Source organism: Bufo gargarizans, chromosome 5 (assembly GCF_014858855.1).
Source record: "Bufo gargarizans isolate SCDJY-AF-19 chromosome 5, ASM1485885v1, whole genome shotgun sequence".
Lineage (NCBI taxonomy): Eukaryota > Metazoa > Chordata > Amphibia > Anura > Bufonidae > Bufo > Bufo gargarizans.
The window spans coordinates 256045602-256117690 of record NC_058084.1 but is presented as its reverse complement, the minus strand read 5'-3'; positions in this window follow the sequence as shown (position 1 = coordinate 256117690).

The following is a 72089-nucleotide window of genomic DNA, read 5'->3' as shown; positions in this document are numbered from 1 at the left end:
AAAAGTTAGTTTTTCTAAAATCTAAAACTTTCGTTTTTGTGTGGTGTGACTCAGTCACTGTACTTATAGTAAACCACACTGACTGGTGATCACTAGATCCCAAGCTTTCCCCTACAGTAATATCAGATACCAAATTCCCATTTGTGAATACTAAATCTAAAATGGCCTCCTTCCGGGTTGGCTCCTCAACTACTTGCTGTAAAGATAATCCCAGTAGGGAATTTAGAATATCTGTACTCCTGGCAGAACTAGCTATTTTGGTTTTCCAGTTTACAACAGGAAGATTGAAGTCTCCCATAATGATAACTTCCCCTTCAATGTCATTTTAGCTATTTCCTCAACTAGTAGATCATTTAATTATTTGACTTGGCTAGGTGGTCTATATATCACACCTACACGAGTTACCCTTCGATTATCAAGCTGCAAGGTAACCCAAACTGACTCTAAATTGTTCTTGTTAACTTGTATCAAATCAGATTTTATGCTATATTTCACATACAGGGCTACCCCTCCCCCTTCTTGCCTTCTATGTCTTTCCTGTATAGAGAGAACCCTGGTATTGTTATATCCCAGTCATTACTCCCATTGAACCACATCTCAGTAACAGCTACTAAATCTATATTCTCACAGTGCATTATAGCCTCAAGTTCATTGATCTTATTCCCTAAACTGCAAGCATTTGTAGACAAGAATCTGAGCTAGTCATTTCTTAACCTTTGTGCTACTAGCATCTTCTAGCATTGTTCCGGGGGGCAGTTGGACTGCTGGATTATCACTCTTTTGCCCCCCTTTCCTAGTTTAAATGCTCCTTAGCAAATACTTGGAACTGTTCACCAAGGACATTTGTTCCCTTGAGAGAAAGATGCAAACCATCTTTCTTGTACAGTTCTTTTCCATTCCAACAAGAGCTAACATAAGACACAAAGCCAAACCCTTGGTTCAGACACCATTCACCAAGCCATACATTGAATTCCTTAATGCACATCTTCCTGTCATGCTGAAGGTTATGGACAGGCAAAACTGCAGAGAATGAAACAGTTGATGCAACCTCCCGTATATACTTTCCAAGTGTGTGAAAAGCTTCTTTCACCTTTGAAACCTCATTGCAAGCCAGATCATTTGTCCCAAGATGGACAATAACATCCACCTCCCTTTCCTGCTTTCCTTGCCTAACAATATTAAGGATCTGTCGTCTATCCCTGTTAGCGGTAGAACCAGGGAGACATCTCACAACACCATTTTCCTCAAACTTCACACCTCCAACAGCTGCTTACTCAGTCCTCACCTTCTCCTTTTTGTCTTTGGCTGCAGTCTTGCATACTTTAGGCATGGGAGATAATTGTTGCTCACCCACTGTGCTTGAGCCATCCTCCATGTTGCTCTTGCACTCTGAAAGTGCTGCAAATGAATTATGGAGAGCCACAGACTGTGGGACATGTCTTCTATCCACAACTCTCAGGCTACCAGAACCTGCAGTAACCCATCTTCCATTTCTAGGGGGCCTCTGTGGCAGTGGCCTTGCAACATTCTTAGCTTGAGTTTGTTTAACGGTTAATTTACCGTTAATTTCTTTTCTGTAAGGTGAACGCCTATTGGCTAATTTTTGGGGCCTGTACTGGCCGACAGTTACATATTTATCCTGTGACCGCCTAATGTACCTCCAGCCACAAAATCCCAAATTCTTTGCTGTCAGGTGAATGCCTATTGGCTAATTTGTGGGGCCTGTACTGGCCTACAGTTACATATTTATCCTGTGAACGCCTAATGTACCTCCAGCCACAGAATCCATAGTTCTTTGCTGTCAGGTGAATGCCTATTGGCTAATGTTTTGGGTCTGTACTGGCCTACAGTTACATATTTAGCCTGTAACCGCCTAATGTACCTCCAGCCACAGAATCACAATTTTTTTGCTGTCAGGTGAATGCCTATTGGCTAATTTATAGGGCCTGTACTGGCCTTCAGTTACATATTTATCCTGCGAACGACTAATGTACCTCCAGCCACAGAATCCAAAGTTCTTTGCTGTCAGGTGCATGCCTATTGGCAAATTTTTGGGGCCTGTACTGGCCTACAGTTACATATTTATCCTGTGACCGCCTAATGTACCTCCAGACACAAAATCCCCAATTCTTTGCTGTCAGGTGAATGCCTATTGGCTAATTTGTGGGGCCTGTACTGGCCTACAGTTACATATTTATACAGTGAACGCCTAATGTACCTCCAGCCACAGAATACAAAGTTCTTTGCTGTCAGGTAATGCCTATTGGCTAATTTTTGGGGCCTGTATTGGCCGACAGTTACACATTTATCCTGTGACCGCCTAATGTACCTCCAGCAACAGAATCCACAGTTCTTTGCTGTCAGGTGAAAGCCTATTGGCTCATTTTTAGGGTCCGTACTGGAGTGGCAAGTTCTCACAACAATACTTAGTGCACCAATCACTAATTTCTCATGAGACAAATTTTTTTTTTGCATCATTAGGGATTAGAGTTGAGCAGACAACTGGATATTCGGGTTCGACGAGTTCGGCCGAACTTCACAAACGAGTTAGGGACACGAACTTAACCCCGAACTCGAACAACATTGAAGTCAATGGGGACTCGAATAGGGTTGAGCAAACCTGAACTGTAAAGTACCGAACTTTACGGTGTTTGGCAACCGAACCCGAACATTTCAGTAAAAGTTTGGGTTCGGTTCGGGTAATATTAATATACCATCGGATCAGAGTTTTCTCCAATCCAATGGAATATTTTAACTTGAAGCGTCCCCATCACCATGGGAACCCCTCTATGTTAGAATACCATCGTGAAAACTCAGATCTGACAGTATATTCTAACACAGAGGCGTTTGCATAGTGAGGGGGATGCTTCAAGTTAGAATATACTGAGAACTGTGGACATACCGGTCCCCTGCTGCCTGGCAGCACCTGATCTCTTACAGGGGGCTTTTATCCGTGCAATTAACCCCTCAGGTGATGTACCTGAGGGGTTAATTGTGCTAATCACAGCCCCCTGTAAGAGATCAGGTGCTGCCAGGCAGCGGGAGGCCGGAGCCCCCTCCCTCCTAAGTATTAAAATCATTGGTGGCCAGTGTGGCCCACCTCGCTCCCCAGTATTAAAATCATTGGTGGCCAGTGTGGCCCCCCTCCCTATTAAAATCATTGGTGGCTAGTGTGGCCCCCCACCCCCTATTAAAATCATTGATGTCCAGTGTGGCCTCCCCCCCTAATTAAAATCATTGGTTAACAACTACCCTCCCCCATCATTGGTGGCAGCGGAGTGGCAGTTCCGATCGGAGTCCCAGTTTAATCGCTGGGGCTCCGATTAGTTACCATGGCAACCAGGACGCTACTGCAGTCCTGGCTGCCATGGTTAATTAGCACTTTTAGCAGCATTATACTTATATGCGCTGTCTGTGGCCGGCCGGGGCTTCTCCTACTGGTAAGTGAAAAGTCTGTGCGGCGCATTGCTTATAGCACAGACCTGTAACTTACCAGTAGGAGGAGCGCCCGGCCGGCCACAGACAGCGCACGGAAGTATAATGCTGCTAAAAGTGCTAAGTAACCATGGCAGCCAGGACTGCAGTAGCGTCCTAGCTGCCATGGTAACCGATCAGAGCCCAGCGAAACTGCAGCTTTGCTGCCACCAATGATGGGTGGGGGAGGTGGGTTGTTAACCTGTGGCCACTGCCACCAATTAGGGGTGGGGGGGTGAGAGGGGAGGCCGCACTGGACACCAATGATTTTAATGGGGGGGCGCACTAACCGCTAATGATTTTAATACGAGGGAGGGAGGGGGGCCGCACTGGCCACCTATGATTTTAATACTGGGGAGGGAGGGGGTCTGGACCCTGCTGCCTGACAGCACCCAATCTCTTACAGGGGGCTGAGATCCGCACAATTAACCCCTCAGGTAAGGCACCTAAGGGGTAAATTATGAAGATCACAGCCCCCTGTAAGAGATCGGGTGCTGCCAGGCAGCAGGGGGCAGTTATGTACACAGTTCTTAGTATATTCTAACTTGAAGCGTCCCCATCACCATGGGAACGCCTCTGTGTTAGAATATACTGTAGGATCAGAGTTTTCACGATCGTGAAAACTCAGATCTGAAAAAGCTAATACTATTATTTTCCGAATAGAGTTTGGTCTGTCACTGTGAAGGGTACCTTTGACTATCTTCACAGTGACAGACCAAACTCTGAAACACCAAACTGAATTGATTTTAGGAACCGGGAGATGGAAAAAGCAGCTTGGTCGGTCCTCTTACTCCCAAGTTGGGGCACTGCGCGTGCACGGAGCAATATGCTGTGACACCCTGACCCTATATGAGTGGTGTCTTAACTAGTACTATTCCTATCAGTTTAATCCCTGTTACGTCCCCTATTGATTAACCATTGTCGAATTAACGAACAATTACGACATCCTGAAATAATTTAGTTCTGAGCTTTGTACTTGCTTTGTATTGGAATTGATGGGGATTTTTTAAATTGTCTGCATTATTTCTAATAAACTATTAAGAGACTTTATTATGATTTTTTTTATTTTATGTATTAAAAACCCATACAACTTAAAAAAATTAAAACAAAATGTTTGTTCTATGAAAAATTATCCAGCCAATCGCTTTTGGTCTGATCATAATGAAGCAACGGCCTTATCATCTGGGGTGTGGCAACATTGCCAACACACTCATAGAGGTGATGATCGCTTCATTGTGATACGCAAGCCCCCTCACCACAACAAGGTAACAATCACGAAGGGGAATTGACACTTGTATGTGCCCTTTTTTGTTTGTTTTGTTTTTGCAGTCACAGTGCAGCACCAGGGGCCAGAAAAATTAGGCGTACACATGCCTGAAAAATAATGGTATTGTTGCAGCCGCTGTTGTAGCAGCGGCCGGAAAAATGTATGTTTTCCAGGCAGAAAGGTGACTAAAACATTGCGGCTTGAACCCTAGTTGGTGGTGGCAGAGAATTCACGAACGTCATCCGGTATGCAGACATTTAATACAGCATCGTGGGGACCATTTTGAGGCCAAGGCATGTCATCAGGCCTTTTGTTAGTCAAACGTATCCCCCACTGTCAGTCCCTTCGGGATACATGCCTCATTCATCTTAATGAAGGTGAGGTAATCAACACTTTTTTTGACCAAGGCGACTTCTTTTGTCAGTGATAATGACTCCTGCAGCACTGAAGGTCCTTTCTGACAGGACACTTGAAGCAGGCCAGGCCAGAAGATCGCAAACTGGGATAGCTCAGGCCACAGGTCAAGCCTGCACACCCAGTAGTTAAGGGGTTCATCGCTCCTCAGAGTGTCGATATCTGCAGTTCAGGCAAGTTAATCTGCCACCTGTCGGTCGAGTCGTTCTCTAAGGCTGGATCCCGAAGGGCTGTGGCGATGTGTAGGACTGAAAAAAGCTCTGCATGTCCTCCATCAACAACACATCTGTAAAGTGTCCCGTCCTGTCCAAGGAGGACAGCAGTGGTTGACGTGGCTAAAGATGCTGGACCAGGAGGAGGATGGTGGCTTTGAGTTTGTGTGCTGCTTGTACTCATGTGTTGATCCTATTGGTGTTTGTGATGTGAGATCATATGCCTTCGCAAAGCAGTTGTACCGAGGTGGGTGTTGGACTTCCCACGACTCAGTTTCTTTTGGCACAGGTTGCAAATGGCTTTGCTGTTATCAGAGGCAGACACACAAAAAAATGCCACACTGCTGAGCTTTGCAATGACGGCATTCTGGTGGTGGCAACAGCATGCGTTGATTAGCGTGCTGTCTGGCTGACCCCGGGTGCCGATACATGCTGTCAGACTGTGCCACTTGCTCCTTGCGACTACCTCCCCCTGCTTCTAACTTGTCTCCTCCTTCTCTCTGTCTCCCCTTCTGAACTTTCCCCTTCTTCTTCTCTTTGAGCAGGCACCCACGTGGCATCCACGGACACATCATCATCATCAACCATTTCACTTGTATCTGACACCTCAGCAAAGGAAGCAGCAGCGGGTACAACATCATCATCATCATAACACTGTATGTCCATGTGTGTAATGCTGCCTGACTGAGACATATCCCTGTTATCTACATCCTCTGGCAATAATGGTTGCACATCACTAATTTCATCCAACTGATGTGTAAATAACTCCTCTGAGAGATCAAGTGAAGCGGCTGTGGTGGCTGTGGTGGTAGTGGTGGTGGAGGCGGCGGGCGGGAGAGTGGTAACTTGAGAGCTGGTGACCAAAGCTGATCTGGAGGAGGATGGTGCGTCAAGGTTCTTAGAGAAAGCTGTTGAAGTTTGTGCGTCCTGTGTAAGCCAGTCAGCTATTTTCTCCGAATTTTTTGGGTTCAGGGTACGTGGCCTCTGAACACTGGCCATTATTCCAGGGCCAGTGGAAATCACAGCACCACAATCACGATGGCACCTGCGGGGTGGCTGCCTCTGCCTGTCATTTTGTTTTAGATAAGTGGTACTATGCGTGCAAGGTACTGTGCCACCCTATATAAGTGGTGGGCGGTGGGCACAGTACAGTCTGTGTGGGCCTGACACACACTGGCTTGCAACTGTGATTATATCACAGAGAAATAATATAAATTGAATTATTTTTATCTGCAAGGTATTGTCTGTGACACCCTGTATGGATGGTGTTCACACAGTACAGTCTGTGGGCCACACAGTCACTCACTGGCTTGCAAATGTGATTATATCACAGAGAAATAATATATATTGAATTATTTTTATCTGCAATGTATTGTCTGTGACACCCTGTATGGATGGTGTGCACACAGTACTGTCTGTGGGCCACACAGTCACTCACTGGCTTGCAAATGCGATTATATCACAGATAAATAATATAAATTTATATATTTTTTTATCTGCAAGGTATTGTCTGTGACACCCTGTATGAATGGTGTGCACACAGTACTGTCTGTGACTGAGCCTGCAGCCTCTCACACACGGGCAGGCAACTGCAATGTGTATATATATATATATATATATATATATATATATAATTTGAGGAAAGTGAGGAAGCAGCACACTGTATAAGCAAGGGGTGCACGTCCGGCCAGTGTGGACCAGCACCTAGGTCCAATGTACTAGAAGAGAAAAATAGCCAGCAGCACTCCAAATCAATTCAAATGTTGAAGATTTATTGGACCCAAAATCAGGCGGCGTTTCAACAGCTTGTTGCTGTCTTTATCAAGCACAGTGCACATGTGTTACAGACACACTTTAAATAAGAGCATCAATCAAAAATAGATTAACATCAATTGAACATAATACAGTGAATATACAGTGAACAAACAATACATGTGATCATGAGAAATACATATATCAAATTGGCCTCATTTGGCAAAAATAGTGCATCAGACTAAAACAACAATAATTCCACATATCGTGATTTATTTGGAATATATCATAATGAGTGTCAGTGATTACCCTAATGAGGTGGATTAAAAAACTCACTGTCAGGTGGGCAGCTGCATGGTTGGCGTTGGTCGTGCTCCTTGGCGTCCCCATACACGATTTGCGCATGCGCGAAAATACTATACGTAATTAGCGCATGCGCAAAAATATCAAATCTCGCGATATCTCCGTCCTCGAGCGGCTGACTAACACCCACAACTAAGATGGGCGAAACTGGATCAAATGCACTGTGCGCATGTCAGAACGGTACTGGGTGCCGCCCAACACATATCACATGATCAAAGTGATCTCAATAGGGCTGCTAGTCCATGGAACCCGATATTATTAAAGAATTGGGTCCTAGGGCAATGTCGCACGGCCACCCACATGTCAAAGCACGTATGATAGCCGGGCACAGTGCCCCATAGATCCAAAATCTAAGCTATAAAAAAATTTTTACTTTATTTATATGAGAACGTCACATATTGGTTGACAATTCATAATAATGAGATATCGGTGTAAACAATGGGAGAACAAACCTACGTCGCAGGGGGAACCCCACGGAACGCCACTAATCTCTCGAAAAGTAACGACATTGATACCTATAAATAAATATAAGCATTCAATTCAAGGGAAAAAGGGGGGATAACCATGATAATGCAGGTACCACGGTCAAATAGATAAAAAAAAATTACTGTATGAACTGTATAAGGGGGCATCCAGCACAATATACAACAAATTCCGCACAAGTGGTAAAGCAATGAAACAGACATATATTGATTGGATAAAGTGAATAGATATTGGGGAGCCAACCGGAACCAGGGTGAACGTCACATCATGCAGCGCCTCCACCAGGGCAGTGAGGTCAAAATGAATCTAAAAACAAAGAGAGAAAACTTTAGCGATTCTCATAAGAATAAATACTTGATTCAAGGAAATGATTCAAATGCAGATACACACATGTGCATTTGACCTACAGCAAGGGATACGGATCCAGCAGAGTAGAGAAGGCATAGGATATGGGCAGTGCCAGGGCCAAACTACACTAATCCACCCTAAAGTCCACGTTTAACCCATTAGGTTTTAACGTCTTTAGCGTATAAATCCAGTATAACTCGCGTTTTTTAAGGATAGCCTGTCTATCTCCACCACGCCTCCCCAATTCTACCTGTTCCAAAATTCGAAATCTTAAATCACTCTGTGTGTGCCCTGCCTCTTTAAAATGTTTGGACACCGGTAAATCCATCTTTTCTTTCCTGATGGAATAGCGATGCTGATTCAATCGTGTCTTTACATCCCACGTGGTATCACCAACATACCACTTCCCGCACGGGCAGGTCAGTTGGTAGATCACGTAGGATGAGTCACAAGTCAAGAATTGAGTGATTTTCATCATCCCACCAGTAGCCGGATTTAAAAATTTATCTCCTTTGATCATAAGTTTGCAATTTATGCAATGATAGCAAGGGTAGCAGCCAGTACGAGTAGAACCACACATTGTCCTCACATTGATCCTTGCACTGCCCACATCCGCCTTCACCAATCTATCACCCACGTTCCGTCCTCTCCGATAGGAGAAAAGAGGGGGTGATTTAAATTCCGCAATTTGAGGAAAACTATTCCCTATCAACCTCCAATGTCTCCGAATGACACTCGCTATTTGCGGGCTGTCAGTTGAGAAATGGGAGATGAAGGGAATACGTGGACATTGGGCATCAGTCCGAACAATAGTATCAGTGGGTTGATTCCCCAATCTATCAATGGTATTTCTGATCAGCTTTTTCGGATATCCACGTATGGCAAATTTCTGACTCATTTCTTGAAATCGAGTGTGTCTCACTTGTCTATACTTAACTATGCGATGTACTCGCAGGAACTGGCTGTAGGGTAGAGATCGAATCATGGAACGAGGATGGTGGCTGTCATATCGTAACAGAGTGTTCTTGTCAGTGGGTTTGACAAATAAATCAGTACTCAAACCTCGTCCCATGATCCGGACCTCTGTATCCAGGAACTGTAGTTTATCCATGGACTGCACCATAGTGAATTTCACAGTGGGGTCGATTTCGTTGAGAAAAGCATGGAACGCAAGGAGGTCCAACGTGTCGCCCGTCCACACCAAGAAGATATCGTCAATATAGCGCCACCACCCCAGAACATGTCTGAAGTGGTGGCTGCCATAGATCGACGATTCCTCGAGGTGGGCCATGTAGATGTTTGCATAAGTGGGTGCCACGTTGGACCCCATCGCGGTTCCACGCAACTGAACAAAGAAATCGTCCTGAAAAAGAAAATAATTTTTCGTCAGAACAAATCTTAATAATGAAAGTAAAACAAGCTGTTGAAACGTCGCCTGATTTTGGGTCCAATAAATCTTCAGCATTTGAATTGATTTGTAGTGCTGCTGGCTATTTTTCACTTCTAAATATATATATATTTAACAAAGCAGGTGCTGTCAGAACGCTGTCCTTACAGCAGATGAGTCTGTGGACACAGAACACTGCCTAGGTAACGCTTTCCCTATTGAATCAGCAGCAGCTACACTCTCCCTCCTCTCACTAAGAATGCAGCTTCCGAATGAATATAACATGGATGCTGTCCAGGAGGTGGGAGGGTCTGGGAGGGAGGGTCTGCTGCTGATTGGCTGGAATGTGTCTGCTGACTGTGAGGTACAGGGTCAAAGTTTGCTCAATGATGATGTATAGGGGGCGGACCGAACATTGCATATGTTCACCCGCCGCGGCAAACGCGAACAAGCTATGTTCGCCGGGAACTGTTTGCCAGTGAATAGTTTGGGACATCACTAGTGATGATGCCCCCTGCCGTGCTAAACACACGTTCAGATAATATACTGGCTGCAGGGCAGGCCAGCACCTCCAAAGTTTCAAGGGCAAGCTCAGGCCATGTGTCAAATTTGGAGACCCAGAAGTTGAAGGCGGCAGACACGTCATTCAGTACGTGTAGGCGTGTGCACACATACTGCTCCACCATGCTGGTGAAATGCTGTCTCCATATCAGCTGGTGGTGATGGTTGTTGTGGCGTGCTGACAAAGCTTTACTACATTTCAGCAATGCCAACCCTGCCTTCTGAGGTGCTGGTGGTGCCCCTGCTGCGTTAGCGATCTCTTCCACCTCCTCTGCCTTCGCCTTGTGCTTCCAATGTGCCCCCCGCTGTCAGGTGGGAATGCCACAAGCAGCGCGTCTACCAGAGTGCGCTTGTACTCATTCATCTTATGATCGCGCTCCAGTGACGGAATTAAGGATGGTACATTGTCTTTGTAACGGGGATCCAGCAGCGTGGCCATCCAGTAATCAGCACAAGTTAGAATGTGGGCAACTCGGCGGTCATTGCAGAGACACTGCAGCATGTAATCGCTCATGTGTGCCAGGCTGCCCAGAGGCAACAAAAAGCTGTCCTCTGTAGGAGGTGTATCGTCTGTGTCCTCTGTATCCCCACATCCACGCACCAGTGATGGTCATGAGCTGGTCTGGTTGCCACCCTGCTGTGAACATGGTTCCTTCTCCTCCATCTCCTCCACCTCCTCATCCTTCAGAACTGTGGCCTGTCTGGACAATTGTGTACCTTGGGTTTGTGGGTGCAGGAACCCACCCTCGGAGCCACTTGGGAATGACTGGCTGGAAACCTTACGAAATGATCCCTCTAATTATCCTTCTTCATCCCTCTAATGATCCCTCCTGTGCCACATCCTCTTCCATCATCGCCAGGAGCGTTTTTTCAAGGAGGCATAGAAGTGGGATAGTAGAAGTGGAGAACGGCGTTATCGCCACTGGCTATGTTGGTGGAGTACTCGAAACAGCACAGGAACACAGGTCTCGCATGGAGGCCCACTCATTGGTGGTGAAGTGGTGCTGTTCCGCCGAGCGACTCACCCGTGCGTGCTGCAGCTGAAACTCCACTATCGCCTGCTGCTGCTCGCACAGTCTGGCCAGCAAGTGCAAGGTGGAGTTCCACCTTGTGGGCACATCGCAAATGAGGCGGTGAGCGGAAAGACCGAAGTTATGCTGCAGCGCTGACAGGCGAGCAGCAGCAGGGTAAGAATGCAGAAAGCGCGCACAGACGGCCCCCACTTTATGCAGCAGCTCTGAAATATCGGGGTAATTTTTAAGGAATCTCTGCAACACCAAATTCAGCACATGCGCCAGGCAAGGGATGTGCGTCAAACCAGCTAGACCCAGAGCAACTACTAGATTTCACATTGCACACCACCAGGCCGGGCTTGAGGCTGAGTGGCACAAACCACTCATCGATCTGTTGTTCAAGGACTGTCCACAGCTCCTGCGCGGTATGGGGTTTGTCACCCAAACAGATAAGTTTTAAAACTGCCTGCTGTCGTTTACCCCTGGATGGTTGGTGGTGAAGGTATTACGCTGACCGGATGAGGAGCTGGTAGAGGATGAGGAAGCAGAGTAGGAGGAGGAAGCAACAGGAGGCAAACTGAAGCGACCTGCAATCCTCGGTGGTGGAAGGACATGCGCCAAACTGCTATTTGCCTCAGGCCCAGCCGTCACCACATTTAACCAGTTTGCTGTTATGGAGATATTACTGCCCTGACGGTGCTTACTGGTCCACGTATCCGTAGTCAGGTGCACCTTGCCACAGATGGCGTTGGGCAGTGCACACCTGATTTTGTCCCCTACTTGCTTGTGCAGGGAAGGGATGGCTCGCCTTGAAAAGTAGTGACGGCTGGACATGACGTACATTTCAAATGCCAGTAATTTAGAAATGCTGGCATTCAGGGCTAGGGACCGCGGGTGGGTAGGGGGGTACTTCTTCTTCCTCTCCAGCGTTTGGGAAATGGAGAGCTGAACGCTTCTGTGGGACATTGTGGAGATACTTGGTGAACTAGGTGTTGGTGTTGCTGGCAGGTGGCACTGTCACTCCAGAGGTGAGTGAAGAGGCCGCGACTGCAGCAGAAGAGGAAGCAGAAAGAGCCAGAGACCTTTCTTGGTTTTTCAGGTGTCTACTCCACTGCAGCTCGTGCTTTGTACTTAAATGTCTAGTAATGCAGGTTGTGCTCATGTTGAGAACGTTTATGCCTTGCTTCAGGCTCTGATTGCACAGCGTGCAAACCACTTGTGTCTTGTCATCAGCACATTGTCTGAAGAACTGCCATGCCAGGGAACTCCTTGGAGCTAGTTTTGGGGTGCTCGGTTTCTTTCTGCGGTGGGCAGTAAAAGGCGTACCATCTAGAGGACAGTCGCTCTGCTTTTGCACCCTGCTCCTGCTTCTGCTGTGCTGGTGGCTCTGTGCGACCACCACTTCTTCCTCTGAGCTACATAGGTCACTCGCATGACCTTGATTCCATGTGGGGTCGAAGACCTCATCGTCCTCCACATCATCTTCCACCCAGTCTTCATCCCTGACTACTTTGTTGGTCTGCATATTTTTGAAAGCCCCAGCAGTTGGCATCTGTGTTTTGTCATCATTCGAGACATGCTGTGATGGTCCTCCCATGTACTCATCTTGAAAAATAAGTGGTTGGGCATCGGTGCACTCAATCTCTTCCACTTCTGGGGTAGGGCTAGGTGGATGGCCCTGGGAAACCCTGTTAACAGAGTCATCAAAAATCAGAAGAGACTACTGCATGACTTGGGTCTCAGACTGCTTGGCTGATTTGCAAGGGGGTGAGGAAAAAGACTGATAGACATGGGCTGCAGGTGCCAACTCTGATCTTTCAGCAGGAGACTACGTGGGAGACAATGTGAAGGAACTGGAGGCACTGTCAGCAAGCCAATCTACTATCGCCTGTACTTGTTCTGGCCTCACCATACATAAAGCAGCATTAGGCCCGACCAAATACTGCTGCAGGTTTTGTCGCCTACTCACACCTGAGGAAGGGGTTTACCTTGTGCGTGTAGCTGGCACAGATCAACCACGTCCTCTCCCTGCAACAGGAGCTCCACCAGCAGCACCACGACCTGCGCCACATCCCTTATTTGACGCTCTCCTCATATTTTTTGAATTTAAGATCTTGCCTTAAATGGGGGTTTAAGTAATAGTAAAATAGAATGACAATATGTAAAGGGTGTATCTCACAGGGCCTGAACCAGTGTAGGCCTGAAGTAAATATTTCTTTGCACAAAATAGCTGTATTTCAAATGGCTGTATTTTAAATCCCTGAATCAAACCCCTGTATGTAGAGGGAGTATCTCACAGGGCCTGAACCAGTGTAGGCCTGAAGTAAATATTTATTTGCCCAAAATGGCTGTATTTAAAATGGCTGTATTTCAAATCCCTGAATCGAATCCCTGTATGTAGAGCGAGTACCTCACAGGGCTTGAACCAGTGTAGGCCTGAAGTAAATATTTATTTTCACAAAATGGCTGTATTTTAAATCCCTGAATCAAAACCCTGTATGAAAAGGGGGTATCTCACAGGGCCAGAACCAGCGTAGGCCTGAAGTAAATATGTCTTTGCCCAAAATGGCTGAATTTCAAATGGCTGTATTTCAAATCCCTGAATCAAACCCCTGTATGAAAAGGGGGTATCTCACAGGGCCAGAACCAGTGTAGGCCCGAAGTAAATATTTCTTTGCCAAAAATGGCTGAATTTCAAATGGCTGTACTTGAAATGTATGATTCAAACCCCTGTATGTAGAGGGGGTATCTCACACGGTCTGAACCAGTGTGAGCCTGAAAAAAATATTTATTTGCCCAAAATGGCTGTATTTCAAATCCCTGAATCAAACCCCTGTATGAACAGGGTGTATCTCACAGGGCAAGAACCAGTGTAGGCTTTAAGTAAATAATTATTTGCCAAAAATGGCTGTATTTCAAATGGCTGTACTTCAAATGTATGATTCAAACCCCTGTATGTAGAGGGGGTATCTCACATGGTCTGAACCAGTGTAGGCCTGAAGTAAATATTTATTTGCCCAAAATGGCTGTATTTCAACTGGCTGTATTTCAAATCCCTGATTCAAACCCCTGTATGTAGAGCGAGTACCTCACAGGGCTTGAACCAGTGTAGGCGTGAAGTAAATATTTCTTTGCCCAAAATGGCTGTATTTCAAATCCCTGAATCAAACCCCTGTATGAAAAGGGGGTATCTCACAGGGCCAGAACCAGTGTAGGCCTGAAGTAAATATGTATTTGCCCAAAATGGCTGAATTTCAAATGGCTGTACTTCAAATGTATGATTCAAACCCCTGTGTGTAAAGGGGGTATGTCATAGGGCCAGAACCAGTGTAGGCCTGAAGTAAATATTTCTTTGCCCAAAATGGTTGAATTTCAAATGGCTGTACTTCAAATGTATGATTCAAACCCCTGTATGTAGAGGGGGTATCTCACACGGTCTGAACCAGTGTAGGCCTGAAGTAAATATTTCTTTTTTACAAAATGGCTGTATTTCAAATCCCTGAATCAAACCCCTGTATGAAAAGGAGGCATCTCACAGGGCCAGAACCAGTGTAGGCCTGAAGTAAATATTTATTTGCCCAAAATGGCTGTATTTTAAATCCCTGAATCAAACCCCTGTATGAAGAGGGTGTATCTCACAGTGCCAGAACCAGTGTAGGCCTGAAGTAAATATTTCTTTGCCCAAAATGGCTGTATTTCAAATGAAAACACAGAAATAAAGTGGCAAATCTGGGGGAGCTGCTCAACCCCTAACACTGTAGCGTGTTTTTCATTGGGGGAGCAGTCCCACCGCATGTGGACCGCAGCAAACGACTATCCCCAGCAAAAAATATTTTGCATACGGTGGAGGATGTCGGCGCGGTCCACATGCACCACAAAGGCATCCTACACAAAACGGAGCATTGTGCGGATGTGCATGTGGGCTCCGATATCTTCCTGACAGGAATATATTGGCAAAAGTCTCAGCTTTTAATATCTGCATTTATGACTAGCCAGTATAGTCAGTGGCATATCCGTTTGGTGCATTTCTTCTGTGATTACTGTATTTCAAATGGCTGTACTTCAAATGTATGATTCAAACCCCTGTATGTAGAGTGGGTATCTCACATGGTCTGAACCAGTGTAGGCCTGAAGTAAATATTTATTTGCCCAAAATGGCTGTATTTCGACTGGCTGTATTTCAAATCCCTGAATCAAACCCCTGTATGTAGAGTGAGTACCTCACAGGGCTTGAACCAGTGTAGGCCGGAAGTAAATATTTCTTTTCACAAAATGGCTGTATTTCAAATCCCTGAATCAAACCCCTATATAAAAAGGGGGTATCTCACAGGGCCAGAACCAGTGTAGGCCTGAAGTAAATATTTCTTTGCCCAAAATGGCTGAATTTCAAATGGCTGTACTTCAAATGTATGATTTAAACCCCTGTATGTAGAGAAAGTATCTCACACGCTCTGAACCAGTGTAGGCCTAAAGTAAATATTTCTTTGCACAAAATAGCTGTATTTCAAATGGCTGTATTTTAAATCCCTAAATCAAACCCCTGTATGTAGAGGGAGTATCTCACAGGGCCTGAACCAGTGTAGGCCTAAAGTAAATATTTATTTTCACAAAATGGATGCATTTCAAATCCCTGAATCAAACCCCTGTATGAAAAGGGGGTATCTCACAGGGACAGAACCAGTGTAGGCCTGAAGTAAATATTTATTTGCCCAAAATGGCAGAATTTCAAATGGCTGTATTTCAAATGTATGATTTAAACCCCTGTGTGTAAAGGGGGTATCTCACAGGGTCAGAAGCAGTGTAGGCCTGAAGTAAATATTTCTTTGCCCAAAATGGTTTAATTTCAAATGGCTGTACTTCAAATGTATGATTCAAACCCCTGTATGTAGAGGGGGTATCTCACACGGTCTGAACCAGTGTAGGCCTGAAGTAAATATTTATTTGCCAAAAATGGCTGTATTTCAAATGGCTGTAAGTCAAATGTATGATTCAAACACCTGTATGCAGATTGGGTATCTCACATGGTCTGAACCAGTGTAGGCCTGAAGTAAATATTTATTTGCCCAAAATGGCTGTATTTCAACTGGCTGTATTTCAAATCCCTAAATCAAACCCCTGTATGTAGAGCGAGTACCTCACAGGGCTTGAACCAGTGTAGGCCTGAAGTAAATATTTCTTTGCCCAAAATGGCTGTATTTCAAATCCCTGAATCAAACCCCTGCATGAAAAGGGGGTATCTCACAGGGCCAGAACCAGTGTAGGCCTGAAGTAAATATTTCTTTGCCCAAAATGGCTGAATTTCAAATGGCTGTACTTCAAATGTATGATTCAAACCCCTTTATGTAGAGGGGGTATCTCACACGGTCTGAACCAGTGTAGGCCTGAAGTAAATATTTATTTGCCCAAAATGGCTGTACTTCAAATCCCTGAATCAAACCCCTGTATGTAGAGGGGGTATCTCACAGGGCCAGAACCAGTGTAGGCCTGAAGTAAATATTTCTTTGCCCAAAATGGCTGAATTTCTATTGGCTGTACTTCTAATGTATGATTCAAACCCCTGTATGTAGAGGGGGTATCTCACATGGTCTGAACCAGTGTAGGCCTGAAGTAAATATTTATTTGCCCAAAATGGCTGTATTTCAACTGGCTGTATTTTAAATCCCTGAATCAAACCCCTGTATGTAGAGGGTGTATCTCACAGGGCCTGAACCAGTGTATGCCTGAAGTAAATATTTCTTTGCCCAAAATGGTTGTATTTCAAATTGCTATATTTAAAATGCCTTATTCAAACCCCTTCATGTAGAGGGGGTATCTCACATGGTCTGAACCAGTGTAGGCCTGAAGTAAATATTTATTTGTCCAAAATGGCTGTATTTCAAATTCCTAAATCAAACCCCTGTATGTAGAGGGGGTATCTCACAGGGCATGTACCAGTGTAGGCCTGAAGTAAATATTTCTTTGCCCAAAATGGCTGTAACCAAAATCCCTGAATCAAACCCCTGTATGTAGAGGGAGCATCTCACACGGTCTGAACCAGTGTAGGCCTGAAGTAAATATGTTTTTGCCCAAAATGGCTGTATTTCAAATGGCTGCATTTCAAATCCCTGAATCAAACCCCTGTATAAAGAGGGAGTATCTCACAGTGCCTGAACCAGTGTTGGCCTGAATTAAATATTTCTTTTCACAAAATGGCTGTGTTTCAAATGGCTGTATTTCAAATCCCTGAATCAAACCCCTGTATGTAGAGGGAGTATTTCACCCGGTCTGTACCAGTGTAGGCCTGAAGTAATTATTTCTTTGCACAAAAAGGCTGTATTTCAAAGGGCTGCATTTCAAATCCCTGAATCAAACCCCTGTATAAAGAGGGAATATCTCATACTGCCTGAACCAGTGTAGGCCTGAAGTAAATATTTCTTTGCCCAAAATGGTTGTATTTCAAATTGCTGTTTTTCAAATGCCTGAATCAAACCCCTTCATGTAGAGGGGGTGTATCACAAAGTTCTGAACCAGTGTAGGCCTGAAGTAAATATATATTTGTCCAAAATGGATGTATTTCAAATGGCTATATTTCAAATCCTTGAATCAAACCCCTGTATGTAGAGGGAATATCTCACACGGTCTGAACCAGTGTAGGCCTGAAGTAAATATTTCTTTGCACAAAATGGCTGTATTTAAAATCCCTGAAACAAACCCCTGTATGTAGAGGGGGTATCTCACACGGTCTGAACCAGTGTAGGCCTGAAGTAAATATTTCTTTGCCCAAAATGGCTGTATTTCAAATCCCTGAATTAAACCCCCTGTATGAAGAGGGTGTATCTCACAGGGCCAGAACCAGGGTAGACCTGAAGTAAATATTTCTTTGCCCAAAATGGCTGTATTTCAAATGGCTGTACTTCAAATGTATGATTCAAACCCCTGTGTGTAGAGGGGGGTATCTCACATGGTCTGAACCAGTGTAGGCCTGAAGTAAATATTTATTTACCCAAAATGTCTGTATTTCAACTGGCTGTATTTCAAATCCCTAAACCAAACCCCTGTATGTAGAGGGTGTATCTCACAGGGCCTGAACCAGTGTAGGCCTGAAGTAAGTATTTCTTTGCCCAAAATGGCTGTAACCAAAATCCCTGAATCAAACCCCTGTATGTAGAGCGAGTATCTCACAGGGCATGAACCAGTGTCAGCCTGAAGTAAATATTTCTTTTCACAAAATGTCTGTATTTCAAATGGCTGTATTTCAAATCCCTGAATCAAACCCCTGTATGTAGAGGGAGTATTTCACAAGGTCTGAACCAGTGTTGGCCTGAAGTAATTATTTCTTTGCACAAAATGGCTGTATTTCAAATGGCTGTATTTCAAATGCCTGATTCAAACCCCTGTATGTAGAGAGGGTATATCACATGGTCTGAACCAGTGTAGGCCTGAAGTAAATATTTTTTTGCCCAAAATAGCTGTATTTCAAATGGCTGCATTTCAAATCCCTGAGTCAAACCCCTGTATAAAGAGGGAGTATCTCACACGGCCTGAACCAGTGTAGGCCTGAAGTAAATATTTATTTGCCCAAAATGGCTGTATTTTAAATGGCTGTATTTCATATCTCTGAATCAAACCCCTGTATGTAAAGGGACTATCTCACAGGGCCAGAACCAGTGTATGCCTGAAGTAAATATTTCTTTGCCCAAAATGGTTGTATTTCAAATTGCTGTATTTGAAATGCCTGATTCAAACCCCTTCATGTAGAGGGGGTATATCACAAAGTCTGAACCAGTGTAGGCCTGAAGTAAATATATATTTGTCCAAAATGGCTGTATTTCAAATCCCTGAATCAAACCCCTGTATGTAGAGGGAATATCTCACCGGGCCTGAACCATTGTAGGCCTGAAGTAAATATGTCTTTGCGCAAAATGGCTGTATTTCAAATGTCTGTATTTTAAATGCCTTATTCAAACCGCTGTATGTAGAGGGTGTAGCTCACAGGGCCTGAATTAGTGTAGGCCTGAAGTAAATATTTAATTGCCCAAAATGGCTGTATATCAAATCCCTATATCAAACCCCTGTACGTAAAAGGAGTATCTCACAGGGCCTGAACCAGTGTAGGCCTGAAGAAAATATTTATTTGGACAAAAAGACTGTATTTCAAAATGCTGTATTTTAAATCACTGAATCAAATCGCTGTAGGTAGAGAAAGTATCTCACAGTGCCTGAACCTGTATAGGCCTGAAGTAAATATTAATATGCAGAAAATGGCTGAATTTCAAATGGCTGCATTTCAAATGCCTGATCCAAACCCCAGTATGTATAGGGAGTATCTTACAGGGTCTGAAACAGTGTAGGCCTGCAGAAAATATTTATTTGCACTAAATGGCTGCAATTCAACTCCCTGAATCAAACCCCTGTATGTAGAGGAAGTATCTCACAGGGCCCGAAAGATTGTAGGCCTGAAGTAAATATTTCTTTGCCCAAAATGACTGTATTTAAAATCCCTGAATCAATCCCCTATATGTAGAGCAAGTATCTCACAGGGCCTGAACCAGTGTCGGCCTGAAGTAAATATTTATTTTACAAAATGGCTGTATTTCAAATGGCTGTATTTCAAAACCCTGAATCAAACCCCTGTATGTAGAGGGTGTATCTCACACGATTTGAACCAGAGTAGGCTGGAAGTAAATATTTCTTTGGACAAAATGGCTGTATTTCAAATGGCTGTATTTCAAATCCCTATATCAAACCCCTGTATGTAGAGGAGGTATCTCACAGTGCCTGAACTAGTGTAGGCCTGAGGTAAATATTTATTTGCCCAAAATGGTGGTATTTCAAATGGCTGTATTTCAAATGCCTAAATCAAACCCGTGTATGTGCAGTGTCCCAGGGGGTCAGTAGTGTAGCTTTAAGTATGCTGGGCTTTGTAGTGCAGAGTAACCCACTAACCTGGGATCCACTGTCGTCTTCAATCTGGGCAGATACTGGAACAGGCAGTACGTAAATGTCGTGACGCCAGTGTCAATTGAACGGTGACACGCCGTGTAATGATATGTGGAATAATGGAGTAACCACGTGATAGCCAACCAAAACTGGAACTTTACTGGTTTTCAGTAATAATCATGCATGGACATAGGTGGAAACGCAGTTCCATTGAAGACAGGTGGTTGATATATGAAGACAGTGGGTTTGCATAAGTTACAGACAGGCCGGTTGTAGCAAGGTGGATTTCAGAGGGTTAATCACAGGAGTTGCAGTACAGGCGGCTTGCACTCTATTCCTGACTGGTCCTGAAAATATGGAACTTAGTCTCCAAGGTCTAATGCCCTATCTCTGGCGTATCCTTGGGTATGTCCTTATCACGTACCTCCTCTGTTACTTTGAGTACCTCTTGCTTTATCAAGTTGGCCTCTGTTTCTTTCTGTGTCCAGGCTGGTTGAATGTGACGTTTCTGCTTAGTCAGCTAAAGACTCAGGAGGGGAACCTTTTCCTTGAATCCGGAACCCGGTTACAGGGCCTACACTACCCTCTCCTAGTCTGCAGGCTCCAGGCCTGCTTTGCTCTCACAGGCCCATGGCCTGGCCTTGACTCAGACACCGTATCATCTCTTACTCCTTCTCCCACTGTCTGCTGCTTTCTACTCCCTGACTGGGCCTTATATACACTAGGGTTCCCTAGCTCCCTCTAGTGACTCAGAGCTGGAATAACACCCCTAGCCGGCCTGCACATGCACATTTCACAGTAACAGGGAAGTACATAGCATGACATTAGCAAGATGTTTTATACCAACCTCCCCATAAATACAGGGGGAACGACAGCACACAAGTGACCCTTCTGTAGTGATGGGGTATTACACTCCCGTACACTACATATGTAGAGGGAGTATCTCACAGGGCCTCAACCAGTGTAGGCCTGAAATAAATGTTTATTTTCCCAAAATGGCTGTATTTCTAATGGTTGCTTTTCAAATGCCTTTCTCAAACCCCTGTATGTAGAGCGAGTATTTCACACGGCCTGACTTAGTGTAGGCCTGAAGTAAATATTTATTTGCACAGAATGGCTGTATTTCTAATTGCTGTATTTCAAATCCTTGATTAAAACCCCTGTATGTAGACCGGATATCTCACACGGTCCGTACCAGTGTAGGCCTGAAGTAAATATTTATTTGCCCAAAATGGCTGTATTTCAAATCCCTGAATCAAACCCTTGTACGTAGAGAGAGGATCTCACAGGGCCTGAACCAGTGTAGGCCTGAAGTAAATATTTATTTGCTTAAAATGGCTGTATTTCAAATGGCTGCATTTTAAATGCCTGAATAAAACCCCTGTATTTAGAGGGGGTATCTCACACGGTCTGAACCAGTGTAGGCTTGAAGTAAATATTTAGATATCCTACATGGCTGTATTTCAAATGGCTGTATTTCAAATCCCTGAATCAAACCCCTGTATGTAGAGGGTGTATCTCACAGGGCCTGAACCTTTGTAGGCCTGAATGCAATATTGGTGCACCAAATGGCGGTATTTAAAATCTCTGAATGTAACACAAATGTATTAAGGGTGTATCTCACAATGACATCTGCATCAAAGGCTACCAACTAAAGTTTTTGTGCCCAAACGAGTCTTTGTGTAACAATTGAATTTGACAGCAGTATATAAGCCTGTAATTTCACACGTGCTGATGCTGCAAGGACTGAAAATAGTGTTTTTTGTCAAAATAGTGTGTTTTTCAAACCCCAGAAAATGATGTGTGTATTTCTAGCTTAAATTGCACACTGACTAATCAAGATGTTGTAGATTGTCAAAAAAAAGTCATTTTTTTTTGGTAACAGAATATTAATGCTGTATATATTAAACTTTAATTTAACACTTGCAGATATGGAAAATATTTTTTTTTATGTTTGTTTTTTAAACCCCAGAAAATGTTTTTTAGAGAAAACACTTGCAGATATGGAAAATACAGTTTTTTGGGAAAAAAAAATGTTCATTTTTCAAACCACAGAAAATGGTGGGTGTATTTCTAGCTTAAATTGCACACTGAATAATCCAGATGTTGTAGATTGCCAAAAAAAATGGGTTTTTGAATTTAACACTTGCAGATCTGGAAAATACAGTTTTTTGCAAAAAAGTGTGATTTTAAAAACCCTGAAAATGATGGGTGTATTTCTACCTTAAATTGCACACTGACTAATCAAGATGTTGTAGATTGCCAAAAAAGTGTCAAAAACAGAATATGAAAGTTTGCTAAGCAAATAGTGATTTGCAATGTCCCAAAAGCTCAGATGCAGTTCTGGTGCACTGAGCTTGCATAAAATGGCCACCACCGCCACCCACCTAACTAACAGAATTGTAAAATTTTTTTTTTTTTTTTTGGGTCAATGGCCTCAGGCCAGGGTAAAACGATTGTGTCCTGCACCCACACAACTATTTTTCTGTAGATTGCAGAGTTAGATTTTCTCCTATTCTCTCCCTGAAATCACAAGTCCAGCAGCATCCTCTCCCGAAACTTGTAACAGCAGAGTGACGTGCAGCGCTACGTGACTTAAGTTTATATAGAGCCTGGGTCACATTCTGCTCTGGCCAATCACAGCCATGCCATTAGTAAGCATGGCTGTGATGGCTTCTAAGGTCAGACAGTTAACTGCTTGTTGATTGGCTGATCTGCAGCCTTTCAAAAAGCGCCAAGAAAGCGCCGAACACCAAACCCAAGCTTTTACAGAAATGTTCGAGTTTGGGTCCGGGGTCCAAAAATCCTAATTTTTGGTAAGAACCCAAACTTTACAGTTCAGGTTTGCTCAACCCTATTAGGGATTTTCGCAATGGCGCTTTTTTTAAACACTCTATCTGCATATACAGCTATTGTTATAACATGCATGTGAAATTTAATCAAATGCACTGCCTTAATGTCTAATTACTGACAGTGATCAGAAATTCTTCCTCAACGTCGCAAAAATTGTTGCCAACCATCTTTTCTGATCGCATACAACTTTGGTCTGGTTGAAACCCAGTTGCTATAGTAGGCCGCACATATTTTACGCATGTGCATAGGCGAAAATTACATTGCCAATATTTTGCATTGAAAAAAATAATTAATGGAGATCGCAAATTCGAATTATACATCTGGTATGTCGCTGTCCATGTTGTGGGACAATTTGTGCACTTCTTTTAACTATTTGGTGGCTGCAAATATGAGCTGAAGGTTTTTCAGGTTCGCCTGCCATTAAAGTGACCCAATTTTATGACATCTATGACTTTAGAGAGGCTATGCAAGATTGGGCTGACCCCGAGTTGAGACCAGACTTGGAATATTTAGTGACACTGGAGTGGGGGCTGGAGCAGGACTACCGACATCTGCTTCATGTAACTGAGAATACTCTGCAGGAGAGTTGGGTGGCAGTCCCAGACCTAAAGCCCTGCGGCGGGGAATACTCGGTTGAGGTACCCCCTACTTTATTACCTGCTACAGAGGTAGGGTACCTGATAGATGAGTTCTGGTGGGAACTCCATATGGCAGGTGGAGATGGGACCGAGGTCTCTCCACCGGCCCTACAGGGATACTGGGCAGTTAGCCCAGATCCCCAACGGCAGCCGGAGTTTCAGGGAATAGGGACAGTCTTCCCTTCTCCCCAGCGGCAGTATGTTTTGCCAGGAGAGGAGAGCATCATTTCCCTTCCCCAGCGGCAGTGCACCCTGCAGGGAGAGGAGAGCATTGTCTCCCTTCCCCAGCGGCAGTGTACCTTGCAAGGAGTGGAAACAACTGGTCTCTCTACTCCTAACTCTGATGGTGCAGATGGGACCACGGTCTCTGCACTAGACTTACAGGGATGGTGGATGGCCGGTACAGATCCCCAACCAACCCCACAGTAATGCCAAGAGGAGGTAATTGATCCCTCCTATCCACAGAAGATCCACAACCAGGTCCTGGGGGTAGTATTCCCTGACCACATCTCAGAGGAAGAGCTGACATCTGGGAAGAGTGCCGCTGGTCACTGCCCTACCTGTCCCTTTGTTACAGGGCAGGACTGCGCACCAGTTTGCCCAGCTGAAGCCATTGCACCAGGGGAGAGTACTGCTGATCTCTGCCCACAAAGCAACACCCACTCCCAGCCAGAGAGCAACACAGAGACCGGGAGTACCAGTTACCAACACAACCTTGGTGGACTCACTGCACAGAGACAGGCTACCAAATTAAACAGGTCCAGTATTTGGTTGTGGGTGGGATACCAGACTAACTCAGGTATCAACCGGCATGAGGTCAGGTACCTTGTTTGCCTTAGGAAGGGAGAGATGTGTGGCGGAAATAACCTTGCCAATGGCTTTTAGAGGGGCCTGTTTGCCAGCCTTTTTACTCAGGATTATGGCTCATATACCAAAACTTTGAAGGAGAAGGTAGACAGACCACCCATCCTAAATGTTTGGAACTGTTTTAGGCTGGAAAGATCAGAGCTATCCAGGGATGTAGAATTTATGGGGATATGTGGGGCTTTGGGGTGTTTTCTTTGCTTTGGGGAAAAATGTGTGTTTTCTGCCTGTGAGTGATTAAGTTAGCCCATTGTGTTTGGTAATTTTATCACAGGCAAAACCCATTGGGCCAGATTTATCATTACTCTGACAGCTCACTCCACTTTAACATATGGCTAAAGTCAGTTTTAGCCAAGTCAAATTTATGATCGGCCCTTTAAGACTGTAATAAATGTGGTTTGACGGTAGCAGTTTATCTGTCAGTAAGCAGCTTTACAAAAGTCGCACATCTTTACGAAAAAGTTGCAAGCTTTTATGAAAAAGTCGTATGTTCTATTAAAAAGTCTCATAAGATAAGCATGGTCCTCACTGGAGTGAAATTGCGACTTTTTTGCGACTTTTTAAATAGTCCCAATAGTAAATCTGTCTAGAGATTTATTTACATAAGAAAACACGCCCACTTTCAGAAAACTGGCGAGCATAGTGCAGAGCAGAAAAAGGTAGGCACATTTTTGCGCAGTTTAAGTGATTGCGCAAAAATTTGCAACTTTTTCACTCCATTATTCTGACTTGAGCTAATGATAAATCTGGCCCATTGTGTTTGTTAATTGTATCACAGTAAGAGCTCATTGTGTTTGTTAATTGTTTCACAGGCAGAGGGGGGGGGGTTGTGTACAATTGCTGGGAGTGTTTATATACTGTAAATGCATGTGGTTGGATAATATAAAAACTGTCTCAGTCTTCCACAAGGTCCCCTGGGTAGTTCCCCTTGCTGGAAGACCTGCATAAAAGGCTGACATGTAGCCCCATTAAAGAGTTCCTGTTTGACCCTCAACATAGAACCTTGTCTCATGTGTTTGGGGAAAAGGCTTCATCTACACTGGGGAATGCTATATGCTGTATACTCCCCTGGCTATAATCCCTGAGCTCTTTTAAGAGCTTATTCCTGCATCGCTCTCTAAAGGAAGAGGTTCACCCACTGTAACTTGGAAGCCTTGTCGTAGGTCCAGGGTGGGTAGAAGATAGCGAGATCCCATTCAAGATGCCACAGTTTGTGGGGTCGGCAGTGCTTACGATGTCAAGTGGAGTGCTTGGAGCCTTCGGGAAGCACTATGAGCATCCATCAAGGGAGGTACCAAGTTGGGGTGCCAGGAGATCCGTTACACCTGCCAATGCATTTTCTTACAAAACTTTACACATTGATGCATAATTAACATTAATTAGTGAAAAGTGCAGGGATTTTCACAATCTGCTGAATGTCAGTTCTCTAATGGTATCCTGTAGAGATGAGCAAATTTCTTGAAATCACATGCATTTACAGTATGGAAACACTCCCAGCAATTGTACACAATCCCCCCTCTGCCTGTGATACAATTAACAAACACAATGGGCTCTTCCTGTGATACAATTGCCAAACACAATGGGATAACTTAATCACTCACAGGCAGAAAACACACAGAAAACATCCCAAAGCCCCACATAGCCCCATAAATTCTACATCCCTGGATAGCTCTGATCTGGGCAAACAACATATCCAGAAATCACCCAGATCTAAGCAAGGGTTCTCAAATTCAATGGAAGTCACATTTTGTCACGCCTGCAATTTTTCAACAGTGGATCTCAACTGCGGATTTATTAGGATCAATCAGATATGAATCTCAGGCGTCACTCACAACCTCAACGGTGAGTTTGAGATTCTATTATCACGTGATCAGGAGAAAACAACTCTGGTCGGCGCAGTACTATTGCTTCATAGACTGCGGGTAGGTGTTAGAATACTAGAATGTGGTAGCTGCCGAGGGGTTAACAGAGGCCACTCAACAAGAGACCTACACAGTTATCTCAGCCTGTATGTAAGTAAGGAGAGGTGCTCTCTCACAGAGAGGGTACTTGCGATTGGCAGCGGCTATGCGATGGTGGAGACTCCCATGGAGACTGTAGTTTCAGGGCAGAGCGGATCCGTCTTCCTGATGGTAGTGAGGAAATGAGAAGGGTCCGGTTACTAAGCGGATCCGTCTTCCGATGGCAGCGGGGTACTGGAGCGGGTCCGGTTGCGGTGCGGATCCGTCTCCCAGATGTCAGCGGGGTAGCTGGAGCGGGTCCGGTTGCGGTGCGGATCCGTCTCCCAGATGACAGTGAGGGAGACGTGCAAGGTTCGGTTTCTTGATGTCCCATACACAGGTGGTGAGGCAGCAGGCGTACTGACTACAATCACAGCACGCCATGCCGCCTCACCAGCCCCTTTAAATAGAACCAGGAAGTGCAATAGGACCCTCTGATTGGTCCGGATGACTTCCGCGTTCCACCGTGGAACGCAGCCGCCGCGTCACAACCTGGAGCTCGCGCGTCTTCCGCGTTCCACGGTGGAACGCAAGGACCGCGGCAGACGAAGAAAAGGCCGTCGCGTCGGCGGCATTACAGTATCCCCCCCTCAAAGGAACGCCTCCGGAGTTCTCCCTGGGAGTAGGCCGATCAGGATACCTACGATGGAACAAACGGGTCAATCTAGGAGCATGTACGTCCCGCGAGTCTTCCCAAGAATCATCCGCAGGAGTATAACCCTTCCATCGTATGAGATACTGTATAGATGATCCCCTTTTACGGGAGTCGAGTATCTTGTCGACTTCGTACTCAACCTCACCCTGGACCTGAATTGGGGGGCCAGGGGGGAAGGCTCTAAGGGGGAGTCGGTTAGGTTTGTACGGTTTAAGCAGGGAGACATGGAAGGAGGGGTGGATTTTCCAGTCGGGAGGAAGAGTTAGGCGAACCGCATTTTGATTCAGGACTTTCTCGATGGGAAATGGCCCGATGTACTGGCGACCGAGTTTCCTAGCGGGCACGTTAAGGCGGAGATTTCTCGTAGACAACCACACCATGTCTCCCACACAGTATGCGGGGGGATTAGAGTGTCGAGTGTCATAATGTCTTTTTTGTCGCTCCTTTGCGGTCTTTAGGTTACCTTGTATTGTAAGGGAAGTCTCTCTTAGACATTCGAGATAGTCCTGAACTGCAGGAACGTTCCCGGGTAAGTAATCAGGGGGCAGGTTGGTGGGGTGGAAACCGTAGTTTGCATAGAAAGGAGAGTATTGAGTGGAGGAGTTCATTGAATTGTTGTATGCAAACTCGGCCAGAGGCAGTAGATCGAACCAGTCATCTTGGAGATGGCTGCAATAGCATCGAATGTATTGTTCTAGACACTGGTTTACTCGCTCTGTTTGGCCGTTAGTTTGTGGGTGGTATGCGGTCGACATTCTGTGATCAATTTGGAGGGCTGTGCAAAGTGCCTTCCAAAATTTTGATACAAACTGACTGCCCCTGTCGGAAATAATTACGGAGGGTAAACCGTGCAATCGAAGGACTTGGCTGAGGAAAGTTTGGGCGGTTTCTTTTGATGATGGTAATTTTTTAAGTGGGGAGAAGTGAGCCATTTTGGTTAGTAGGTCGACAGTAACCATGATGGTGTTGCAACCCTCTGAGCGAGGGAGGTCGACTATAAAATCGACAGAGACCATCTGCCAAGGTCTGGTGGGTGTTTCCAGTGACATCAGTAACCCATAGGGAGGCTTTCTGTCGGTTTTGGTAGAGGCACAGACATCACAGGTGGAGACATATTCGTGGATGGATTTGGCTCATGTCTGGCCACCAGAATTTTCTGCGTACAAGCTCCAAGGTTTTGGTGATGCCTGGGTGGCCCGCTAGGGGTGTGTCATGCATGAGTCGAATGACAGAAGGTTGCATTCTAGGAGGGATGTAAAGTTTGTCGTTTTTGAAAAGGAATCCATCGGTTGTTGTCAACCCCGGAGGAGCAGGAGGATCCCCTTCAGAGGGAGTATGTTTCAAGAGCTCCTTGAATCCCGTGGTGAGACCCACGAACCGGTTTGCCGGAAGTAGTAAGGCAGGAGGTTCTGCGTCAGTACTCTCCTCGTATAACCTGGAGAGGGAGTCAGCCTTTGTGTTTTTGGAACCTGGTCTGTAAGATATATGGAAGTCAAAACGATCAAAAAAAAGGCTCCACCGTACTTGCCTTGCCGACATGGTTTTACAAGTTTTGAGGAACTGTAAATTGCGGTGGTCAGTGTAGATCATGATGGGATGTTTGGCTCCTTCCAAAAGATGTCTCCAGTTGCCCAGAGCATCCTTAATAGCTAACAGCTCTTTTTCCCCAATGGGGTAATTCTTTTCAGCAGTATTAAGAGTTCGGGAGTAGTATGCAACTGGGTGCAAGGGTTCAGAAAGGGATGGTTGTTGCGATAGAACTGCTCCAATGGCGAGGTGGGAAGCATCAACCTCTAGAACAAAATGGAAATCGGGGTTGGGCAATTGGAGTATGGGAGCTGAGGTATACCTCTGTTTGAGTATTTCGAACGCCTTTTGGGCGTCGGAGGACCATGTATAGGGTATTGTAGTACTGGTTAGTCTTGTCAAGGGTTTTACTATCTCTGAGATTTTTTTATGAATTTCCGGTAATAGTTGGAAAAGCCTAGAAATCGTTGGAGTGCTTTGCGTGTGTGGGGCACAGGCCAGGCCTGGATGCATTCCACTTTGGACTGATCCATTTGAATCCCCTGGGGGGAGATGTGATATCCCAGGAAGGAAATGGAAGGCTGTTCGAAGATACATTTCTCTAATTTAGCGAAAAGGGAGTGGACCCGAAGACGGGACAGCACCCATCTTAGGTGCCTCCTGTGGTCGGTAGGACTGTCCGAGTACACCAGAATGTCATCCAAATAGATTACCACGCAGACGTCCAGCAGATCTCGAAAAATATCGTTAACGAAATGCTGGAACGTTGCCGGGGCATTGCACAACCCGAAAGGCATTACCATGTACTCGAACAGTCCGTATCTGGTTCTGAATGCCGTCTTCCACTCATCTCCTTCCCGGATCCTGATCAAGTTATATGCGCTTCTGAGGTCAAGTTTGGTGAAAATACGGGATGATTGTAACCTCTCGATCAGTTCGGGGATGAGTGGAAGAGGGTAGCGGTTTTTTATGGTAATTTTGTTGAGACCTCTGTAGTCAATTATTGGCCTTAATCCGCCATCTTTGTTTTTCACAAAGAACATCCCTGCGCTAGCAGGTGAGGTTGAGGGCCTTATGAAACCCTTTTTTAAGTTCTCGTCTAAGTAGGCCTTCAGGTGGACTAATTCTGGTTGGGAAAGCGGATAAATGCGGCCCGTAGGAAGAGGACTGCCTGGAATGAGGTCAATAGGGCAGTCATAGGGTCTATGTGGGGGAAGTGTGGCTGCACCCGATTGGCTGAAAACGTCTTCAAATTCAGCGAGATGGGGAGGTAGCCCCGTGGGAGCGACCTGCATGAGTGCAGTGTTTGGATAACAAGTGGAGGTACAGTAGTGGGAATCCAACTGTACCTCCCCTTTAGGCCAGAGGAGAGAAGGTTGGTGAAGTCTGATCCAGGGAAGCCCCAATACTACAGGGAACATGGGAGAGGAAATGACATCAAACATAAGGTGTTCGATGTGACCCTCTCCACAGGCCACGAGTAGTGGTTGGGTGTGGTGAGAGATTGGTCCTGAAGGGGATGTGGACCCATCTAAAAAAGTAATTGAGACCGGTTTCTGCTTCAAGGTGTGGGGTATTTTATTGGACTTAACCAGATGTGAATCTATAAAGTTGCCACAGGCTCCGGTGTCTATCATGGCCTTGACGATAATCCTCTCGGTATCCCACTGTAAGCTGAGAGAAATGTATATGTAAGAATTGCGGTGGCAGAGACTATGTGTCAATTTGCAGATATGTATCTCCCTACCTTCTGTCTTCTTTTTAACCGCCGGGCAGTCGTCTACTACGTGGTCAGGGGAGGCACAGTAGAGACATAGGTTCAGCGTGCGTCTCCTGGCCTTTTCAGCCGGCGTGAGGGGTCCTCGCAAGGTTCCTAGCTCCATTGGCTCCTCTTTAGGGGTAGATCTGGCTCCTCTTACAGCTGGTGTGGGGGTAAAGACTCTCTCTGCTCTCCGTTCACGGAGGCGGCGGTCAATTGTAACAGAGCGTTGGATTAGGTCGTCTAAGGTGGGAGGTAACTCATCACGGGCAATCTCATCTTTCAAGGCCTCCGAAAGGCCGAGGCGGAATTGGTTACGAAGGACTGAGATTATTCCACTCCGTCTCCCTGGCCCACCGTTTAAACTCGGCTATATAATCTTCGACTGGTCGGCGGCCTTGTTTAAGTGCTCTGATGGCAGTCTCTGCGGTCAATTGTTTACTGGAGTCATCATAGAGGAGTGCCATGGCCTCCATGAATCTGGGGAAGGAATCTAGGACCTCATCCTCTTCATCAAAGTAGGTCTCGGCCCAGGCTCGGGGTTCCCCTTTAAGGTAGGAAATGAGTGTGAGAACCTTTATACGGTCATTGTAATAAGTGCGTGGCCGCAGATCAAACATGAGTCTGCACGAACTTATGAACTGACGGAATAGTTTCCTATCCCCGGAGAAGGGTTCGGGGGCACAGACCTTGGGTTCAGGTCCCTCTCTGGGAGGTGCAGCACCTGTGTTTTGGTTAACCAAAGTACGCAATCTTTGGTTCTCCAGCTGCAGGTCCTGCACAGAGGCAGACAGGGTCTCGACTCTCTGGGACAAAGAAACCATATGTCTAGCGAGTTCCGCTGGATCCATCTTTACTGTGGGTGCTGTGATACTGTCATGCCTGCAATTTTTCAACAGTGGATCTCAACTGCGGATTTATTAGGATCAATCAGATATGAATCTCAGGCGTCACTCACAACCTCAACGGTGAGTTTGAGATTCTATTATCACGTGATCAGGAGAAAACAACTCTGGTCGGCGCAGTACTATTGCTTCATAGACTGCGGGTAGGTGTTAGAATACTAGAATGTGGTAGCTGCCGAGGGGTTAACAGAGGCCACTCAACAAGAGACCTACACAGTTATCTCAGCCTGTATGTAAGTAAGGGAGGTGCTCTCACACAGAGAGGGTACTTGCGATTGGCAGCGGCTATGCGATGGTGGAGACTCCCTTGGAGACTGTAGTTTCAGGGCAGAGCGGATCCGTCTTCCTGATGGTAGTGAGGAGATGAGAAGGGTCCAGTTCCTAAGCGGATCCGTCTTCCAGATGGCAGCGGTTACTGGAGCGGGTCCGGTCGCGGTGCAGATCCGTCTCCCAGATGTCAGCGGGGTAGCTGGAGCGGGTCCGGTTGCGGTGCGGATCCGTCTCCCAGATGACAGTGAGGGAGACGTGCAAGGTTCGGTCTCTTGATGTCCCATACACAGGTGGTGAGGCAGCAGGCGTACCGACTACAATCACAGCACGCCATGCCGCCTCACCAGCCCCTTTAAATAGAACCAGGAAGTGCCATAGGACCTTCTGATTGGCCCGGATGACTTCCGAGTTCCACCGTGGAACGCATCCGCCGCGTCACAACCTGGAGCCCGCGCGTCTTCCGCGTTCCACGGTGGAACGCAAGGACCGCGGCAGACGAAGAAAAGGCCGTCGCGTCGGCGGCATTACACATTTGACCGACCATAAGCATGACTTTCCTGTCTAAAACAGTTCCACAGATTTAGGCTGTGCCATATGACATCTTCAGACTAAAAAGAATACCCCAAATTACCCCAAAGTGGGGCCTAAACTGAAAAATGTGGTGGCCAAATTTAAATACATATAATTATAATAAAAAAGACATGGAGGAGAATACAGCACCACATACAGTACCTTTTTCATCCAGTGACATCTCGTTTCATGTGGACCTTCTCTTTCCTCTTCTCCTCCATTTGACTATCATGACAAATTATTTTAGCCACATCTCGTCTCTACAGAGTTTGTAACATAGACACGTTAGATTTCTCAATTTTTCCATCAAGCTCCCCATCCTGGTCTTCCCACAGTGTCATTCTGCTGCAACTCCCAATACTGTGTCCGTTGTGCTCCCCAATGCCCCAGGTACTATACTGCTAAAAAAAAGTGACCCTAATAGACATAATTGGTGTCATTTATCAAACTGGTGTAAAATAGAACTGTCAAAAATTTATGTTGGAACCTGATTGGCTGCTATGGGCAACTAAGCCAGTTCTACTTTACACCAGTTTGATACATTACACCAAATGTCGCTATAGTGTCCACAGCAGCTATAATGTCCCCTAGAGTGCCCCCAGTAATAATAACACCCTATATTGTGCTCCAGGCAACAATCCCTCTATAGTGCCCCCAAAAATTATAGAATTGTCCCTACAGTGCTTCCCCAATAGCAACTATAGTAATTCCCCCCACACTGCCCCACATAGTAATTCCCCATAGTAATGTGTCCCACACAGTAATTTCCCCCAAACTGCCCCATATAGTAGTTTGACCCACACAGTAATTTCCCCCACACTTCCCTACATAGTAATCTCCCCCACACTGCCCTATATAGTAATTTCCCCCACACTGCCCTATATAGTAATTTCCCCCACACTGCCCTATATAGTAATTTCCCCCACACTGCCCCATATAGTAATTTCCCCCACACTGCCCCATATAGTAATTTCCCCCACACTGCCCCATATAGTAATTTCCCCACACTGCCCCATATAGTAATCTCCCCACACTGCCCCATATAGTAATCCCCCCCCCCACTGCCCCATATAGTAATTTCCCCCCCACTGCCCCATATAGTAATTTCCCCCCCACTGCCCCATATAGTAATTTCCCCCCACTGCCCCATATAGTAATTTCCCCCATACTGCCCCATATAGTAATTTCCCTCACACTGCCCCATATAGTAATTTGCCCACACATAGTAATTTCCCCCACACTGCCCCAACACAGTAGTTTCCCTCACACAGTAATTTCCCCCACATAGTAATTTCCACCACACTTTCCCATGTAGTATTTTCTCCCACACTGCCCATATAATAGTTTGCCCCCAAATAGCAATTTCCCCCACACTGCCCCCACACAGTATTTCCCCCACACTGTCCAACATAGTAATTTACCCCACACTGCCCCCACATATTAATTTGCCCCCACACAGTAATTTCCCCCATACTGCCCCCACACAGTAATTTCCCCCACACTGCTGTTTCCCCAACACAGTAGTTTCCCATACACTGCCCCCACATAGTAATTTCCCCCGACACTTCCCCATATAGTAATTTGCCCCCACATAGTATTCCCTCCCATAATAATTTGGCCCCCACAACAGTCCCCACATAGTAATCCTTCTATAAAAATGTTCCCCAACATAGTAATTTGCCCTCATACAGAAGCCCCAATATAGTAATTTCTCCTCAATGTACTCAATATCTCTTCACTAATATGTCCTCCCGCGTGTCCCCACCTCACATGTCCCCACCTCACATGTCCCCCAATGTAGTCACATGAAATAAAAATAAAATAAAAATTAAAGCTAAATACTCCCCTATGTCCAGGGAAAGGGGCTTGCTCGCAGAGGAAGGTGGGATGAGGCAGGCTCGCACACGTCCCAGTGTTGCGTCCTGGCACAGAATGATGTCATCACCTCACCTGCTCTGGGATTTTACTACCGCATAGGCCTCAGGCCTACTAAGCCTAAAGCCTATGGTGGAGATAAAATTCCCCTATTGTAATCCGCCACTGAGCCTTGGGCTTTGACAAAAGAATATAACCAGGCCAAATATCTATCCATAGACAGGGTGCTGAATCTCTAAGGCAGGGTGCTGAATCTCCTTAAAGCGACCAATCCTGTATGGAGACGTATAGGTCCTTCATGGTATGGAGACTTATCAGCAATGTTCCATGGGAAATTAATATGCAAAGAGGTATCTCCCAAGAAAGAGAACAATCCCACTGGTGCCAAAAATGCATGTTTGTAGCTAAAAGTCTGACTCTCACAGAGCCAAAGTCATATAACAACTGAAAAATAAAAGCTCAGGATTTGCATAGTTCTTAATACCATTGCCAGTATGCATAGACCAAACCAAATAGACCAAAAAGTTAGAAAAATTAAGATACCGGTAAACAAAGAGATAAAAAGAAAAATGTGCAGTGGGTGATTTCATGTGCCACTACCTCATTTTATAACTCCTTTACTAGAAAAAAAGAACAAGGCCCTCAAGCTTGACAGTCAGAGAAAACATATACTTTCTCATTGGTGGGGAGGTGGTAACTAGTGTTGAGCGCACAAATTAAAATGGCAAACTTTTATCTCGACTATCCCAACTTCGAGAATTTGTGAATATTTCTAATATAGTGCTATATATTCGTTATAGCGAATATTCATACTTTTTTCCCATCTGAACACATGATTCCTCACTGCTTCTTAACTGATTGGAATATATTCGTTTTTTAGAATATTCGGATTTTTTTTTTCAATCTGTACAGTTGTTCCACTTTGGCATTCTCATCCCTGACAAGCGTCCCCATCACCATGGGAACGCCTGGGGGTTAGAATATACCATCGGATCGCAATCTAATGAGTTTGTGAAAACTCAGATCCGATGGTATATTCTAACCCCCAGGCGTTCCCATGGTGACAGAGACGCTTGTCGGGGAGGAGTATGCCAAAATGGAACAACTGTACAGATAAAAAAAAAAAAAATAATAATAATATTCTAAAAAACTAATATATTCAATATAGTGTTATATTAGTTTTTCAGAAATATTTGTAATATTCTAAAACAAATGTAGAGAAATTTATCTAATATAGTGCTATAATCTTCTTTGTCTAATAGTCATCATTTTTTTCTCATCTGAAGTTCAGATTTGAAAAAAATTCTGACTATTAAAAAAAAAACATTATAGCACTATATTAGCTAAATTGCTCTATATTGAGAATACAGGAAAAAAATATAACGTTACCACTTGTGATGAGTGGCAGGGTCCATATTTCATTCACAATATTTTGTGAATATTTTGTAGAATATTTGCAAATATTCGACAAAAACTAATTTATATCAATATATTGAATATAGTGCCATATATTTGTTTTTCAGAATATTTGTAATATTCTAAAACAAGAATATATAGCAATATAGCGAATATTCGAAAAAAAAAAACAAATATAGAGCAATTTAGCTAATATAATATAATAGTCGTAATTTTTTTCAAATCCAAACTTTAGATGAGAAAAAAATTGCAACTATTAGACAAAGAAGATTATAGGACTATATTAGAAAAATTGCTCTATATTAGTTTTTGGGAATATTCGCTATATTGCTACATAGTCTTGTTTTAGAATATTACAAATATTCTGAAAAATTATTATATAGCACTATATGCAATATATTGCCATATATATTTGTTTTTGGCAAATATTTGTAAATATTCGCAAATATTATACAAAATATTCTCGAAATATTGTGAATTCAAATATGGACCCTGCCGCTCATCACAAGTGGTAACGTGTAAAATCTTTCCTGTATCCCATCTGTCAGTACAGCAGGAGAGATGGCAATAACAGCCAGTGATCTTCCTACTTCTCCTCCTTTTCCACCTCTCCCTTACATACATACACATACACACACACACCACACACCACACACCACACACATACACAAATGTATATACTTGTGTATGGATATATTTGCTTCTAGAAATGTGTGTATGGAAAATCTGCAGCATTAACATTAGCAGAGAATTTCATTCACAACCTGCAGAACTATTCCACAGCAACATCCATAAATAATATTGCACAAGGTGCAGATTTTAAATCTCTAGCATGTAAATTTATGTTGCACATATCTGTCAAGAATTTCACCCATTGCAGTGTAGAGTGTGAAATCTACAGCGGATGGGCTCACGTCTCTGTTTGATGTATACGTTATGTACACCTCTTTCTTGTATCCTGCACAGTTGGGTAATTTACCGTAATTCAATTCATTTTTTTACCGTAATTCTATTATTTATTTATTCTGCAGCACAAGCTAAACCAATTGGTGTGAATTTTGTTGTGGTGTATTTTTGGCAGATCCTCTGCAGAATTATCTGCAGTAGACTCACCAGGTAGTCCTACCTTCAAACTTTTGCACCAAGTGAACTGTGAACTCCTTGCATAGTTCCCAGCAAGGTCAATTGAATTAGACCCTGGCAAAAACTAGCTATCTATAAGACTTTGCTGCTTTTTGTGTCATTTCTATTTGGCATCACATGATAAATTGTAGATTATTTCATGAAGTTGCTAAATTATTTAAATGTATGTATCAGTGACTTCAATCAGCTGAATGTGTACTTATATATGAGCATTTTACTTATGTTCAAACAGTATGCACCATGGGAATTTAGGACACGTGTATTGTGTACATGTGTTTGCCTATTTTTATTTCACCTGTTTTGTAGGTTGCCTCTCCCGAGTTTTAATTGACTTACATGCAATAGACCAAAGTGATATAATGCCTACATAGAAATCCCACTGTACATCTGTTTGATTAAGAGATCAGTTCTGCAAGTTAAATTGGTGTGAAACTATGATCCATGATATTGTTTTGTGCATGACTTTACAGATCACACATTGAGTTTCACTTGTTTTTAAACAGTATTTTACCTGGAGCTAGAAATGTCTAGTCACATAGCCCAAAGCAAATTTAGGGGTGCCCTGTATTCAATGAAACACATGAATTGGCTATATACAATGTCATAGTGTTGTAAAAATACAGCAGGTAAAATGTAATTGGTTTGGATTGTAGCTCCTCAGTTAGTAATTTACTAAGCCATTGTGCAGTTTCCTATTTCTTAAAATCACTGGTTATAATTCATTTGAAGATGGTAAAAAATGTTCTGGGGACTTTTTTTTTAAAGCAATGGACAGCTTAATGAAGACTGATCTGTACTTTTCTCATTGAGCCTGGAAGGTACAGTTTGATATAAAACAGAGAGTGAAGCCCTGAGGATACACAGCAAAACAGAAAAAGTAACATAGCTCAGTGTGTATGTGGGAAATCTAATTATTCGTCTCAAGCTTAGAATTTTGAAATGGATTCAGAATCTCCAAAAGCAATTATAATTTGCACTAAGAAGACAAACGGACTCTTATGCCAGATGATAAATGTCTGTATTGTTTTTGGCGCTTGTGTGGCACTAGTGGGACCACAGGGAATTGGCCATTTAACTCATTTAGAAGAAAGTAAACTGTATCTGTAAAAATTGGTTGTTTTTAGCCACTTTCCACAACAGCACTGGTTTTGCAGGTTCCAATTGAATATGCCACTTTCTAAAAAGGATATGAAGAAAAGGGATCTGCTAGTACCCCTTTTATGACCCAACTTGCTTGCTAGCCACAAGTACGTACACAACAGTAGGGAGGCAGAAGGATGGGTTTATCTATAGCCTTGGTAAACTCATTAGATGCCAAAGACAATAGTGACTGTTTCCTCTAAGGAGTTTGAAAGAGGGAGGATGTTCCCTTTATCATCATTACCAGTGGCTCCCAGTTTTGCCAGAGGGATCTGACTATTAAGCCAGGCTTGTGCTGTGGCCTAATAGTTTGCCTTTTGGTCTTACACTGGCTGAAAATAGTGCTATGGAGTTGTATGTATTAGAGATGAAAAATCGTAAATAGAATACAGCGGCTCACCCCTATCACGTATGGGTAGGTGCTCACCCTCTGGTCCTACCCTCAGGACCCCAAAGAATTCAAAAGGTAATAGGTAAAGTGAGGGGGCACACACAACAGGGAAAAAATTGATGGATAAATAATTAATATTTATTACTCTAAAAACACTCCCCTAAAAAAAAATATATAAAACATACATAAAAATGTATTGATAGCAACCTATAATTCATGTGCATATAAACCCACTGATATGGATAATAATGTCCACTGTACAGATGCAGTGCTCTGGATACTGCTGTGGGTGCGATAAAATAAAGTTCATCCAAATAATGTCCCAATTCGTACGGTGCTATATGGATGTATGATAGCACAAAATAGTACGGAGTATCCAGAAGATGGCACCAACGGGTATGTTAAGTTCAAATGCGATGGAACAATACTGATGACTATATAGCAAGGTCCAGTATTAAGAATTGCATATGTGAATACTTGCACAGATCCTCAGATTACTCACAGTGTCCAGCCGCTTGCAGTCTCCCGGTCTCACCCCTCCTTGTTGCACGGCTGTAGCGCTGATTTTCCAGGTAGCCGAACACTGCCGTCTGTGGCGTCCCACGTGACCTGATACTCTGGGGTTCCGGGCGGACGCTTGGATGACGTCACTGCTATGCGGCGGTAATTTCAAATCTGATTGCAGATCTCTTGTGCTGGCGACTTGATATTCAGTTTCTTTGTTCTTTATTCTTTTGCTTTCCTTGAATCCACGCTAAAAGGACACTCAAAAAGAGGGTAGCTGCCCAGTCGTCTCCACACTCCGCTCAGTCTCCTCAGAGACACCGTTTCATCGCATTTGAACTTAACATACCCGTTGGTGCCATCTTCTGGATACTCCGTACTATTTTGTGCTATCATACATCCATATAGCGCCGTACGAATTGGGACATTATTTGGATGAACTTTATTTTATCACACCCACAGCAGTATCCAGAGCACTGCAGCTGTACAGTGGACATTATTATCCATATCAGTGGGTTTATATGCACATGAATTATAGGTTGCTATCAATACATTTTTATGTATGTTTTATATATTTTTTTTTAGGGGAGTGTTTTTAGAGTAATAAATATTAATTATTTATCCATCAATTTTTTCCCTGTTGTGTGTGCCCCCTCACTTTACCTATTACCTTTTGTATTAGAGATGAGTAAACCTGTTGAGGTTCAGGCTCGCCAAATTTTTGTAAACTTTTGGTTTGAAGATAATCAAATTGGCTCCAGTTGCCCTGGAAATTGTTATATTATTGTAAATTTTTTAATGAATTTTTCCTTTTTTTCCTCACCTCCCCTTCGTTCTCTCTAAGCTCTCAAATGCAATGACAGCAATAGTAAATCATGTCTAAGTGACATTCACAGACATAGCTATGGGTAAATGCATGTTTGACATCGTTAACAAACAGCATGTTTAACCGCCTCCGGACCGCCTAACGCAGATCCGCGGTCCGGAGGCAGCAGCGCTGCGCACAGACACGCATTGGCGCGTCATCTCGCGAGACGCGAGATGGCGCGCTTAGCCGGCCCGCGAATGCGCAATGCGGGCCGGCATTTCTTCAAGGGGGGTCGCGTCATCATTTTGCCAGCCAATGATCGCGGCTGGCAAGCTGATGATTTTTAAAAAATCCAATCAAAGGCCAGATAACAGATCATATTAGTAAATATGATCTGTTATATGGCTGCCCTGCTCCTCTGCTGGTCCTTTTGGTCGGTTGGATCCAGCAGAGGAGCAGACTTCACAGTGAGTACACCAAACACCACACACTAGCCCCAGATCACCCCCTGCACCCCAATTAACCCTTTGATCACCCCTTTGATCGCCCCTGTCAATCACTAGTGAAAGGAAAAAAGTGATAGTTTAGGCCCCTTGGTTAGGTAGTTTAGGGATCAGTTTGCGCCCAGCCCACCGCACCGCAGTCCCTTATTCGCTGATTAGCGTATCGCTAATCAGCATTTGTACCTTTATAGTATCTGGAAGTGATCAAAACTGATCACGGTCAGATCTATAATAGTATTAGTGTCACTTTAGTTCGCCCTCCACCCAAAACACAGTGTTTGCCCGATCAGGCCTGATCGGTCGCCCACACGTGCGTTCGCCCACACCCGCCCCACCGCAGTGACAAAATATATATATTTTTTTATCACTGCACATTCACTTTACATGCGCTGCGGCGATAAAAAAAATCAGTTTTGATATTTTTTATCAACCGCAGTGGCCTCCGGTACTTCGCTAGCCTCCCATTTGTAAGACAGGCTTGCCTTTTTTCTTGGGTAGTCTCAGGGAATACCCCTAAATATAGTTGCCCAAATGTCAAACAGGGGGTATTCTTCTGAAGAGGCCTACAGGCTTCTGACCCAGTCGGATGAGGAATGGGAACCCTCATCTGACGAATCTAGCGGGTCAGAATATGAACCAGGTAGCACCAGGCGTACCCGGCCCGTGTTGCTAGACCACAGGTTGCGCAGGATCCGCTTCGAGGGCAGCAGACTGGGGCTGGCGCTGTCGGATTACGTGGTGAGGCATACACCAGCAGCGCAGCCCTCCCTGGACCTAGTACCAGCACTGCCGTACAACCTGGTGAAGTGGCGAGCACCAGAAGGGCAGTTGAAGCTGGTATGGTGACACGTGCATTAGTTACCCTGTCGCAGCCACCGCAAAGACGGGCCCGCAGACCCCCTAGAATCTCTGAGGTGCTGGCAAACCCTGATTGGCAGTCCCCAACTTCAGCCGCACTTGTAGTTCCCCCTTTCACCGCCCAGTCTGGAGTTCGGGTTGAGACAGCTCAGATCGGTTCGGCCCTGGGATTTTTTGAGCTCTTCTTGACTTTGGAGCTCTTAGACATAGTCATGGCCGAAACAAACCGGTATGCCACACAATTTATAACCGCCAACCCAGGAAGCTATTATGCCCAGCCTTTCTGGTGGAAACCAGTCCAAGTTTCCGAAATTAAAATTTTTCTGGGCCTTCTCCTCAACATGGGTCTAACTAAAAAGCATGAATTGCGGTCATATTGGTCCACGAACCCGATTCATCACATGCCCATGTTCTCTGCTGCTATGTCCAGGGCACGTTTTGAGTCCATCCTGCGTTTCCTGCACTTTAGCAACAACACCACCTCCCGTCCCAGAGGCCACCCAGCTTTTGACCGGATCCACAAAATTCGGCCCCTCATAGACCATTTCAACCAGAAATTTGCTGATTTGTATACCCCAGAGCAAAACATCTGCATAGACGAGTCCCTAATACATTTTACCGGGCGCCTTGGCTTCAAACAATACATCCCAAGCAAGCGCGCCCGGTATGGGGTCAAATTGTATAAGCTCTGTGAAAGGGCCACAGGCTATACCCACAAATTTCGTGTCTATGAGGGAAAAGATCAGACCCTGGAGCCGGTCGGTTGCCCTGACTACCTGGGGATCAGTGGGAAGACAGTCTGGGACTTGGTGTCACCCTTATTCGGCAAGGCGTACCATCTTTATGTGGACAATTTCTACACAAGTGTGGCCCTCTTCAGGCATTTGTTTCTAGAACAGATTGGCGCCTGTGGCACCGCGCGAACTAGTCGTTACCACCCGTCTTGCAAGGGGGGAGAGGGCTGCCTTGTGTAACGAAGAACTGCTCGCGGTGAAATGGAGAGACAAGCGTGACGTTTACATGCTCTCCTCCATTCACGCAGACATGACAATCCAAATTGAGCGAGCAACCCGTGTCATTGAAAAGCCCCTCTCAGTCCACGACTATAACCTTCACATGGGAGGGGTGGACTTCAATGACCAGATGTTATCTCCGTATTTAGTTTCCCGCAGAACCAGACGCTGGTATAAGAAGGTGTCTGTATATTTGATTCAGTTGGCTCTGTATAATAGTTTTGTTCTCTACAGTAAGGCTGGGAGAACACAATCCTTCCTCAAATTTCAGGAAGAGATCATCGAGAACCTCCTGTACCCGGGAGATTCCGTGGCCCCATCCACCAGTGTAGCTAGCCGTCTGCACGAGCGACATTTCCCCAATGTCGTTGCCGATACCTCAACCCAACCGTCACCCCGAAAAAGATGTTGTGTCTGTAGCAGGAGTGGAAAAAGGCGTGACACCCGCTATTTCTGTCCTGACTGCCCTGACCACCCTGCCCTATGCTTTGGAGAGTGTTTCCGGAAGTACCACACACAGGTACACTTAGCATAGGGATCACATCTCACAGGACAGGCACGCAGGGCTATTAGGGCCCATTCACACAGAGCTGCTGCAAACCTCTCCTTTCACCTGGGACAAAGTGCATAACGCACTTCGCCACATCTTTGGGTGATTTGCGCTTTGCACATTGTCCCATGGGGAATGAGAGGTTTGTTCTATAAAGGTAAAAAAAAAAAAAAAAAGAAAATCACCAGTAAGCAAAAAGGTTAATGTTCAGTTCAAAAAGTTAAAGTTTATATGTTCTGTTCCAAAGTTAATAAAATTATTGCGTTGCGGCCTGGTTTTTTCATTTTTTTTTTACCTTCCAGGTGGACCAACTGCGCTGCTGTCAGATTACACACAAGTCGGTGTATGCGGCGCTGCAAGACGAGATTTCTCCTCTGCAGTAAAAGATACGTTTGCCGAGGCATATGAGCTGAGGAGGAAGCGGTGTTCCTATGCTTTGGCAAACACTTTGTATATAAAAAAAAAATCCCGGCAATGATTTATTCATCCACATCAATTGATGTGAATGGATAAATCTGGTTTGCCAGGGCATACGAGCTAAGTGGGTATGGATGTTGGGCGGAGCTCCTATGTCCTGGCAGACGCCTTTCCCCTCCTTTTCTTTTTTGGCAGAGATTTTTTCATCCACATTGATCGATGTGAATGAAGAAATCTGTGCCGTTCATTTTTTTCTTTCAGCCCAGAGGCTGAACGGAAAAAGAAAAAAAAATCTCATTACCTGTATGCTCAAAATAAGGAGAATAGCAGAAACTCCTCATGCTGGCCATACATGTAATGATTGCGGAGACCCTCAAATGCCAGGGCAGTACAAACACCCCACAACTGACCCCATTTTGGAAAGAAGACACCCCAAGGTATTCGCTGAGGGGCATATTGAGTCCATGAAAGATTGAAATTTTTGTCCCAAGTTAGCGGAAAGTGAGACTTTGTGAGAAAAAACAAAAAAAAAATCAATTTCCGCTAACTTATGCCCAAAAAAATAATAATATTCTATGAACTTGCCAGGCCCCTCATTGAATACCTTGGGTTGTCTTCTTTCCAAAGTGGGGTCACATGTGGGGTATTTATACTGCCCTGGCTTTTTAGGGGCCCTAAAGCGTGAGAAGAAGTCTGGGATCCAAATGTCTAAAAATGCCCTCCTAAAAAGAATTTGGGCACCTTTGCGCATCTAGGCTGCAAAAAAGTGTCACACATGTGGTATCGCCGTACTCAGGAGAAGTTGGGGAATGTGTTTTGGGGTGTCATTTTACATATACCCATGCTGGGTGAGATAAATATCTTGGTCAAATGCCAACTTTGTATAAAAAAATGGGAAAAGTCTTTTGCCAAGATATTTCTCTCACCCAGCATGGGTATATGTAAAATGACACCCCAAAACACATTCCCCAACTTCTCCTGAGTACGCGATACCAGATGTGTGACACTTTATTGCAGCCTAGGTGGGCAACGGGGCACACATTCCAAAGAGCACCTTTCGGATTTCACCAGTCATTTTTTACAGATTTTGATTGCAAACTACTTCTCATGCATATGGGCCCCTAAAATGCCAGGGCAGTATAACTACCCCACAAGTGACCCCATTTTGGAAAGAAGACACCCCAAGGTATTCCGTGAGGGGCATGGCGAGTTCCTAGAATTTTTTATTTTTTGTCGCAAGTTAGTGGAATATGAAACTTTGTAAGGAAAAAAAATATATAAATCATCATTTTCTGCTAACTTGTGACAAAAAATAAAAAATTCTAGGAACTCGCCATGCCCCTCACGGAATACCTTGGGTTTTTTTCTTTCCAAAATGGCGTCACTTGTGGCGTAGTTATACTGCCCTGGCAATTTAGGGGCCCATATGTGTGAGAAGTAGTTTGAAATAAAAATGTGTAAAGGTGCACTTTGGAATGTGTGCCCCTTTGCCCACCTTGGCTGCGAAAAAGTGTCACACATGTGGTATCGCCGTACTCAGGAGAAGTTGGGGAATGTGTTTTGGGGTGTCATTTTACATATACCCATTCTGGGTGAGATAAATATCTTGGTCAAATGCCAACTTTGTATAAAAAATAAAAAAATTGTCTTTTGCCAAGATATTTCTCTCACCTAGCATGGGTATATGTAAAATGACACCCCAAAACACATTCCCCAACTTCTCCTGAGTACGGCGATACCAGATGTGTGACACTTTTTTGCAGCCTATATGGGCAAAGGGACCCACATTCCAAAGTGCACCTTTCAGATTTCACCGGTCATTTTTTGCAGATTTTGATTGCAAACTACTTCGCACGCATATGGGCCCCTAAAATGCCAATGCAGTATAACTACCCCACAAGTGACCCCATTTTGGAAAGAAGACACCCCAAGGTATTTTGTGATGGGCATAGTGAGTTCATGGAAGTTTTTATTTTTTGTCACAAGTTAGTGGAATATGAGACTTTGTAAGAAGAAAAAAAAATAAAAAATTATCATTTTCCGCTAACTTGTAGATGATAGATGATATAAACTCTCGAGGTTGCATATACAGGGGGGGTATTAAATGTGTTATCCTCAAGCTAATAGCCTCTAAAGGAAGACCAATGGCTCCAGACTTTTAAAATTTTTTGATGGGATCTCAGTTCCCATGAGGATAACTCCTCAATTCCGTAAATTTGATCGATCTTCTGATACCATTGATCTAAAGAGGGGACTTCAGAGGATAACCATAATATGGGGATCAACAGTTTTGCAACGTTTATCAGATGCTTGAAAAGAAGTAAATTGGAGGGGGAGGGGTCCCGGGGGTAAAGATTCAGAAGGGCAACTTCTGGAGATGGAGTGATATTGTAGTTGCAAATTCTATTGCAATTTTGAAATATCTTTTCCCACCAATTTAGTAAAATTGGACATGTTTACCATATGTGAATATTCTGTTCTCTTTTTAATCATAGCCATTCGCTGAGAGTATTTTACTACCTCTATTCCCATGTTTATAATGCTTTTGTTTTACTCTTAAATACGCTTTAGCGGATTTAATGTTGAGTAGAGATTTAAGATCCTGTCTGAGAGTGACTAGTGATTCAAAGTCCTTTTCTGCCAATGATTTTTTGTGCGATTTTTCCAGTTGAGAGATTTGGGATAACAAATCCATCAACCGTTTCGTACGTTCTTTCTTGAGGTGCGATCCCAGTGCTATGAACTCCCCACGTATCACCGCCTTATGCACCTCCCAGACAATAGTGGGTGTTGTGGCCGAGTTCACGTTTATGTTAAAATAATCTCTCAGTTTTTTCGAGATACCATCAACGTGCGTTTGTGTATCTAACAACGTATGATTCAATCTCCACGACCACTCCCTCCCTGACACCTCAGGGAGCGTAATGGCGCAATACATCATGGCATCGTCGGAAGCTGTTATGCTATCTATATTAGCCGATTTGACTAAGGTTAAATGCTGTTCAGTAATAAGAAGGTAGTCAAGTCTTTAATAAGACTTGCGCGGGTTTGATCGCCACACATCAACAACATGCAGGTCCCTCAGACGCGTTTTCAGGGATTTAAGTGCTTTGACAGCCGATCTCTGGGACGAAGAGTCTAGCAATAGATTTAAGGCTAAGTTGAAATCACCTCCTATGAACACCCAACCAAAAGAGAAAGCGGTTATCTTGTCCAAAGTCTCCAAGAGCCTATCAATTGGGAGTGGAACGTGAAAGGTATACCTTTTTTCAGCCCAATACTAACCCCCTTAGAAGCTGATTTATCTGAGCAAGCATGATACCAATAATGAAACGAGACACTACCTAAATTGGGTATACAGCGAGACATAAAGTGAGTCTCTTGCATCATTATTATGTCTACTGCTGCATACTTAATTATACCGAATATACAACTCCTTTTAACGGGGCCTTTGCAACCATGCACATTGAAGGTTGCTATATTAAGTACTAGTGGCACCATCCATGTGCCCTATAGGAAAAACTTGTGTTGCATGTGACGTATGTGACTAGATATGGAGAATAAACATTAGGTACATAAAGAAAATAAACCAACAGTAAACCAAATAGGAACTACATAACATAATAGGTGACTTCTGTGTCAAGTTTGCAATTTCTTTCGGTAGTGGGGGGTGATCAGTTGTCAACAGTATATCCTGATCGGCCTAGATCCCCTCTCAGCCCAATTGACTACAAATGGCAATTGACCACCCGACCACTGTCTAAGATCATAATTAGCGGAAGTGGATTAGATTCAATTAAAATTAAAATCAATAACTTGTGACTCTAGGACAGTAGCACCTAACCTTAAAGAGCATAAAAGCCTAGCATATGAAAACGTAACATAAGATTAGAAGAGAGTGTAGAAGATCAGTTAGCGGTTTCAGCAACCTTCTCTTTTCAAGTGTGGAGGCCGCCAAGTCCTGGAATATCTGCACGCTCCTGCCCTGCAATGATATTTCTCCTTTCTCCCTCGCCATTTGCAAAATTTCTTCTGTGTCTCTATAACTTAGCAAGCCATATATAATGTCCCTGGGGTTTTCAGAGGATCCTGGTTTGGGTCTAAGTGCCCGGTGCACTCTTTCAATTGTAATGCCCTTGGCTCTATCAGGGCCTAACAAGGAAATTAATAGTGAGTCCATCACTGCAAACAAGCTTTAGGGAGCCCTCTTATTCTTATGTTGCGCCGCCGATTCCTATTTTCCTGGTCCTCCATCTGGAGCAACAAGCTGTTCATGGCTCTGGTATGCGAGCCTAGCAAGCTTTTGACCGCAGTATTAAAGGTTATCATGGTGTCTTATGTTTGCTCCAGTGCCTCTACTCGGTCACCAATATGGTGGACCTCCGCTTTTATAGTGGTTAGATCGGCAGCTATCGGAGCTAAAGCCCTTTGAAGAGCGCATTCCAAAAAATCTCGGGTGAGAGCTGTTGAGTCATCCCCCATATGCAATCTGCTCACCTCACTCGAGTCATCGTATGCCGCTGCAGAGCTAGCGTCTCCGGCCGCTTCTTCTTCCTTCCCCCGCTTTGGCGCCATCTAACTTGAGCGCACGGGTATCTGAGGAGCCGACTTCTGGAGGTATTTTTCCATGTAGGAGTGCTGCGGGAGATCTCTCCTTTGCTCTACGGTGGTTCTGGACGAGTCTTTGGGTTGAATCTTCATCCCTTAAGCCGGGTGGTGCTTAGATAAATGCTGTAACGGGATCTAGTGGCAGGAGCTCTGTTCTCAAGCAGCCGCCATCGAGCTCAGTCAGCCACGCCCCCCTGCACCTTTACCCTTTTAACCCCCTTTTCAAGTTGAGTAGGGGATATTACAGCACTTCTTTTATCTATCAGGACTTGCCAGGGGAAAATATCTCTGAGATGTGGAGTTTTGTGCTGTAACTTTTATGTGCAATCTTAATTCAAGAACTGTGCCCAATGCATGTGGTCCTCTGAGATGCTGTTTTATGGGACTACTGTATTTTATTATTATGGGCTATCCTGGTTATTCCTGATACGCTGTACCAGGTCAGCGCCCCTGTTCCATGTACCATCCTGCGTGGAGAACGACGCCCCTTTTCACTGCACTTGTTCCTTTGCCAGTGGAGCTGCCTGATATTTTATTGCAAAAGTAGTGATTGTCGTATATATGCCTAATTTGCAATTTTTGTCTTTCAGGTTACAGTTTCCAGCTGGGCAGACCCCTGTGTTGCGCTGAGGACGGGCAACCTCAAAGCAGCGCGGTATGAATGTAGTGTCCCACTACGTAAATGTGGGCACTACTCAAGGGTCAATTGAGTCATGTTGTTCCCCACCTTTTGTGCAACATGGCCATTGTATTTTATATGGTATTTTTAATGTGTATTCTCCTGTTATCTCCTGTACCAGGCCTGTTAGGGGTGTAGTTCCTCCTCCTAGGCAGTAGAGGGAGCTAGGGAACCCTTAGTATATATTGTCAGGTCCAGTTCAGGAGAAGTTAGTGAAAGAGTGTGTAGTTAGAAGCCAGTGTACACTTCAGCTAGAAGAGTAGCTGAAGATCAGCTTCTAACATGCAGCAAGATAGCCCAGGTTCCTAGCTTGCATCCAGGGGAAGAAGTTGCCTCCTGAAGATATCTAGTACATTTAAAATACAGAGCAGAGCCAAGTTTTATCCAGCCAAGTAGAGAGCTAAAGGGCAGAAGGATATTTTACAGCAAGTGGATATATACCAGAGGAAGGTTTCCTTACCCAAGGATAAAGCCAGCAATAGGGCATACGGGCCTTGGAGAAAGCCAGACAGGAACTAAGGAAAATACAGCCTGATCTGTAAGTGTTATTCCCTCTAAGTATCTTGCAAGGACCTTGCCTGCCATTTATATGAAGCCTGCCTATTACCACCATTTTATATGTGGAACTAACTAAAGTCTGTATATAGTTGAACTGTTCAGTAAAAAGAAGTTCTGGTTTACTGCAACTTGTGTTCCTCAACTATTCCTACAACAAATCGGTGTGCCACCGTTACCGGCACTGGCATCACAAACTATAAGGGATCTTGCCACCGGCACACTAAACCTACAACACCCAGGGCACCTCACCTACCATCAGGTCTGGTCCCTATACCCAGAGAGTGCCCCAGAGGATCTATGTGCCAGCCTCTCCATCACTGCTGTACGCCTGCCCAGGGTATATTAAAAATCGTGAGTACCAATAGCAACCCTCGGTCTGTTAACTGTCCCCTGTGACCTGACGTTCACTCACCCTGCCGGACTGGCGTATTGCACATGCTTATGCTGTAAGGCCTAAAATATTGTGTATTTTGCCCCAAAAAGGGTGTTTTATTAATGAAAGAATATAAGCCCTGTATATACAGGGTGTATTTCACACGGCCTGACCCACTGTAGGCCTGAATTAAATATTGGCCTGAGCTGTGTATCTAATTCTATCATGTGTGATACTGTCTGTTGAGCTGTGTATCTAATCCTATCATGCTTGATACTGTCTGCTATGTGTCTAAGTCTATTGTGTAATACTGTCTGCTGAGCTATGCTTGTCATCATGTAACCCAACCCTAAAGCTGACCTACAGCAGTGAAGAAAAATGGCTGGGTTGTTGTGGAAACCTGGAGTAAAACTGTGTGTATGGAGACTAAGAGCCGGCAAGCTTCTAATGGCTGATAATGGATATGTGACCATGTGTATTGCAATTGGGGGCTTGTATTGGCTAATACAAGTAATGTTGGGGGAATATATCAGGAGCAGTACTTTCTAGAGAGCTAAGACACGGTCTAAAACCTTCCCGGACACCTGATGTACCTGTGTGCCAAATTTGGTGAAGATTGGTCCAGTCGTTTGGTCGCACATAAAGAACAGACAGAAGACAGACAGAAACAAATTTTTATAAAATAAGAAAATAAATAGTGCCATTGTTTTAATTAGAGGGAATAGTTCCTGTTCTCATGAAAGTGTTTCTGTTTATCTTGAAGCAATGTGGAACAAAGAGTTTAATGCTCTCAGATCAAACAATGTGACAGAAACACAGTCACACTAAATGACGGTTGATTAATTAAAAAAATGTTAAAATTGCATGTTTACACTGAGACAACAGAAATGACTATGCTTGGTTTGTTTAAATTATATTGTTCATGAGTCTTGTGACAGATAAGAATCTTAGGCCATTTTTACAATGCCTTGAAAACAACATGCAGACATAGCATTATAAAGAGAAAACATATATTTATATAAAAGCAGGTTTTTTCTAGAGATGAGCAAATTTTTAAAAATATTGATTCTGCCGGCTCGCTGAATTTTTTCAATTTTTTTTGGTTTGATCTGAATTTAATTGTGGCTACTTGCGTTCAAAACCTGCTATTTCCTGGCTACACAGAGCATTTATAGTGGTGTAGAACACTGTGCCTTGAAGTAACACACATATTGAGTCTGCTGTGGTGGTGAAATTATACTGTGGGTCAGTATGACATGCAAATGCCAGGAGTCGCTCTTAGAATCACTGCACACTTCCCTTATTTGGGCAGTTACTGGGCCAAAACTGACCAAATAACTCAAGTATGAACTGATGTTAGCGCCAAGAAGAAGCACACTCCTTTTACACCATTGTCAGCTGATTCCACATACTGTAGATGTCTACAGAACCTGCTCTATTAACCCCTTAAGGACCGTACCATTTTTCACCTTAAGGACCTGGCCATTTTTTGCAAATCTGACATGTGTCACTTTATATGGAAATAACTTTGAAACGCTTTTACTTATCCAGGCCATTCTGAGAATGTTTTCTCATCACACATTGCACTTCATGACAGTGGTGAATTTGAGTTAAAATATTTCATTTTTATTTCATACCAAATTTACCAAAAATTGGGAAAAATTCATAATTTTCAAAATGTATATTTATCCGCTTTTAAAACAGATAGTAATACCTCCTAAAATAGTTTACTTTACATTGCCCATATGTCTACTTCATGTTTGGATAATTTAGTAAATTATATTCACTGGTCACACGGCTCCCTAAACATAGCACTAAGGAAGTGCTATGGATTAGAGTAGAGCGGACACCTGGATGTTCGGGTTCGAGAAGTTCGGCCGAACTTCCCGTAAATGTTCGGGTTCGGGATCCGAACCCGATCCGAACTTCGTCCCGAACCCGAACCCCATTGAAGTCAATGGGGACCCGAACTTTTCGGCACTAAAAAGGCTGTAAAACAGCCCAGGAAAGAGCTAGAAGGCTGCAAAAGGCAGCAACATGTAGCTAAATCCCCTGCAAACAAATGTGGATAGGGAAATGAATAAAAATAAAAATAAAATAAATAAAAATTAACCAATATCAATTGGAGAGAGGTCCCATAGCAGAGAATCTGGCTTCACGTCACCCACCACTGTAACAGTCCATTGTCATATATTTAGGCCCAGGCACCCAGGCAGAGGAGAGAGGTCCCGTAACAGAGAATCTGGCTTCATGTCAGCAGAGAATCAGTCTGCATGTCATAGAAGAGAATCAGGCTTCACGTCAGCCACCACTGCAACAGTCCATTGTCATATATTTAGGCCCAGGCACCCAGGCAGAGGAGAGAGGTCCCGTAACAGAGAATCTGGCTTCATGTCAGCAGAGAATCAGTCTGCATGTCATAGCAGAGAAACAGGCTTCACGTCAGCCACCACTGTAACAGTCCATTGTCATATATTTAGGCCCAGGCACCCAGGCAGAGGAGAGAGGTCCCGTAACAGAGAATCTGGCTTCATGTCAGCAGAGAATCAGTCTGCATGTCATAGCAGAGAATCAGGCTTCACGTCACCCAACATTGGAACAGTCCATTGTCATATATTTAGGCCCAGGCACCCAGCAGAGGAGAGAGGTCCCGTAACAGAGAATCTGGCTTCATGTCAGCAGAGAATCAGTCTGCATGTCATAGCAGAGAATCAGGCTTCACGTCAACCAACATTGGAACAGTCCATTGGCATATATTTAGGCCCCGGCACCCAGACAGAGGAGAATTGGGTAGCCTCGCAATATAATGGTAAAATGAAAATAAAAATAGGATTGAATGAGGAAGTGCCCTGGAGTACAATAATATATGGTTAAGGGGAGGTAGTTAATGTCTAATCTGCACAAGGGATGGACAGGTCCTGTGGGATCCATGCCTGGTTCATTTTTATGAAGGTCAGCTTGTCCACATTGGCTGTAGACAGGCGGCTGCGTTTGTCTGTAATGACGCCCCCTGCCGTGCTGAATACACGTTCAGACAAAATGCTGGCCGCCGGGCAGGCCAGCACCTCCAAGGCATAAAAGGTTAGCTCTGGCCACGTGGACAATTTAGAGACCCAGAAGTTGAATGGGGCCGAACCATCAGTCAGTACAGCTTGTACTTGCGCATCTTCCTATCACACTCCAGTGCAGGAAGTAAGGTGGGCACATTGTCTTTGTACCGTGGATCCAGCAGGGTGGCAACCCAGTAGTCCGCACACGTTAAAATGTGGGCAACTCTGCTGTTGTTGCGCAGGCACTGCAGCATGTAGTCGCTCATGTGTGCCAGGCTGCCCAGAGGAAAGACAAGCTGTCCTCTGTGGGAGGCGTATCGTCATCGTCCTGCCTTTCCCCCCAGCCACGCACCAGTGATGGGCCCGAGCTGCGTTGGGTGCCACCCCGCTGTGACCATGCTTCATCCTCATCCTCCTCCACCTCCTCCTCATCCTCGTCCTCCTCGTCCTCCAGTAGTGGGCCCTGGCTGGCCACATTTGTACCTGGCCTCTGCTGTTGCAAAAAACCTCCCTCTGAGTCACTTCGAAGAGACTGGCCTGAAAGTGCTAAAAATGACCCCTCTTCCTCCTCCTCCTCCTCCTCCTCCTCCTGGGCCACCTCCTCTTCCATCAACACCCTAAGTGTTTTCTCAAGGAGACATAGTAGTGGTATTGTAATGCTGATAATGGCGTCATCGTCACTGGCCATGTTGGTGGAGTACTCGAAACAGCGCAACAGGGCACACAGGTCTCGCATGGAGGCCCAGTCATTGGTGGTTAAGTGGTGCTGTTCCGTAGTGCGACTGACCCGTGCGTGCTGCAGCTGAAACTCCACTATGGCCTGCTGCTGCTCGCACAGTCTGTCCAGCATGTGCAAGGTGGAGTTCCACCTGGTGGGCACGTCGCATATGAGGCGGTGAGCGGGAAGGCCGAAGTTACGCTGTAGCGCAGACAGGTAAGCAGCTAGAGGATGTGAACACCGGCAGCGTGAACAGACGGCCCGCACTTTATGCAGCAGCTCTGACCACCAAATTCAGCACATGCGCCAAGCAAGGGATGTGCGTCAAATCGGCTAGTCCCAGAGCTGCAACGAGATTTCTCCCATTATCGCACACCACAAGGCCGGGCTTGAGGCTCACTGGCAGCAACAACTCGTCGGTCTGTTGTTCTATACCCCGCCACAACTCCTGTGCGGTGTGGGGCCTGTCCCCCAAACATATGAGTTTCAGAATGGCCTGCTGACGTTTACCCCGGGTTGTGCTGAAGTTGGTGGTGAAGGTGTGTGGCTGACTGGATGAGCAGGTGGAAGAAGAGGAGGAGGAAGCTGAGTAGGAGGAGGTGGCAACAGGAGACAAAGAATGTTGCCCTGCGATCCTTGGCGGCGGAAGGACGTGCGCCAAACAGCTCTCCGCCTGGGGCCCAGCTGCCACTACATTTACCCAAAGTGCAGTTAGGGAGATATAGCGTCCCTGGCCGTGCTTACTGGTCCACGTATCTGTGGTTAGGTGGACCTTGCCACAGATGGCGTTGCGCAGTGCACACTTGATTTTATCGGATACTTGGTTGTGCAGGGAAGGCACGGCTCTCTTGGAGAAGTAGTGCCGGCTAGGAACAACATACTGTGGGACAGCAAGCAACATGAGCTGTTTGAAGCTGTCTGTGTCCACCAGCCTAAATGACAGCATTTCATAGGCCAGTAGTTTAGAAATGCTGGCATTAAGGGCCAGGGATCGAGGGTGGCTAGGTGGGAATTTATGCTTTCTCTCAAATGTTTGTGAGATGGAGAGCTGAACGCTGCCGTGTGACATGGTTAAGATGCTTGGTGACGGAGGTGGTGGTGTTGGTGGTACATCCCCTGTTTGCTAGGCGGCAGGTGCCAACGTTCCTCCAGAGGCGGAGGAAGAGGCCGAGGCGGCAGCAGCAGAAAAGGCCGAGGCGGCAGTAGCAGAAGAGGTAGCAGGGGGAGCCTGAGTGACTTCCTTGGTTTTAAGGTGTTTACTCCACTGCAGTTCATGCTTTGCATGCAGCTGCCTGGTCATGCAGGTTGTGCTAAGGTTAAGAACGTTAATGCCTCGCTTCAGGCTCTGATGGCACAGCGTGCAAACCACTCGGGTCTTGTCGTCAGCACATTGTTTGAAGAAGTGCCATGCCAGGGAACTCTTTGAAGCTGCCTTTAGGGTGCTCGGTCCCAGATGGCGGCGGTCAGTAGCAGGCGGAGTCTCTTGGCGGCGGGTGTTCTGCTTTTGCCCACTGCTACCTCTTTTGCTACGCTGTTGGCTCGGTCTCACCACTGCCTCTTCCTCCGAACTGTGGTATTCCCATATCCTCATCATCAGGAAACATAAGTGGTTGTGCGTCAGTGCATTCTATGTCTTCCACCGCTGGGGAAGGGCTGGGTGGATGCCCTTGGAAAACCCTGCCAGCGGAGTCTTCAAACAGCATAAGAGACTGCTGCATAACTTGAGGCTCAGACAGTTTCCCTGGTATGCATGGGGGTGATGTGACAGACTGATGGGCTTGGTTTTCAGGCGCCATCTGTGCGCTTTCTGCAGAAGACTGGGTGGGAGATAATGTGAACGTGCTGGATCCACTGTCGGCTACCCAGTTGACTAATGCCTGTACCTGCTCAGGCATTATCATCCTTAGAACGGCATTGGGCCCCACCAAATATCGCTGTAAATTATGGCGGCTACTGGGACCTGAGGTAGTTGGTACACTAGGACATGTGGCTGTGGCAGAACGGCCACGTCCTCTCCCAGCACCAGAGGGTCCACTAACACCACCACGACCATGTCCACGTCCGCGTCCCTTACTAAATGTTTTCCTCATTATTACCGTTCACCACAATAAGAAAAATATTATTTGGCCCAATGTATTGAATTCAAATTCAGGCCTTTTTTTTTACAGACACCTAACACTATCTGGCTATCTATTTAGGTAACGTATTACACTAATACAGGCACAGCAGTAACGACAGATTTAGCTGAATATAAATTTGAGGCCTAGTATTTAGGCGCTGGGTGACAGGTATAGGTTTACTGACAGAATTAGACTTGGAAATGCACAGTAGCGTGTCTGTGAAGTTATTCAGAATGACCCTATGTGCACCTTGAATCTTATATACCCTTTTTTAGGGATAGATTTAAAATAGCTCTGATACAGCAGAAACCACTAAATTAGGAAATTGCTAAATTGGGAATTGTATTTCAACCCAGAACAAAAACTGTGCTTTGACGGACACTAAATAACTTGACCAGCCACAGCAGTAACGGAAGACTTAGCTGGATATAAATTTGAGGCCTATTATTTAGGCGCTGGGTGACAGGTAAAGGTTTACTGACAGAATTAGACTTGGAAATGCACAGTAGCGTGTGTGAAGTTATTCAGAATGACTCTATGTGCACCTTGAATCTTATATACCCTTTTAGGGATAGATTTAAAAAAGCTCTAATACAGCAGAAACTACTACTTTAGGAAATTGCTAAATTGGGAATTGTATTTCAACCCAGAACAAAAACTGTGCTTTGACGGACACTAAATAACTTGACCAGCCACAGCAGTAACGACAGATTTAACTGGATATAAATTTGAAGCCTATTATTTAGCGCTGGGTGACAGGTATAGGTTTACTGACAGAATTAAACTTGGAAATGCACAGTAGCGTGTGTGTAAAGTTATTCACAATGACCCTATGTGCACCTTGAATCTTATATACCCTTTTAGGGATAGATTTAAAATAGCTCTAAAACAGCAGAAACCACTAAATTAGGAAATTGCTTAATTGGGAATTGTATTTCAACCCAGAACAAAAACTGTGCTTTGACGGACACTAAATAACTTGACCAGCCACAGCAGTAACGGAAGACTTAGCTGGATATAAATTTGAGGCCTATTATTTAGGCGCTGGGTGACAGGTATAGGTTTACTGACAGAATTAGACTTGGAAATTCACAGTAGCGTGTGTGTGTGAAGTTATTCAGAATGACCCTATGTGCAACTTGAATCTTATATACCCTTTTAGGGATAGATTTAAAATAGCTCTGATACAGCAGAAACCACTAAATTAGGAAATTGCTAAATTGGGAATTGTATTTCAACCCAGAACAAAAACTGTGCTTTGATGGACACTAAATAACTTGACCAGCCACAGCAGTAATAACAGATTTAGCTGGATATAAATTTGAGGCCTAGTATTTAGGCGCTGGGTGGCAGGTATAGGTTTACTGACAGAATTAGACTTGGAAATGCACAGTAGCGTGTGTGTGAAGTTATTCAGAATGACCCTATGTGCACCTTGAATCTTATATACCCTTTTAAGGATAGATTTAAAATAGCTCTGATACAGCAGAAACCACTAGATTAGGAAATTGCTAAATTGGGAATTGTATTTCAACCCAGAACAAAACCTGTGCATTGACGGACACTAAATAACTTGACCAGCCACAGCAGTAACGACAGATTTAGCTGGATATAAATTTGAGGCCTATTTTTTAGGCCCAGGGTGACAGGTATAGGTTTACTGACAGAATTAGACTTGGACATGCACAGTAGCGTGTGTGTGAAGTTATTCAGAATGACCCTATGTGCACCTTGAATCTTATATACCCTTTTAGGGATAGATTTAAAATAGCTCTGATACAGCAGAAAACACTAAATTAGGAAATTGCTAAATTGGGAATTGTATTTCAACCCAGAACAAAAACTGTGCTTTGACGGACACTAAATAACTTGACCAGCCACAGCAGTAACGACAGATTTAACTGGATATAAATTTGAAGCCTATTATTTAGGCGCTGGGTGACAGATATAGGTTTACTGACAGAATTGGACTTGGAAATACACAGTAGCGTGTGTGTAAAGTTATTTAGAATGACCCTATGTGCACCTTGAATCTTATATACCCTTTTAGGGATAGATTTAAAATAGCTCTAAAACAGCAGAAACCACTAAATTAGGAAATTGCTAAATTGGGAATTGTATTTCAACCCAGAACAAAAACTGTGCTTTGACGGACACTAAAAAACTTGATCAGCCACAGCAGTAACGACAGATTTAGCTGGATATAAATTTGAGGCCTATTATTTAGGCGCTGGGTGACAGGTATAGGTTTACTGACAGAATTAGACTTGGAAATGCACAGTAGCGTGTGTGTGAAGTTATTCAGAATGACCCTATGTGCACCTTGAATCTTATATACCCTTTCAGGGATAGATTTAAAATAGCTCTGTTACAGCAGAAACCACTAAATTAGGAAATTGCTAAATTGGGAATTGTTTTTCAACCCAGAACAAAAACTGTGCTTTGACGGACACTAAATAACTTGACCAGCCACAGCAGTAACGACAGATTTAGCTAGATATAAATTTGAGGCCTATTATTTAGGTGCTGGGTGACAGGTAAAGGTTTACTGACAGATTTAGACTTGGAAATGCACAATAGCATGTGTGTGAAGTTATTCAGAATGACCCTATGTGCACCTTGAATCTTATATACCGTTTTAGGGATAGATTTAAAATTGCTCTGATACAGCAGAAACTACTACTTTAGGAAATTGCTAAATTGGGAATTGTATTTCAACCCAGAACAAAAACTGTGCTTTGACGGACACTAAATAACTTGACCAGCCACAGCAGTAACGACAGATTTAGCTGGATATAAATTTGAGGACTATTATTTAGGCGCTGGGTGACAAGCATAGGTTTACTAACAGAATTAGACTTGGAAATGCACAGTAGCGTGTGTGTGAAGTTATTCAGAATGACCCTATGTGCACCTTGAATCTTATATACCCTTTTAGGGATAGATTTAAAATAGCTCTGATACAGCAGAAACCACTAAATTAGGAAATTGATAAATTGGGAATTGTATTTCAACCCAGAACAAAAACTGTGCTTTGACGGACACTAAATAACTTGACCAGCCACAGCAGTAACGACAGATTTAGCTGGATATAAATTTGAGGCCTAGTATTTAGGCGCTGGGTGACAGGTATAGGTTTACTGACAGATTTAGACTTGGAAATGCACAATAGCATGTGTGTGAAGTTATTCAGAATGACCCTATGTGCACCTTGAATCTTATATACCCTTTTAGGGATAGATTTAAAATAGCTCTGATACAGCAGAAACCACTAAATTAGGAAATTGCTAAATTGGGAATTGTATTTCAACCCAGAACAAAAACTGTGCTTTGACGGACACTAAATAACTTGACCAGCCACAGCAGTAACAACAGATTTAGCTGGATATAAATTTGAGGCCTATTATTTAGGCGCTGGGTGACAGGTATAGGTTTACTGACAGAATTAGACTTGGAAATGCACAGTAGCATGTGTGTGAAGTTATTCAGAATGACCCTATGTGCACCTTGAATCTTATATACCCTTTTAGGGATAGATTTAAAATAGCTCTAAAACAGCAGAAACCACTAAATTAGGAAATTGCTAAATTGGGAATTGTATTTCAACCCAGAACAAAAACTGTGCTTTGACGGACACTAAAAAATTTGACCAGCCACAGCAGTAACGACAGATTTAGCTGGATATAAATGTGAGGCCTATTATTTAGGCCCTGGGTGACAGGTATAGGTTTACTTACAGAAATAGACTTGGAAATGCACAGTAGCGTGTGTGTGAAGTTATTCAGAATGACCCTATGTGCACCTTGAATCTTATATACCCTTTTAGGGATAGATTTAAAATAGCTCTGATACAGCAGAAACCACTAAATTAGGAAATTGCTAAATTGGGAATTGTATTTCAACCCAGAACAAAAACTGTGCTTTGACGGACACTAAATAACTTGACCAGCCACAGCAGTAACAACAGATTTAGCTGGATATAAATTTGAGGCCTATTATTTAGGCGCTGGATGACAGGTATAGGTTTACTGACAGAATTAGACGTGGAAATGCACAGTAGCGTGTGTGTGAAGTTATTCAGAATGACCCTATGTGCACCTTGAATCTTATATACCCTTTTAGGGATAGATTTAAAATAGCTCTGATACAGCAGAAACCACTAAATTAGGAAATTGCTAAATTGGGAATTGTATTTCAACCCAGAACAAAAACTGTGCTTTGACGGACACTAAATAACTTGACCAGCCACAGCAGTAATGACAGATTTAGCTGGATATAAATTTGAAGCCTAGTATTTAGGTGCTGGGTGACAGGTAAAGGTTTACTGACAGATTTAGACTTGGAAATGCACAGTAGCGTGTGTGTGAAGTTATTCAGAATGACCCTATGTGCACCTTGAATCTTATATACCCTTTTAGGGATAGATTTAAAATAGCTCTGATACAGCAGAAACCACTAAATTAGGAAATTGCTAAATTGGGAATTGTATTTCAACCCAGAACAAAAACTGTGCCTTGACGGACACTAAATAACTTGACCAGCCACAGCAGTAACGACAGATTTTGCAAGATATAAATTTGAGGCCTAGTATTTAGGTGCTGGGTGACAAGTATAGGTTTACTGACAGAATTAGACTTGGAAATGCACAGTAGCGTGTGTGTGAAGTTATTCAGAATGACCCTATGTGCACCTTGAATCTTATATACCCTTTTAGGGATAGATTTAAAATAGCTCTGATACAGCAGAAACCACTAAATTAGGAAATTGCTAAATTGGGAATTGTATTTCAACCCAGAACAAAAACTGTGCTTTGACGGACACTAAATAACTTGACCAGCCACAGCAGTAACGACAGATTTAGCTGGATATAAATTTGAGGCCTATTATTTAGGCACTGGGTGACAGGTATAGGTTTACTGACAGAATTAGACTTGGAAATGCACAGTAGCGTGTGTGTGAAGTTATTCAGAATGACTCTATGTGCACCTTGAATCTTATATACCCTTTTAGGATAGATTTAAAATAGCTCTGATACAGCAGAAACCACAAAATTAGGAAATTGCTAAATTGGGAATTGTATTTCAACCCAGAACAAAAACTGTGCTTTGACGGACACTAAATAACTTGACCAGCCACAGCAGTAACGGAAGATTTAGCTGGATATAAATTTGAGGCCTATTATTTAGGCGCTGGGTGACAGGTATAGGTTTACTGACAGAATTAGACTTGGAAATGCACAGTAGCGTGTGTGTGAAGTTATTCAGAATGACCCTATGTGCACCTTGAATATTATATACCCTTTTAGGGATAGATTTAAAAAAGCTCTGATACAGCAGAAACCACTAAATTTAATTAGGAAATTGCTAAATTGGGAATTGTATTTCAACCCAGAACAAAAACTGTGCTTTGACGGACACTAAATAACTTGACCAGCCACAGCAGTAACGACAGATTTAGCTGGATATAAATTTGAAGCCTATTATTTAGCGCTGGGTGACAGGTATAGGTTTACTGACAGAATTAGACTTGGAAATGCACAGTAGCGTGTGTGTGAAGTTATACAGAATGACCCTATGTGCACCTTGAAACTTATATACCCTTTTAGGGATAGATTTAAAATAGCTCTGATACAGCAGAAACCACTAAATTAGGAAATTGCTAAATTGGGAATTGTTTTTCAACCCAGAACAAAAACTGTGCTTTGACGGACACTAAATAACTTGACCAGCCACAGCAGTAACGACAGATTTAGCTGGATATAAATTTGAGGCCTATTATTTAGGCCCTGGGTGACAGGTATAGGTTTACTGACAAAATTAGACTTGGAAATGCACAGGAGCGTGTGTGTGAAGTTATTCAGAATGACCCTATGTGCACCTTGAATCTTATATACCCTTTTAGGGATAGATTTAAAATAGCTCTGATACAGCAGAAACCACTAAATTAGATAATTGCTAAATTGGGAATTGTATTTCAACCCAGAACAAAAACTGTGCTTTGACGGACACTAAAAAATTTGACCAGCCACAGCAGTAACGACAGATTTAGCTGGATATAAATTTGAGGCCTATTATTTAGGCTCTGGGTGACAGGTATACGTTTACTGACAGAATTAGACTGTGATATGGCCAAAAAATAACCACACTATTGATGGTTAAATGCACTTGGTGTGACAGCTTGACCAACCACACTTTGCAGCCTTTCAAAAAGCGCCAAGAAAGCGGCGAACACCGAACCCGAACCCGGACTTTTACGAAAATGTCCGCGTTCGGGTCCGTGTCACTCCAAAATTTGGTACAGTTCGGGTTCGCTCATCCCTACTATGGATGTGTGAGGAGTACTGAAGGGGTTAACTCTGCAGCTGAGGAGGAAGGGCAGGCTAATCCACAGCTTTGATCTCCTTAGCACTAGAGAAGGAGAATTACAAGTAGCTCAGTTCTTATCAACTGTGTTTTTACTCACAGTGACAGTTTTACTGCAGGACAAGATTGTTTGTCCTAGTGCGTTAAGTACCTGCAAATTGGGAAGAGCATTCTCGTCCAAGGTCCTGAAAATGTTAAACGCTTATACATGTAGAGGCCCCCGACAGAGTGGAGAAGGTGTCAGCAGTAAGTTTGTGTTGACATCACTGAATATTTTGCCCTTCCTCTGATCCGTCAGAACGATAACCCCAAAAAAACTGATTCTGTCTGTTGAGCATCCGCCTTTACTCGGTCAGCATTTGGTCAGTAATCCATTAGTATTGCTAAAGCAAAAAACAAAAACAAAAAAAACAAATAAAGGAGTGGATCCAAAACGGAGATGACATGTTAATGAAATATTTGCATGTGCCCTGTATTTTGTACCCGCTCTTGCTTTTGGCAAATCACAAGCCAATTCTGATTGGACCATACAAGCCTTACAGCTGCTACACAGACAGGATTTGTTATGCATCTCATTATTCCTTCCCTCTGACAGATCAGAAGAAGGGTCAAATAAATGATGATGTCAGCCAGGCCGAAAGGCAAAATAGTGGATCAGTCGTGAAGTGGGGAGGGTGGGAACAGCATGAGAAGTCCACAGACTGGCCCTTTGACATAAAGATGAGGTGGAAGCAGCATGAGGAGACCATAAAGTAGCCCAATGACAGAGTCTGGAGGTGGTGGCAGCATCAGGAGGAGGCCACAGAGCGGCACAATAACAGTGTGGCAGTGTGGAGGTGGTGGCAGCATCAGGAGGCCATGGAGCGGCACAATGACAGAGTGTGGAGGTTCCAGCAGCAGCAGCAGTAGACCACAGAGTGGCGAGGTGACATGGTGTGGAGGTGACAGCAACATCAGGAGACCACAGAGTGGCAAGGTGACATAGTGTGAAGGTGACATCAGCATCAGGAGACCACAGAGTGACCCAGTGACAAAGTCGGAAGGTGGCAGCAGCATCAGGAGACCACAGAATGGCAAGGTAACATAGTGTAGAGGTGACAGAAGAATCAGGAGGCCACAGAGTGGCAAGGTGACATAGTGTGGAGGTGGGTGGCAATACGAATACCAGCTGAAGATGGTGGGTGAAATAAGGAGCACTTGGCATCAGGCAGGTGGCAGCATCATAAAAGTAGCTGAGGCAGGTAGCAGAAGAAATCGTATCTAGTCTGATGCATCAAGCATTGGTGGGTGGAAATCCTAGCTGATCCACGCCTGATTCATCTTCACAAAGGTCAGTCTCTCAACATTTTGGGTGGACAGGTGAGTTCTTCTTGGGGTAACTATAGCCCCCGCTGCCCAGTTTTTCTGTGGAAATTCAATGTGGGGTGGCAGGGTGCTGTCCAAGTATGTCACCACCTGCTGGTTCAGGTCCTGCTCCAGGTCTAGCTGCTGCTGCTGGTGAGTAGTTTCTTCACTAGGCAGGTGAAGAAAGCTGCTCATCAGCGACTCCAAGTTGCTGCTGATGGAGCTAGAACTGCTCCTACCCCTCACCCTGCCACAGCAGCCATGTCAGAGAAACGTGAGAGCAGAGTGCCCTTCCGGTCAGACCTGTGAGAGTATGGTCAATGGCACAGATAGGCAGCAACCAACTGACTACATAGGATGTTTCTATAGTAGTTACATACACCCCTTGAGGACGCTTACGCGAAACACGTGTTGGGGCTTTTTGGATCACTATTTTGGTATTTACTCATGTAATTTTTTATTTACCTTATTGTTCATTTTATTGTCCATGTACATTGTATATTTTTTTTTGCATTTTGCACTTTAAACTTATGTATTGTATCTGGCTCTAATATCTTGTTCATGGTTTGGCGAGGTCATTGATATACACTCTCCACTTGGGTATTTATTAATCATTTACTATCCCTTTGGCCTTTTCATTAACAGTTTTTTCATGTTGTCCATTTTGTGATCCTTTCCCACCCTGTATTGTTCGTCATTGTATTTTATCAGATTTTCCCCTTTTTGGGAACCATAATATAGTTTATATATATTGTTAGTCGTGCTTTGCCTTTTCCTCCTTTTTTGGTCTTAATACTTGTGTATAGAGATGTTGCAAACATAAAATTTTCCGTTCGCGAAAGGTCAAACGCGAATTTCCGCAAATGTTTGCGAACAGGCGAACCGGGCGAACCGCCATTGCCTTCAATAGGCAGGTGAATTTTAAAACCCACAGGGACTCTTTCTGGCCACAATAGTGATGGAAAAGTTGTTTCAAGAGGACTAACACCTGGACAGTGGTATGCCGGAGTGCCAGAGGGGGATCCATGGCAAAACTCCCATGGAAAATTACAGAGTTGGCGCAGAGTCGGGTTTTAATCCACAAAGGACATAAATCACCTAACATTCCTAAATTGTTTGGAATAACGTGCTTTAAAACATCATTTATGGTAGTGTAAGGGTTACGCCCGCTTCACAGTGACAGACCAAACTCTGACAGACAAAGCTCCCCGTTTAACGCACCGCAAACAGTCCATTTGCGCAACCGCAAACTCCCCATTTGCACAAGGTTGGATACCAAGCTAGCCATGTCCCGTTCCTTGTCCTCACTGACGTCATTGAAGGTCTCTTCCTCCACCCAGCCACGTACAACACCAAGGGTCCCCGAAAGGTGACAACAAGCCCCCTGGGACGCCTGCTGTGGTTGGTCTTCCACCTCCTCAAAGCCACCTTCCTCCTCTGACTCCTCTTCTTCAGACTCCTCTCTCTGCGTTGCCGCAGGTTCAGCAATCAACGACAACAAGGCTGCTTCTGGTGGTGATGGTGACCACAACTCTTCCTCTTCATGCTCATCTACGGCCTGATCCAGCACTCTTCGCAGGGCACGCTCCAGAAAAAATGCATATGGGATGCGGTCGATGATGTTGCCTTGGGTTTGACTGACCAGGTTTGTCACCTCCGCAAAAGGATGCATGAGCCTACAGCCATTGTGCATGAGCGCTCAATAACTCGGCCCAAAAAAAAAAAACAGCTCCGCAGAGGATGTCCTCTTTTTTTAAAAATTAAACAAATATGTTCTTACCAGTTTAATCTCTGTTTTGTCCCCTATCAGGGGCCGGTGTATGGAATAGATATTAGGAACCGGGAGATGGAAAAAGATGCTTGGTCAGTCCTCTTACTTCCAATTTGGGGCACTGCACGTATGGCTTGCAATGTACTGTGCCAAGAGATATGAGTGGTGTGTTAAGTAGTACTATTCCTATCAGTTTAATCCCTGTTACGTCCCCTATTATTATTATTATTATTATTAGGTGTGTTAAGTTGTACTATTCCTATCAGTTTAATCCCTGTTACGTCCCCTATCAGGGGCCGGTCTATGGAATAGATTTTAGGAACCCCGGAGATGGAAAAAGATGCTTGGTTGTTTCTCCTACTTCCAATTTGGGGCACTATGCGTGCACCGTACAATGTACTGTGCCACCAGATATGAGTGGTGTGTTAAGTAGTACTATTCCTATCAGTTTAATCCCTGTTACGTCCCCTATTATTATTATTATTATTATTATTATTATTATTATTATTATTATAAGGTGTGTTAAGTAGTACTATTCCTATCAGTTTAATCCCTGTTACGTCCCTTATCAGGGGATGTGTAAGGTATAGATTTTAGGACCTGGGAGATGGAAAAAGATGCTTGGTTGGTCCTCCTACTTCCAATTTGGGGCACTGTGCGTGCAATGTACTGTGCCACCAGATATGAGTGGTGTGTTAAGTAGTACTATTCCTATCAGTTTAATCCCTGTTACGTCCCCTATCAGGGGACGTGTATGGAATAGATTTTAGGAACCGGGAGATGGAAAAAGATGCTTGGTCGGTCCTCCTAATTCCAATTTGGGGCACTGCTTGTGCGCCGTGCAATGAACTGTGCCACCAGATATGAGTGGTGTGTTAAATAGTACTATTCCTATTAGTTTAATCCCTGTTACGTCCCCTATCAGGGGACATGTATGGAATAGATTTTAGACAATCGCAAAGAGTTGTCAATAGTTGACACACTCATGACATAAATTTTATTCCTCTATGCGTCAATCTTGGTGTAGTGATGACTGTGCTTGTGCGCACGTTTGGGAGATTGCAGACGATGGGGTTTTTTCAAAGCCTATGGTCGTGCTGAGGTAGTTCAGTGACAGTTAAGTGACCCAGAAAACAATGATTCTGCAGTGTGGGCCCATTGTTGGCCTAGTAGGCTTTAATGATCACCTTAGCTGATCACAAAGAAAATGAATGTATTTTCTATGCAAAATTATCCAGCCGATCGCTTTTGGTCTGTTCACAATGAAGCAACGACCTTATCATCTGGGGTATGACAACATTGCCATTGCCAACACACTTATAGAGGTGATCGCTTCATTGTGATACGCAAGCCCCTTCATCACAACAAAGTAACAATCACGAAGGGGAATTGGCACATGTACAGTCATGTGAAAAAATTAGGACACCCTTTGAAAGCATGTGGTTTTTTGTAACATTTTTAATAAAAGGTTATTTCATCTCCGTTTCAACAATACAGAGAGATTAAAGTAATCCAACTAAACAAAGAAAACTGAAGAAAAGTCTTTTCAAGATCTTCTGTAAATGTCATTCTACAAAAATGCCTATTCTAACTGAGGAAAAAGATAGGACACCCTCACATGTATTCCCTCTTAAATTGGCTCAGATCTCACACAGGTATATCACACCAGGTGCACATAATTAGTAGATCGTTACTCTGCATGTTGAATGAGGCTTGCCCTATTTAAACCTCAGAAATTTAGTTTGGTGTGCTCCTGACTGTTGAAGTGAGAGTGAGCACCATGGTGAGAGCAAAAGAGCTGTCAGAGGACTTCAGAAAAAAGATTGTAGCAGCCTATGAGTCTGGGAAGGGATTTAAAAAGATCTCAAAAGATTTTGAAATCAGCCATTCCACTGTCCGGAAGATAGTCTACAAGTGGAGGGCTTTCAAAACAACTGCCAACATGCCCAGGACTGGTCGCCCCAGCAAGTTCATCCCAAGAGCAGACCGCAAGATGCTAAAAGAGGTCTCCAAAAACCCTAAAGTGTCATCTCGAGAACTACAGCAGGCTCTGGCTACTGTTGATGTAGAAGTACATGCCTCTACAATCAGAAAGAGACTGTACAAGTTTAACTTGCATGGGAGGTGTGCAAGGAGGAAACCTTTGCTTTCCAAGAGAAACATCGAGGCCAGACTGACATTTGCCAGAGATAAAGTTGACAAAGACCAGGACTTCTGGAATAATGTTCTTTGGACAGATGAGTCCAAAATTGAATTATTTGGACACAACAGCAGAGGACATGTTTGGCGTAAACCAAACACAGCATTCCAAGAAAAGAACCTCATACCAACTGTGAAGCATGGAGGTGGAAGTGTCATGGTTTGGGGCTGCTTTGCTGCAGCAGGACCTGGTCAGCTCACCATCATAGAATCCACGATGAATTCTACTGTGTATCAGAAGGTGCTTGAAGAACATGTGAGACCATCAGTTAGAAAATTAAAGCTGAAGCGGAACTGGACCATGCAACATGACAATGACCCAAAACATACTAGTAAATCAACCAAAGATTGGCTGAAAAAGAAGAAATGGAGAGTCCTGGAATGGCCAAGTAAAAGTCCAGATTTGAATCCCATTGAGATGCTGTGGGGTGACTTGAAAAGGGCTGTACGTGCAAGAAACCCCTCAAACATCTCACAGCTGAAAAAGTTCTGCATTGAGGAGTGGGGTAAAATTTCCTCAGACCGATGTCGAAGACTGGTAGATTGCTACAAGAACCGTCTCACTGCAGTTATTTCAGCCAAAGGAGGTAACACTCGCTATTAGGGGCAAGGGTGTCCTATCTTTTTCCTCAGTTAGAATAGGCATTTTTGTAGAATGACATTTACAGAAGATCTTGAAAAGACTTTTCTTCAGTTTTCTTTGTTTAGTCGGATTACTTTAATCTCTCTGTATTGTTGAAACGGAGATGAAATAACCTTTTATTAAAAATGTTACAAAAAAACACATGCTTTCAAAGGGTGTCCTAATTTTTTCACATGACTGTATGTGCCTTTTTTTGTTTTTTGCAGCCACAGTTGAACCCTAGTTGGTGGTGAATAAGTCACGCAAGTCATCCGGCATTCAGAGATAAAATACAGCAGCGTGTGGACCATTTTTAGCCCAAGGCAGCTGATCTCATCAGGCCTTTTTTAGTTGAATGTATCGCCCACTATCAATCCCTTCGGGATCCATCCCTCATTCATCTTAATGAAGGTGAGGTAATCTAGGTTTTTGTGACCTAGGCGACTTCGCTTCTCAGTGACAATACCTTCTGCTGCACTGAAGGTCCTTTCTGACACTTGAAGCGGGGCAGGCCAGAAGTTCTATCGCAAATTGGGATAGCTCAGGCCACAGGTCAAGCATGCACACCCAGTAGTCAAGGGGTTCATCGCTCCTCAGAGTGTCGATATCTGCAGTTAAGGCAAGGTAGTCTGCTACCTGTCCGTCGAGTTGTTCTCTGAGGGTGGACCCCGAAGGGCTGTGGTTATGCATAGGATTTAAAAAGCTCTGCATGTCCTTCATCAACAACACATCTGTAAAGCGTCCTGTCCTTGCCGGTGTGGTCATGGTAGGAGGAGGATTACTTTCACCTCTTCCCCTGTTAGATTCCCGTTGTGCTTTGACATTACACTTATACGCTGTGTAAATCGTACTTTTAAATTTATTTTGGAACTGCTGCATCCTTTCCAACTTCTGGTAATTCGGTAACATTTCAGGCACTTTCTGCTTATACCGAGGGTCTAGTAGCGTGGCCACCCAGTACATGTCATTCTCCTTCAGCCTTTTTATAGGAGGGTCCCTCAACAGGCACGACAGCATGAAAGACCCCATTTGCACAAGGTTGGATGCCAAGATCATGTCCCGTTCCTCATCCTCACTGATCTCACTGAAGGTCTGTTCTTCCCGCCCAGCCATGTACAACACCGCGGGTACCAGATAGTTGACAATGAGCACCCTGGGATGCCTGCTGTGGTTGGTCTTCCTCTCCCTCAAAGCCACATTCCTCCTCTGACTCATCTTCCTCAGACTCCTCTTCCAGCGTTGCCGCAGGTCCAGCAAGCGATGCTGATAATGCTGTTTCTGGTGGTAATGATGGTGACCACAACTCTTCCTCTTCATGCTCATTTACGGCCTAATCCAGCACTCATCGCAGGGCACGCTCCAGGAAGAAAACAAATGGGATGATGTCACTGATGGTGCCTTCGGTGCGACTGACTAGGTTTGTCACCTCCTCAAAAGGACGCATGAGCCTACAGGCATTGCCATGAGCGTCCAGTAACGTGGCAAAAAAATTCCCAGCTCCACAGAGGCTGTCCTAGCACCCCGGTCATACAAATACTCGTTGATGGCTTTTTCTTGTTGGAGCAGGTGGTCGAACATTAGGAGTGTTGAATTCCAACGTGTCGGGCTGTCGCAAATCAATCGCCTCACTGGCATGTTGTTTTGCCGCTGAATATCTGAAAAGTGCGCCATGGCCGTGTAAGAACGCCTGAAATGGCCACACACCTTCCTGGCCTGCTTGAGGATGTCCTGTAAGCCTGGGTACTTATGCACAAAGCGTTGTATGATCAGATTACACACATGTGCCATGCACTGCACATGTGTCAACTTGCCCAATTTCGATGCCGCCAACAAATTGCTTCCATTGTCACACACCACTTTGCCGATCTCCAGTTGGTGCGGAGTCAGCCACTGATCCACCTGTGCGTTCAGGACGAACAGGAGTGCTGGTCCGGTGTGACTCTCTGCTTTCAGGCAAGTCAACCCCAAGACAGCGTGACACTGTTGTATCCGGGATGTGGAATAGCCCCTGGGGAGCTGGGGTTGTGCAGTTGATGTGGAGCAAGACGCCGCAGCAGAAGAGGACTCAGCCGAGGAGGTTAGCGAAGAAGATGGAGTAGGAGGAGTAGAGGAGGTGGCAGCAGGCCAGCCTGCAAGTGGTGGTGGTGTCACCAACTCCTTTGCAGAGCCACACATTCCATGCTTGGCAGCCGTCAGCAGGTTTACCCAATGTGCAGTGTAGGCGATATACCTGCCCTGACCGTGCTGTGCAGACCAGGTATCAGTGGTCAGATGGACCCTTGCCCCAACACTGTGTGCCAGACATGCCATGACTTCCTTTTGCACAATAGAGTACAGGTTGGGGATTGCCTTTTATGAAAATAAATTTTGTCCGGGTACCTTCCACTGTGGTGTCCCAATAGCTACAAAATTTTTTAAGCCCTCAGACTCCACCAGCTTGTATGGTAAAAGCCAAAAGGAATCACAGCACCACTGTGGGGTGGCCTGCCTCTGCCTGTCATTTTTTTTTTATTGTTTAGTTGTACTATGCGTGCAAGCTACTGTGACACCAGATATGAGTGGCACTGTGCACTGGCAGAAGTTGGCAGAGTAGACGCTGTAGGCCTGACAGACACGCTTGCAGGCAACTGACTGCTATTCTATTACAGTCAAATATTTTTATTTTTTATGTAATATACTCTGACACCAGATAGGAGTTGCACTGGTGACACTCTGCACTTGCAGGGCCTGAAACACACACGCTTGTATACAAATGGGCATGTGACTGCTATTCTATTACAGTCAAAATTTTATTTATTTTTTTAAATGTAATATACTGTGACACCAGATAGGAGTTGCACTGGTGACACTCTGCACTTGCAGGGCCTGAAACACACAACTGACTGCTATTCTATTACAGTCAGAATTATTGTTGCTTTTTTATGTAATATACTGTGACACCAGATATGAGTGGTGGCACTGGGCAAGTGGGCACAGTATACGCTGTGAGCCTGACACACACGCTGGCAGGCAACTGCAATTAGATTTTAGAGGGCTTTTTGGGGTGCTGTCAGGACGCTGTCCTTACAGCAGAGATCAGATGAGTCTTTCAGGACTGGAGTGGAGACTGAATACACTAGCCTAGCTATTGATTTCCCTATTAAATCAGCAGCAGCTACACTGTCCCTCCTCTCACTAAGAATGCAGCTTCCGAATGAATCTAAAATGGATGCTGTCCAGGAGGTGGGAGGGAGGGACTGCTGCTGATTGGCTGGAATGTGTCTGCTGACTTAATAGGGGTGAGGTACAGGGTCAAAGTTTACACAATGATGTGTAAACAAGCTATGTTCGCCGGGAACTGTTCGTTGGCGAATAGTTCGTGACATCTCTATTGGTGTACAGGCCTAGTACGCATACTCACTTTGTGAGTTATTTACGATTGGTGTTTATCACAATGACATATGCAGCAAAAGTTGCAAAATTAAGTTTATGGCCCAAAATGGGTGTTTGTTTAATAACAGAATATGACAGCAGTATATAAACCTTGAATTTCACACGTTCTGATGCAGCAAGGGCTGTAAAATTGTGTATTTTGCCCAAAAAGGGGTGTTTTATTTATAGAAGAATAAAACCACAGTATCTAAAGTTTGTATCTCACACGTACAGATCCAGACTAAGCCTCAATTAATTTTCTTTTGACCAAAATGGCTGTTTTTCAAATAACTAAATAGAACCACAGTATCTAAAGTGTGTATCTCACACGTACTGATCTAGACTTGGCAGCAATTATTATTCTATTTTTTTTACCAAAATGGCTGTTTTTCAAATAACTGAATAGAACCACAGTATCTAAAGTGTGTATCTCACACGTACTGATCCAGACTAGGGTGCAAATAAGGTTTTTGGCCCAAAATGGTTGTTTTTCAAATAGCTGAATAAAACCACAGTATCTAAATTGTGTATCCCACAATGACATAAGCAGCAAAGGCTGCAAAATTAAGTTTATGGCCCAAAATGGGTGTTTGTTTAATAACAGAATATGACAGTATCTCACCACAGTATCTAAAGTACGTATCTCACACGTACAATTTCAGACTAGGCTGCAATATAAGTTTTTTGACCAAAATGGCTGTTTTTCAAATAACTGAATAGACCCACAGTATATAAAGTGTGTATCTCACATGTACAGATCCAGACTAGGCCGCAATAAAAGTTTTTTTTTAACCAAAATGGCTGTTTTTCAAATAACTGAATAGAACCACAGTATCTAAAGTGTGTATCTCACACGTACTGATCCAGACTAGGCCGCAATTAAAGTTTTTTGACCAAAATGGCTGTGTTTCAAATAACTGAATAGAACCACAGTATCTAAAGTGTGTATCTCACACGTACTGATCCAGACTAGGCCACAATTAAAGATTTTTGGCCAAATTGGCTGTTTTTCAAATAACTGAATAGAACCACAGCATCTAAAGTGTGTATCTCACACGTACAGATCCAGACTAGGTAGCAATTAAAGTTTGTTTGTTTTTTTGCCCAAAATGGTTGTTTTTCAAATAACTGAATAGAACCACTGTATCTAAAGTATGTATTTCACAATGACATATGCAGCAAAGGCTGCAAAATTAAGTTTATGGGCCAAAATTGGTGTTTGTTTAATAACAGAATATGACAGCAGTATATAAACCTTGAATTTCACACATTCTGATGCAGCAAGAGTTGTAAAATTGTGTATTTTGCCCCAAAACGGGTGTTTTATTTATAGAAGAATATAACCACAGTATCTAAAGTGTGTATCTCACAAGTACAGATCCAGACTAAGCCTCAATTAAAGTTTTTTTAGTTTTTTTAAAT